This window comes from Elephas maximus, chromosome 17 (assembly GCF_024166365.1).
Source record: "Elephas maximus indicus isolate mEleMax1 chromosome 17, mEleMax1 primary haplotype, whole genome shotgun sequence".
Lineage (NCBI taxonomy): Eukaryota > Metazoa > Chordata > Mammalia > Proboscidea > Elephantidae > Elephas > Elephas maximus.
Window position 1 is genome coordinate 11096822 of NC_064835.1, and position 68571 is coordinate 11165392.

Here is a 68571-nt window from a genome sequence, read left to right on the forward strand (position 1 = left end):
AAAAAAATGGAAAAGGCCTCTGTTCTCAAAAAGATTGAAGTCTACCTAGAAGTACTGACTGTACCTGCTTATAAGGACTTTTTTTTCTCAGCTAGACAAGTAATAACTATAACCAGTGATATTCAACATTGGTCTTGGTGAGAGTGGGGAATGGGGCTTCTGCTTTGTAGCCTTCGGAGGACTCTCTCAAAAGGAAGCAAAAAACTCAAGAGTTGACTCCCCTTTACTATACACATCCCTCCCATTCTAAGCACTCTGCCCCCTTTTCATAAATAATTCATATTTGCATTTCTAGAGCTGCTCTGAAGTTCCTGAAAGATGCACAAGTAGGTCGGTCGCTGTGCGTTGCCATTACCCAAGGGCAGACAGCGTCTCTCCAAGTGTCAGCCTCACATCCTTCCTTGGGGTGTGATGCAGAGGCAGGCTTCTAGGAAAATGAGACCAGCTTTCCAAATCAAGCTTTTATCCTCTTTCACATAACACAAGCCAAGCTACCCGACAGTGTTTAGAAGCTTGGGCCACCTTTCTGCCCCAAAATGAGGAAAGTTTTTTGTCCTGTTCATAGGACAGGGGTAAACGGTTACTTAGGGCTTAGTCCAATTCTGGAAAGCTCCCACAGACATACTGTATGTAATCAGATTGATTACTGAACCAGGATGGGCTGTTTCAAAAAGAGGCATTACAAATTCAAGGCACTGAGAGAAATGGAAATTGGTCGTTTCCCATTCTTTAGCCCAAATGAATGCTTGTTCTCTTCGGCTCATAGGAAGGTCCTGAGCCATGGGGGTAGACAAGACCAGTCTTCTGCCCTACCCAAATTACCTACTGAGTTTGGACACAACTTTAGGTAGAGGTGTGGGTTGTACAATTTCTAAGATAAACAGGGAGGAGAAGTGCTTCTTTGCAGCTGCTAAAGCTGGGTTTGAACTTTGTCCAAAGTTGGGTGCAGCGAGGTGTTGCTGCCACCATACCTACAGTAATGATGCGTGCCTGCAGGATCCAAAGAGGCCAGAAAAGGATAGCTTTCTGGAAGAGTGTGTATCTACAGGGATTTCTTGCTGTAAGGGCAGTGGTCACCTCTGTCTGCAGCTGGAGCGAGTACAGTCTGAGAGGAGGCACAGAGGCAGGAAATGTGCTGCGCAAAAGCACGAGGGCTGTGGAAATCCACGCCTGACATTCGTAGCCAAGTGCAGTAGGCCTTAAAAAAAATCCACTCTTCCTTCCACTCCCAGCCCTTGCCCTCTCCCCCTGCTTCCACTTTGGAAAGTCTGAACCATGCCTGTAAAGCTGTTTTCTACTTTCTTCCCCTCCCTTCCTCCCCCTTTCCTGAGCTCCCAGCTGCTCAGCCTCTTGCGTAACTATGAGAGATCACTGAGTTTTTTGATGGGCTCCAGATGTGGAACTGGCAGGGGGTGGGGGGCCACGGGGGTGGTAGGTCTTTGGTCCCCTGAGTGCTCTAACTGTGGGAACATAGAGCCCCAACAGCAGAGAAGAGGACCCACTGCACAGAGCCTTTGTGTTGGGGTCAGCTGGTCCCTGGGTTGGAAGGAGAGTGAGAGAAGCTGGGTGCTGTTTCAGCCCTCTCCCTCAGCATCAGCTGCTTCCATGGCAGGATTATTATTCCCTGAAATTCCTCCTGACCAACAAAGTAAAGAACTAAAATGTGGAACAGATTTATGTGAAAAATCTGTCAGGTACCCTAATCCAAGCCCTTCCCCTCAAATGTGGGGTCTTGGCACATAGGATACAATGGGTTTTTCTTTTTCTCTTTTTCTTTCTTTTTACTAGAATAGCCTGAAAATAACTGTTGTGATCTGCCTCATGAAGGGTGGCCAGAGTTAAAATATTTTCATAAGCCTCAAATAGTAGTACGAGGAGAGGAAGAATAAGAGTCTGTTTTTCCCTAAACCCTGGGGTTTCCTGGCACCCACCACGTATGCTGGAGCCTGGTCTTTCCACCTCTGTCAGCTAAAGCAGGTAGCAGCAAAGAGCACCCTTTCCCCTCCCGCGTGTCGTTCCTGCCTGGCTCCGGCCAGCTCTAGCCTCCAGCCATAGGGGCCCCCTGCTGAATTTTGGCCTTGTCAGTGAGTGACCAGAGATTCCAGCAGCTCAGGCTCCTGCTGTTCTTGGGTTAGGGAGTGAAGGTATAAACTGAAGCCGCTGAATCAGAACAGGGTTTGTCCATCCCAAAGAGGACATGATTTTCCGCATTCCGCCACAGCTGGAATTTCTGCTAGCCTTGGGGTCTTTCTGCTCCTTCCTTCAGTGAGGAAGAGTCTCAGGGGTCCCTCTAACCCAGTGAAAAACCCAGTGATTCGGACTCAGGACGGAGTAGAACTGAGGGGACAGAGTAGCACAGGCTAAAGAGATTCAGTCTACCTGAGTTCAGCTCCCCAGGGACTGTGCAGCCAGTCTCCTGGGGCAGGGGCTGGCTTTGCAAGGTAAGGATCCGCAGTCAGAGTTGGATTTTGGGGCAGGGGTTGAAAAGGAGAATGACTTCAACCAGGCTGTTTCTAGGCTGCTCTTGGGTTTTTAGTTGCCGCTGTTTTTCCTTATTAACTTCTACTGTTACAGAGACCCAAACTACCATAGAAGGGTGTACACAACTGTATGTCTATAGCTGGCCTGGAACCTCCCAATGGTAATCCTTCTGAGCTGTGGTGGGAGTGGAGTTACAGGGGATGAAATAATAATCCCACGCAGTTTTCTTGTGCTTGACAGTGTGTGTGGCGATTCGACCTGACTTATTATACCTATGCCTAGGAAGACCTGTGAAGCCTGATGTGCGGGGTTATCAATCCATTTTACAGCTGTTCATGGTGAGGCTTGGAATAGGATAAGAAGGGATGACGGGAAAGACCTGGGGTCCCTCAGTAGACGTTCTGGGGGAGATGTTTCAGGATAGCATTTTGTAGAGGCCCGACTAGGGGATTCACTGGGAGCTGATGGAAGATTCGGGCATCTAAGGTTAAAGAGAGAGAGAGAGAGAGACTGTCAAAAACACCCTAACGCCCTCTGGGCAGAGCGTCAAGGCCTTGGCGGGGGGGTGGGGAGGGTGGTCTAGGAGAGTCCTAAGGGAAGGCGGAGGGGGGGGGTGGTGTGGACAGCCCAGCTGCAGAGATGAACAAAGCCAGCGCTGTGCAGGCGGGGGGGAGGTGCTGCTGTGGGAAAGGGTGGGTGGGTGGGTGGGTGGGGGGACCTTGAGCTCCAGCCCCACAAGGGCGTCTTCTCTGGCTGGCCAGGCGGACGGGACGGGACGGGGGCGGGGACTGGGGGGGGCGGGACGGGCTAGGTCTCCTCCTCCTCAACCGGCTCCCAGGGAAAAACAGTGTCCTCCTGAGCCTGAGGCCGCGGCGGCCGAGGCGGGTGAAGGGACTGGACCCCCGCCTCCAGGTAAGAACGCCCCGTCCCACTACGGCCGCCGGGCCCGGCCCGCTTCACTGCTCGGCTGGGACTGGGGAAGAGGGGAGTCGCAGGGGCCTGGCGGGAGCCCCCTGGTCAGCTCTGGACTAGGAAGCCTGGAAGAAACCGTGGGGGAGGAGAGGGAGCCCCAGGTGAGTGTGTGGGGCGGAAGGGGCTTCGCGGAGAGTTGGCTCCGCTGCTTTCCCGCCAGCTGCTTGCCTTTGCCCTCGCCGGCCGCTGCCCGCGCCGCCACCAGAGGGGGCCCACGCGCTCTGCCCCGGGAGGACGCTGAGCCTTGTCCCGTGAAGACTCTCGGAGGCACCCCCGCGCCCCTCCCGGACCCTGACAGCCGAGCGGACACTCGCGGGGTTTCTGGTGGCGTCTGTGCGCGTGTCCTCGTCCTCCTGCCCCTACACTCCCCTCTCTCCCGGCACAGCAAGACTGGGAGCACCGAACGGGGAGCGGCGATCCTCTGGGGAGTCTCTCCCCTTCTGTCCCTTGGGGTGTCCAGGAGATGGAAGGCCCTCCTCCAAGATCCCACGTCTTAAGGGGCCAGGGAGTCCGGATGTGGGATCCTGAGGCAGTGAGTCTCAGGCTCTTGTCACGCCCGTGCGGTCGGGATTGGAACCCCTTGCGGAGTTCCCCGGAGCGGAGCCGGGTTGGGCCAAGTCAGTGGGGCTCCCCCGGGAGAGGGAGGTGCGGGCTGGCCAGCTGGGACGGCCTGCGCGGGGTTGCCGGAGTCGCCCGCAGACGCTTCCGCTGAGGCAGGCGCTTCGCCCGGCTGCTACACGGCCAGGCGGGGGACTCGGGGCGGGGCGCATTCTGGGCCCGTTAGCTCAGCGGTCCCAGGCTCCCCGAGGGTGACTCATCCGGCTCACCCCCACACCATCACACACACAGACACAACATCCCCGCACACGTCAGGCATCCCACACCGCAGACGCACACCTCAGCCCACCCCACATCACCCAGGCACCCTGCCCACAGCGCAGCCCACGCATACATCCCTGTATCCCACACCACACGTTACACATGGGAAACCCTTACACACACCTACACATCAACACACTCCACACACGCTTCACACTGCACGCATCCTCACACGCAGTGCCATTCACACACGCAGCACCCCTCGCTCAGGCTCACACGCAGCAGCCTCCTGCTCACACACGTACCCGTACCCCCATTCATACACATCCCCTCACGCATACACTCCCACTCACATACGCAGCCTCCACTTACACGCTCACCCCCTCCGCTCACACACACAGCTCCGTTCCCGCTCACACGCACTCCCCTCACATAAGCACCTCCACTCACACACGCAGCCCCCCTTCTTTCAGCCGGGAGCGGGCGGTGTCTATGGTGCCTCTCCTTTCCTCCTCTGGCCGCACAAACAAGTGAGTCCTTCTCCCTGCCCTGCCAAAGAAAGGCCGCTTGTCCCGCAGCCGGGGCGGGTGGGGCTGCCGTGGTAGGCGGCCCAACACTGAGGCCTTGTCTCCCCTGGGCAGGAGCAGGCCGAAGGAGAATAGGGGGCAGCTCCCTTACAGAAACCCCATTCCCCTCGGCCCAGCCAACCTCGGCCAGGTGCACCTTTCCAGCACACGCCCTCCCCCAAATAAAAGACACAACCCAAAAGCTACACTCGTGTCCCCCTTCCCAGCTCTCTATCCTTTCTTTTCTGGCTCCTGCGGTCTCTCTCCCACTTCTGGGTCCCCAGGTCTGTCGCTAGTCTCCCTCTTTTTGCTTCAATTCCCCAATCTCCCCGCTCCTCAGTTTCCCCCTCTACTGCCCTCAATACCCGCTACTCCTTCCCTAGTCTCCCTCTTTGTCTATCATCCCCTATACCTGAGAACCCTTCTGCCCTCAGTCTCTCCCCAGTTTCTTTGTCCCCCAGCCTCTCTACCTCTCTGTCCCTCTGTCTCCCCCCACCTCTGGGTCCCCTGGACTCTCTGTCCTCAGTTTCTCCATTATCTTCTTTGTCCTCCCTCTCTCCATCTCTCTCTTCCTCAGCCTCTCCCCCGTTCTCTGCCCTCGGGTTTCCCTTCCACAACTCTGATGTTCTGTCCTTATTCCTCAGTCTCTTTCATTTTTCCCTCCAAATCTCTGTCTCCCCTCTTCCCCGCCTCGTCCCTCCGCAGACTCCCTTTTTTCTCTGCTCCATTTTCCTCATTCCAAGTTCTCTCCGCCTCCCCAGGCCCTCGCCCCCCTCCTTCCAGCTCTGGCGTCCCGCCCGCTGGGTTCCCAGCCTCAGTTTCCTTCCCTTCCCGACTCCTTCCTCTGCCGGCCGCCCCTTCGGCGGCCCCTCCTCGGGAGCGGATGTGCGTGGGGAAGGCAAAGGTGGCGGCTGGCCGAGGGATCCCAGCAAGGCCCCGGAGGCCTCCGGCCACAGCCATGCAACGCCCGGGTGGAGGCCGGGGCTGGTCCCCCAGGACACAAGTGAGGGCCGGGCCGATGCCGAGGGGTTGTGGGGGAGCACCGAGCAGTGGGGTCGCGGAGGGCCGGGCCTTTCGCTCTGGGGCTGGCTTTGAGTCTTTCACCTGGGGCCGGATTTGGAACCCTGGACCTCTTTCAGTGCCTTTCGGTTCCAGAACTTTTCGGTCCTTCCACTCATTCGGGTGCCGAGATCCCCGAATGGTGAGCCAGGGCGTCCAGTCGGAGAGGGCTGGGGGAGGGCGTGGGAGCTTCAGGGCCCATCCCGCGTGGCCCGGGTACCGGCACGCTCCAGCTGGGCGAAAAGGCCGGAGGGGCCGGGCGGGAGTCGGTCCCCTGCCGGAGCCCCAGCCTTGGCTCACACCGGGGCCCTCTCTGTCAAGTCCAGACACCGAGGCCTGCGCCACCCTGCGCCCGAGGAGGCGCTTGGGCATGGGTACCTGGGGGGCGAAAGAGGTCCCAGGGCTGCAAGCCGGGGGTGACCGCGGCGCTTCCTCACTCTAGACCCAGACTCGCAGCGCGGGGGCCTTTTTCTGGCAGCGGGGCGGGGCGGGGTTTCCCAGACCCCCCGCGGAGGCAGGGGCGGGCGAGTGGGGTGGGTAATTATAGCCGGGAGTAGTGGGGAGCACCTTGCTTGCAGGAAGCGGGGCTCGCCGGTCGGGGACGCCGCTTCGCCACGCCGCTTCGCCGCCCAGGCCGGGGGTAGGGTCCGTGGAGAGAGCGCCCCAGGTGGCCCCCTTTGTCAAAGCACCGCCGGAGCGCTGGGCCGATTGGTCTGGTGTCTCTTTCCATTTCACCGGGGTTGGATTTCTGAGCTGGGGCCATAGCTCACACCTCCCAATGTCTGCATCTTTTCTTATCTTCTCGGTCTCTCTCCACGCCTCTTTCTTTATCTCTCTCTCTCTCTTTTCACCTCCTTATCCCCTTCTCTCCTATTCGCTAATCACTCTTGTTCCCCATCGACCTTATACCTTCACAATCTTTTATCTTCACTTGAAGTTCCACTTGAAGTAAATAAATGAGCACTCCACAGCTTGTTCACAGAGAGAGTGACAAATACCCCAATTTGACAGATAAAGAGACTGAGGCCCAGACAGGTGAAGTGATTCGCTCAAGGTTAGGAAGCTCATAATAATACTTTGCATATTTATACTGCTTTGCATTTCAAGAGTGCGTTTCATAGGCATTTCTTTTTTTTTTAATTAACAACTTTATTGAGGTATGACTTATATGCCATAAAATTCATCCATTTTAAGTGTACAATTCCATGATCTTTAGTATATTTACAGCATTGTGCAACCATCATCACAATTTAATTTTAGAACATTTTAAAGGGAAATCTTGTGCCTGTTTACAGTCACTCCTCATTCCCACCCTAACCAGTTGCCTTAGGGTCAATAGCTGATTTTTCTGAAATAGATTGCCAGGCTTTTTTTCCTAGGCACCCTTGGGTGGACTGAAACCTCCAACCTTTCAGTTATCAGCTGAACTTGTTAACCATTTGCACCACCGAGGGATTCCACACCTAGCCCTACCAAAAACCAAACTGCTGCCTTTGAGTCAGTTTCGACTCATAGCGACCCTATAGGACAGAGTAGAGGTGCCCCATAGGGCTTCCAAGGAACACCTGGTGGATTCGAACTGCTGACCTTTTGGTTAGCAGCCCAGCTCTTAACCACTTGCAGCACCAGGGCTCCCATCTAGTCCTTACCCAAAAAACCCCAGGGCTGTCAAGTCGATTCCGACTCATAGCAACCCTATAGGACAGAGCAGAACTGCCCCATAGAGTTTCCAAGGAGCGCCTGGTGGATTCGAACTGCCGACCCTCGGGTTAGCAGCCGTAGCACTTAACCACTATGCCACCAGGGTTTCCCATCTAGTCCAGGCAACCATTAATCTTGACAATTTTTTAAAAATCATTACTCCAGCTTTATCTCACAGCTAATAAATAATAAAGTCAGTGTTAGGATTCATGGCTCTTACAACCGAGCCTAAAGCTCTTTCCAGTAAACGTGATGCTCTCCTTCACAATTATATATTGTTTTGTTTTTCTTACCCACTCTCTACATACACTCTCCACCCCCAACCCATCTTCTCTTACTTTTCCTTCCTCAGAGGATGCTGAGGGAGCTCCCTGAGCAGTCTCTGTCCCTAGAAATTCTTCCCCAAGGCAAGAATTTCCTGGGGAGGTGCCAGGCAGGCTTGGTGTAGATTTCCCTCTTCCCAGGCAGTGTTGGGGCGGGCCCCAGCCCCTGTTCTGGCCTCTCTTCCGCCAGCTTGGGTGGAAATGGTGACTTGGGTGGAAATGGTGACAGAGATGATGTGGTGCAGGCCCGGAAGGGCGGAAGCTGGGAGGGTAAAATTAGTAAGTCCATGGCTGAGGCCCTTGGGCCTAACTGTCAGGGTCAGACACTCCTTGGAATGCTAGCTGCTGCTGCCACTTCCCCTCCAAGTCTTCTGGTAGGAGGCTGGAAGAAAAAGGTGGAGGGAAACCCTGTTTTCCTGAGGCCCCTTCCCTACCCTCAGTCACACTCTTCTCAGTAACATTTCAGCAGCAAACAGGAAGTTTTCGACCTTAGTGAGAGTTGGCCAAGGGATGGCATTTAGGTACATATTAGTACAAGGAGGTCATTGAACACATTTCTCAAGTACCAAAGATGTGAGCCAGGAAGAGAGAGATGGGCCAGGGGAGTTCAAGTTCTGGCTCTGCAATCTATCTTACCCCTGGTTCTAAGGGCCTAAGCTTTCTAGAGCACCAAGTCAGGATAAGAGTCCACAAGTCCTGTATTCCCAGTATTAGTCACCATGGAGTTGCTTTATCAGATTGAGCTGGGGTGAGGTTGTTTCTGGTGAAGAGAGGGTACAAAAATTGAGACATACAGAGATGACAGGAATAGCTGGATTTTTCTTGTTGTGTCTCCTTTAAGAAAACATCCTACTGAGACCCCTGGGAAAAGAGACAAAGGGAGAAGAGAAGAAGGAAAAGTTGGGGGAGGGAGCACCTGTCTCAGGCCTGCCACCTACCTGGGGGCCCTCTGGCTACCAGTGTCCCAGGAGGGTCCTCTATTCTACTTCTCCCACCAAGGTAGATTTTCCTGACCCCGTTTAAGTCTCCAAATGGCTGAGAGTCATCAGGCTGCCAAGCCCTGGGTTCTGGGTATCATAGGGCAAGAAAGCACAGAAGTACAGGTTGGGCCATATAGAGCTTTTTGTGCTTAGGGTGGCAAGGGCCAGGTGGGTAGGGTGTGGCATCTATGATGTGGCTGAAGACCTGGCACCGCCTTCCCCCGGGAAGCTCCTGAGCTGCCTCCACTTCCCTTCGGCATGAGCGTGCTGAGAATGAGGGTGGCTGGTGCTGCCCCTGCCCTGAGAATCCTACCACAAAGCCCATTCCTTTCCCTTTTCTGCCCTAGCCTCCCTGCCTCACTTGCTTTCTGCTGTGTCCCTAGGTGCTCTGGCGCCCCAGGACCATGGATGCTTTCAATAGGAACCAGGTAGGCCCTGGACGCAAGACCCAGGCCATGGTGCAGGTGAGTGGGATTAGGTACTCATGGAGGGTGCAAGAGGGCTGCAGCAGGGCTCCGGTAGCTGGTGAGGATGTGTTCTGCTCTTCTACCCACCTGTGGCCCCAGCCAAGGATGAGAGCAGCAGTTCTCTCCCTCTCTGCCCTTCCCCAGGCCCCAAGCCTATTAACGGCTCAGTCTTTATCTGAATCAGGTTAATTGGTTCACCCAGAAAATACCCTTTGAAAGTCAGGAAGCAGCTTTTAGATTGACCCCAAGCTGCATCATTCTCTTCCATCCATACTCCACCCTCCCTTGTAATTTAGTTTGTCAGGGGCAAGTGGTGGCCAAATGGATTCCAAGGACAAGTCAACAGCTCAATTGACACCCCTCTACAGTACCCCCTCTTCTTTACCCGGCATCCCTGCCTCCCCTCTTGCTTACATTCGCCTCATCTCTGTCTTAATAGACAAAGGGGGGCACTTGAGCCAAGACTTGAGATAAATCCAGGGGGACCAGTTAGTGGCCTAGATTCAGATCTAATTACGATTTAGTGGAATGCTGCTATGTGCAAGGGTTTGTGCTAAGCCTTTCAACACCCTCAGAGCCCTCTTCAAGACTGGAGAGAGTGACGATGTGGCTGGGAATAGGGTGGTAAAGTGCTGGCCTGGAGTTTTAACAATGCTCATCCCGCACTCCCACTACCTGCAGAAAGGACCCTTGGACCTGATCGAGACAGGCAAAGGACTGAAAGTGCAGACAGACAAACCCCATCTGGTGAGCCTGGGCAGTGGGCGCCTCAGCACAGCCATCACCCTCCTGCCGCTGGAAGAAGGTGAGTTAGGACAGAGGACAGGGCGTCCAGTGCCATCTGCCACCTCTCCAACCTTGTAAGCATTCCTGCCCCAGAGTCCAGGCTCCTGCACATGCTGGAGCCCCTCTTTTGTCTGTGGCAATGTCCCTAAACTGGAGGCTGTGCACCCACCCCACGGTTTGCTTCCCTGGTCTCTGCCTCCCAGACTGCCTGCTCTCTTCATAGATAATCTGGCTCCATGACTGGGATTAAAGATTAGTTTAGACTCCAGGAGGATAGCATTAAGAGAAACAGGAGAGCACATTGCTCTTAACAGCCAGGGTGTCCCAGGAAAAAGGGGCCCCACGCCAGGGCAATGCCTGGCATGGGAAAGGTACTGGTAGAGAGCGGAAGGATAGGAGAGGGGGCAGGCCTCCCAAGATAAGACCCTGGCATAGCCCCCACCTCACCTTTTGGCCTCTGCCCTCCCTCACTCAGCTCCTGGCTGCACTTGTTGCCTGGGTGATACTACATTCCCCACATTCTCCAAATACCAGTCCCAGGGGCTCTGCTGGGGGAGAGGCTGTGTGCCGGCTGAGCTGCCCATAGTTTGAGAGAGGCTAGGTGAAGGAGAGAGGGAGTGAGGGGAGGGAGAGGCTGCATGTGGCACAGAGAGGGAGAGGAAGAGAGAAAGAAGGAAGGAGAGTTAGAAGAAAAGAGAGGGGCATAGGGTGAAGAGGAAAAAGGAGTTAGAGAGGGGGATTTGGGGAAACTAAGGGAAGGTGTGCAGAAAAGAGGTCCCCCTCCTCTTGGCTTTCCCTCCTCTGGGCCAGAATTTTCTCTGACTGAGAGGAACTTCTGCCATTGCTGCCTGGACCAGTCACAGAGGCCCATTAGGGGTGTCCAGTGGTGGCCAATGATTCTCCCTGGAATAGGAGGTGGAAATGTACTTCCATGTGGCCCTCCTTGCCCTGTCCCTGCCTCCTCAGCCTGGTCCACCTCTCTGACTCAGTTTGCCTCCTGTCTCCAGGGAGGACTGTGATTGGCTCTGCGGCCAGGGACATCTCACTCCAGGGCCCAGGTCTGGCTCCAGAGCACTGCTACATTGAGAACCTGCGGGGCACGCTCACCCTTTACCCTTGTGGCAATGCCTGCACCATTGATGGGCTCCCTGTCCGGCAGCCCACCCGGCTCACTCAGGGTAAGGTCTGATACCCCAGAACAGAGGCGGCCTCTGTTTAGAAGCTTGTGCATATTAGATGCAGAGGAAGCTTGTTGCGGTGGTTGCCGTGGTAACTGTCCCAGTGGCCTTATTGCGGGTGGGGGTGCCCAGGTACCTCTGGATGTGCCTAAACAACATCCCAAACCCCTCCAGCATCCAGACTTGTCTTCAGCCTGCTTTTCTTCTATGGCACCCTCACCCTACCTCCCACACCATTGAAAGAGAAGAGATCCAATTCCTGATATCAAAGGGCCTGGCGAGTGATGGGATGGTTGTTGGCGGGACAGCAATTGGAGCTGTGAGAGGGGAACAGAGGCATTATTCTAGGGTGCCAAAAGGAAGTTGTTTTGAAAAGCTGTGGAGGTGGGGGAGAGGACAACATCATGGATGAAAATGGGGCAAGGGCAAAATCTGAGGACGTGCCCACCCCTGTCACAACACTGGTGACAGTAGCTCTGGGGTCATGAATGTGGTTATCACCCTGTTCCCAAAGCCAAAACTGTTATGTTAGGTAGCTCAAAACTGGGTCCCTAGTTACTATGTTTACCAGGTAGGTAGGGGGTTGGTCCAGTTGGTACTTGACAGACTGGCTGTGTTCACCCTAGAAATGGGGTTCTTCTGGGTATCAATTCATATACGGAATTGTCAAATTAGAGGAATGAGAAAAGCATATTTGGGTGGCGGGGAGAGGTGAGGTCAACATGGGGATGGGGGCTTTGGGCTAAGCCTGGCTTAGAGCAGGAGGACTTGATGGCCTGGCATTGTTTTCTGGGTATTCTTACTGGCTGGAAGCTCATTCACATGGAAATCCCCACCTCACTCCACTGCACCCCTCTCCCCTGTTCATACTCGTGACTTTAAATGGGACTCCCTTCACAACTGACCCAGGAGACCAGTCCTTGCTCCACCCTTTCTTCCTGCCCTGTGTGAGGCACAGCTGACTTGAGGGAAGCCGGTTGGACATCAGCAGCAGGAAGGCTCTTACCTTCTCCAGGGCTTCCAGATCTCTGATTCTGGATGAGAGGAGGAACCCCCATAAACGGGTGCTTGGACTGTGATGCCATCTGGTTCATGATGGTCCTCTTCAATATCAAAGAGACCATCTTCCCCAAGATTTGGGTGTGTGGAGGTGCACAGTAGAACAGCAAAGAAAGTTAGGGACAAAGTTTAAAGAAGGCCGGAGAAAGAGCCCAGCCCTTACCCCGCCACCGGCCAAATCACATCCCATTCATGGTAAGAACATTCTTGGCATTTGTGTGGTGAACAGGGTGGAGAAACTGATGCTCTGTATGCCTCTCTGTCCAGCCTTCCCAGTGCATCATGTAGCTCCCTGGGGAGAGGGTGACCTGGAACCAAGATGGAATTCTTAGGCATTTCCTATGGCCCCAGTGACTCTTCCCAGCCAGAAGCCCACCCTGCCAAGTATGCATGCTCCCACTCTCTTCTGACCCTAAACCCCCTTCCCTTTTTCTCCCCACCACCCCCATAGCCTTCTTGTCTGGGCTCGCCTGTCTCAGAAGTTGGCAGCCTGGGGAGGGGTAGGCAGAGGCACAAAGGAGCGGGTGTTCTTCTCCCCAGCCCTCCCCCTCCCCTGGGCTCCAGGAGCTGAGGGTTTCCTTGTCTCATCTCTGGAGTAAGGCACCAAGCCCAGCCCTGCCCGGCCCCACTCCGGACATTCTTGGGAGTGCGTTTCCCTGGAAACTGGGTGGCTCGGGGTGCATGTGCTATCGCTGTGTGCCTGCGTAACTGGAGTGTGTTTATGTATCTCCGGATGTGTTTGTGACTCTGGGCTTGTGTATCTCTTTGTTCGTGTCTTTCCTTGTGTTTATGTGGATCAGCTTGTTCATGTGGGGGGCAGGGGTGAACTCTGGGCTGCGGGTACCAAAGTGTCTGTGTGTGCACTCCTATGTGTAAAGAACTCACTGGCCACATGCCTATCTGTGGGCATATGTACAAGAGGAGTTATTTTCCCTGTCCTGTTCCCCTAACCCAGCCTTATAGACGGGACCTTCCTCTTTAAAAACAGAGGGCTACTCTGGGAATAACAAGAAGCCCACTCTATCTGGGCCAGGCCCGAGATGCATCATTCTGGGCACTGTGCCCAGCTGTAGGCAACTTGGAGAGGCCCACTTCATGGCCAGCAGAGATGGCAGTGACAGGCTCTTCTAGGAGGAATATGCTTGGGCGGGGCAGAGGGGGAGGCAGGCAGAAAGCAGATTCCAACCTTTAGCCTAGAGCAATGGACATGGGAGCCTGAAGTGAGAGGGAGCCAGGAAGATCTCGGTTCCACCCCTCCCCCCACCGGGTACCTTGGCATGTCCCATGTCCCACACTGCCCTCCTCTCTACAGAGCAAGGAGTGGAGCTGGGAACAGGACCAAGGAAATGAGGAGGAATCTCAATCTGGGCCTAGGCTGCCCCACCCAGGACCACAGTGCCAGACCACATGAAAGATCTGGGAGGGACCTAAGCAGGGGAGGACCCAGAAAGCCACACAGCGCAGGGCCCAGGCTGTCTAGACAGTTGGTCCCCATCTACTGCTACTATTCACTGCCTAGTCTCCACGTGTCCTTTGCTCCCTAAGCCCTTCATTGGTGGTTAGGGCTTGTGTGAGGGCAACAGGGAGGATCCCGGAGCATGGTTGTGTGGCCAGGGTTCCTGAGATATCCAGCTCTGTGCCTCTGAGTACCAGGGTGTCAATCCTCTCCCTCTCCTACCCAATTATCGGTGATTTCTTCTGTAAACTGGAAGTGAAGCCTCCAACCTTCCTGCTATAAGGCTGATAAAGATCTTGCCTAATAAAACTCAAAGGAAGGAGAACCCCTAGCTTCCCACTTCCTGGTGCCTGCCTCCTGCTTAATTGTCTCACTGGCAGGCGTCCTTCGCTTCTGTCTGGGTCTATCCAGCTGGCTCTCACAGTTTCCATACGGGTGAATCACTCTTCCTGAGATTAAAAAAAAAAAGGCTCCCCTTTATTTTGCATTTGACCCTATATGGTTCTCCCCTTTTTGTTCAGAAGGGGAGCAGGACATGTGTGCAGGAGTGTGAGTGTGTAGTAGGCAATGTAGGTGGGGGGCGGGGTAAGGGGATATCCAGCAAGGATGAAAAAATTGCTCATGATTCATTCCTCTACGAGGGCTGACTTCTTATTTCATAGTCTCTCTAGGGGTTGAGCGAAAGGATATCTATGAGTGTGTAACTACGTGGGGGCTTGGTGCCTGTGGGGATATGCGTGTGTGAGAATAAATGTATGAAATAGAGTGAGTGCGCTTAGCTGGGGTGTTTGGCTCTGAGTGTGCACAGCTGACATGGTACCGGTATGTATGTGAGAGAAGGTGTATGGGGCTGTGTGAGTGGCTGAGCACATGCAGTGTATCTGAGAGAATGTGGTCTGTCCATAAAATATTTCTGACCTGGCCCCTGGAACAAGAGGAGCTCTCTAGGCTTCTGAATGAGTGGTAGGTGCCTTCCTGGCTGAGAACTTCAGCCTGACCTTGGGGACTCAAGAGGCAGGCTACACTGTTTCCCAGATGGGTAAGGTGCCTTATTGGGATCAATAGGGAGCTGCTTGTTGTGGCTCGCACAACTGGAGGTTGTGGCTGGGAGGAGGTATGGTTGGTTTCTGGAGGCCTGGAGAAGTGGACTGGCTTGGAAGAGTCAGTGCCTTGGTCCAAGCTGGAGTGTGGGCTAAACTGTGGGAATGGAGGCCAGAAGAGGAGGCATTTAGGGTGGATACAGCAGCTGGGCTCCGTGCTTCTTGCATGGCATTGGCCTGAACTCCCGGGCGAAAGGCTTAACCTTGTCAACAGTGGCAGACTAAATGCCAGAGCTGGACCTAATAATGACCTAGCCAGCTCCCTGGGAGTTCCGGTCTTCTTCAGAATCTGATATACGGAGCCATGGAATGTCAGAGCTGGACCTTTGAGGTCATTGAGTCCAGCCTCCTCATTCTGTAGATAAAGAATCGAATCGGAAGCTAGAGGGTGTGATTGTCCCAAGATCACACAGCAGTCAGGGCCACAGGTGGCCCCCAGTCCACTGACTTCCTACCAGAAAAAAAAAAAAAGGGGGCTCGAAATGAGAGTCCTCACTGCTGCCAGCTGGCTCAGCCTCTGGCCTCTGTGTTCACATCTCACGTTCCCTGGTCACCTCCTGTGAACCTTTCCTCCGCTGCCCCACATTTACCCCAGCCCAGGACGCAGAATCCCGGGCGCTGGCTCCCTCTCCATCCCCCGCCCTGCCCCGCCCTCTCCATCCAGCTCCCCTCTCTTCTCCTCCATCACTTCCTTTTCCCCTCCTACTCTCCTTTGTCCCTCCCTCCCTGGCTCCCTTCCCCCCGCCGGTGGTGGCCGGCCCGCCCCTCCCCGAGCCTTGGCGGCTGCTCGCTGCCTTACTGCTTGCTCGGAGCCTGCAGCCGGCAGCGCGGGAGGTCGGTCTGCCCCCTCAAAAGCCGGGCTGGGCCGGGAACCTGGAGGGCCCAGCTAGCGGAGCCCAGCGGCCCGGAGGTCCCGGCTGGGCGGTGAGTCCTCGGCCCCAGCCAGTCCCATCCCCCGGCAGCGGGGCGGGGAGAAGCACGGGCTGGGTAGCTGCGGCCAGGCGTGGGGTGGGGTGGTGGGCGCCAGCCGGGAAAGGGGACCTCGGTCCCTCTTTGGGGGCTTGAGAATGTGAGGCCCCGGACATTTCCGAGTGTGGGGTCTGGGCTTGGGGTCACTCCTCAGCGGTGTCCCGAGCAGGTCCCTTGCACAGACCACCTCCCGCTGGGAAGAGGTATCCTGGTTAGGATGAGGGGGGGCCTGCGTTATGGCCAAGGGGGTCTCTGACACAAGGGCCAAGGCTCTTCCTTTCATTTTCCCCTCACCCAGCCTCCCTGTGGACATTTGTGTGGCCAGCCAGGCAGTGACTCGCTGTGTGAGTGTGTGAGCATGTAGGTCTGAGTATGGCAAGTGTGTCTGTGTGAGTCCTTGGGTTTCTCTGAGCATCTGTGTGAGGGATGTGTGTGTTTTCCCCTTTGTATCTCTCACACATAGGATCCACTCTCTCTTTGGCCCCTTTCCCCCCCCCCCCCCCCCCCCCGAGATGTGCAGCTCCCTGACCCACCTGCACACAGCTGGGCCCTAAGCCCCTCTGGGCTTTGACTGATGCGAAGGGGTTCCTGGGTTTCCTGAGTGGGCTGGCTTTTGGGGGTATGAGGCAGGAGTGGACAGAGACTTTCCAGAAACTGAGGCTGGCCTGGCTCCTAGGGGCAGTAGGGGCCAGAATTGCATTAGCTGGGGGCCCCTGAATACAAATAGAAAGTTAATTTGGGCAGGAGCTGGCAGCTTTCAGTCCTGCTGCCCCCCTGCCCGCTCTATTAATATGGCTCCAACTCTGGTGCCTGCTATCACCTATTTATAGCCCAGAGGCGGCATGGCCACACCCCCGTGCTTGGGAGGGTGAGGGGCAGAGGAAGGGGTAGGCAACTCATAGCTACAGGGGCCAGGGTGGAGGGTCCCTAGATGCCAGCAGCCTCCTTGGGTGGGCCCGGAGCAGATAGGCGGGAATCCACCCAGACTGCCCACCTCCGTCCACACCTGGCCTGGGTGGTCAGGCTCCTGATCCCCACCACTGTGTCCCCATGTCAACCTAAGGTTGAGTGAGTCTGTCTAGACCCTCTGAACTCATCATTAATGAGCTTGTTAAATGACTGAAATGAGGGCTCTTTATGAAACAGCTGTGGTAATTAGGTGGACGGTGTGTGGGTGTGTGGTTGGCTATTATTTTTTTGGTTGTGATTACTCTGGGATTCTCCAATTGGTGGCTTGGCAGGGATGGCTCCCCTCCCCCAACCACCCATCAGCCTTTAATTGTTGGTGTGTGCCTATGTGGGAAGGCCTGTGGGTGTGCCAAGGTAGTGGGTAGCTTTGTCCACTACGGCTATCTGCTTTGGGGTTTTCAGCCTGCTAGCCCCCTCACCCCACAGTAATGGCCAGGGTCCCAGCAACAGGCTGCTGAGCTTCTCAGTGGGGGCCTGCCAAGGTACCCACGTGGCCTGGGATGCTCCTTGCCCTCGCCGCCTGCCTCAGCTGAACGGTCTCAGCGTCCAGGAATGTTGACTTCCTTGCCAATCTAAGCTCAGACTGGCATGAAGCTTGGGCTGCCAAGTGGCACCAGATTGGCTAGTCAGGAGGCTGGGGCCCAGGCACCCAGTGTGTGAACATATTGGAACGGTGGGTGGGTAGGTGGTAGAGAGCATCAGGGCTCTGGCTTCCCTCAGTGCAGCATCTTTTGAAGGAGCCCTCTAGCACCTGGTGTGGCTGGGAGGAGGAGTTCTGCCAGCCAGGCTGTGGTCACACCTGCTGCTGTGCACACTCCTGGTGCCCCTGGCTACATTTTCTGGCTCCCACATCCCTCCCCGCCATGCACTCACACTTCCTGGGCAGGACTGGGCTTGTGTCTACTGCCTGGGAATGTGCTAGGCTGAGGTCCGGCCTAGCAGCCTAGGCTTGGCTAGATTCTAGGGGAGACCAGGGAGCAGAAAGATGTCAGGCCAGAGGGTGCTTTGTCAGGAAGAAAGAGAGTGGCAGTCCCCAGACTCTCAGAGAGGATGGCAGAGCTCTCCTTGGGCCACACGATGATAAAGAGCCAGACATTTCCCTGTCCCCAACTCAGAGCTCCCTTTGTGATCCTGGAAGTAGTTGCCTCTCCAACTGTCCCTTTTATCCAAGGGGCAAATAGCTAGGTCACGGGTATGGGTTGGGGTGGGAGGACATGAGTGTCCATGTTCTCTGAAGAGCCTTCTCCATTTACAGAGCACATTCACGTGCACTGTCTTATTAACCTGCAAGATCAGGGGTATTGCCCCATTTTTCTGGTAAGGGAACTGGACTCGGGGTAACGTGTCTTCACCCAAAGATCTCATAGCCATTAAGAAGAAGAGGAGTTAGGACTAGGACTCAGATCTTAGAACTCTCAAACCAGTGCTCTTTCCACTGTGCTGTGTGCTATAAAAACCTGAAAGGCCCTGTCTCAGGTATAGGTGGGGTCAGGTGCCCTGGAGGACACTTGTGAACTGTGTGGACACTGTGGGTGCAAGTGGGGACACCTGTGGTGAGCCCTGGCCTGCCCTGCCAAGCTTTTGCTTTCTCTGCAGGCTGTATGTTGTGCCTGGGTCAGTCCACCTTCCTCCGCTTTAACCACCCGGCTGAAGCCAAGTGGATGAAGAGCATGATGCCGGCAGGGGGCCGGGCCCCTGGGCCCCCCTACACCCCTGGCCCTGGTGGGTACCCAGTTGAGACAGGGGATTGGGTTGGTGGTGCCCCTTGGCCTCCTTGCCCACTTCAGTCACACTTTGAGTGTCAGGGGAGGATAATACCCATGGTCTGGGCTTGCTGCCACCTGCCATGGGCCACTGGGCGAAATCCAAGGCAGAACTGCTTGGCTGGAATTGGGGAATCATGTGCCCAATGGGTGGGGGGCTCTGCCAGCCTATGCCCCCCTGCCCTGGAAGATGGCACTCAGTCTCTGGAACTCTGGCCCTCTGTGTCCAGGAAACCAGCACCAGGGAACCAGCAACACCTTGGCCTTACCCTCAAGGGTGGCCTGATGGGCAGAATGAAGCATTAGGTTCTACCTCTTGTAAGCGCTGGTGGGTCCCACCTGCTGGTGATCATGTCCTTGGGCCCTGCCCCACCCCCAGGCCAGGCCATGCCAAGCTGATGACTCAGTGCAGCAGCTGCAGTTTGTGTGTGAATTATTGATCCCCAGAGGAGAGTTGGTGATTGTCCCAGGGGACCAGCACAGCCCCCCTCAGCCCAGCTGCCCTGGGGGGGCGGGGTGCCAGTGCACTTCCCACCCGAGACTTTGCACTGGCATTCAGATGGCTGTGGGATGCAGTGCCAACATGGTGCTGGGACAGGTGAATGTATGCCAGGTAAACCTCGTGAGGGGGCATCGGTAGCATAAACAGATAGACCGGGACCTGAGGGAAGGTGGGTGGTCACTGGGATCATCAATATCCATGAAAACTTCTCTGACTTGTGGTCCCACATGGTCCCCATAGTTTTGGACTCAAACAGTCTTGCAAAGGCTGTCTCCCCTACCCCTCTCAGTCTTTTCCAGTCCCCTGGGGGATCAGAAGCCTGGTTCTCAGTCCAGTTCCTGGTTAATTTTACCCTCTCCCCCACCCCCGCCTTTGTCATACTGCTCCCTCAGCTCTTTAGGGGCAGTGGTTCCGGGGACTCCTGGTTGGTTGACTACCCCTGGGGCAGGGCCAAGGCGGCTCTTGCTGGCGTGGCTTAATGGGATAATTGGAGGCCCTGAGCTGCACCTAGTTGCCAACCAGCCTGGCTTCTAGGAATTAGCTATTAGCACCAGACCCCTCCCCTACTTCTGATTGGACAAAGTGGTGCCGCACACACCCTTCATCCTGCCTGGCCCTGGAGCCTTTGTTTTTCCCTGGGCCTCTGACTGCACCTTGGAGAATGTCCTATTAGACCGGGAGCCTGAGGAGGTCCTTCTAGCCAGCTATGCGGCAGGCCCCCATTCCCTCTGCAGGCCACCCACCTGCCCTTCCTGAAGGAGAGGTACAGGAGGTTGGGGAAACCGAGGCAGGAAAGGAGCCTAGTATGGGGTGAGTCAGCAACAACTAGGCCTAGAAGTGCCTGGCATTGTCTGCCCTGAGACATCATCACCACCTCTGCCCTGCCCAGAGCCAGAAGGGCCCTGCCCATCCATCCTGTTGCCTACAGAGGGGAAACTAAGGCACACTGAGGGCAAGTGGCTTGACTGAGGTTGCACAGCTGGTCAGTGGCACAGCCTCTGCAGCCTCACCATGCTAGGAGGAGGTAGGGGCCTATCCTCTGTTGTGCATATACAGCTCCCCGAAGTGGAGACCAGGGCCTGAGGCCCCTTTGCCTTTCCCTTCAGCTGAATCTGAAAGCCTGGTGAATGGAAACCACACCCCACAGCCTGCCACCCGGGGACCCTCCACCTGTGCCAGCCACAGTTCTCTGGTAAGCTCTATTGAGAAGGACCTGCAGGAAATCATGGACTCACTGGTGCTAGAGGAGCCTGGAGCTGCTGGCAAGAAGCCTGCTGCAACCTCTCCACTGTCGCCGATGGCTAATGGTGGGCGCTACCTGCTGTCCCCTCCAACCAGCCCTGGCGCCATGTCTGTGGGCTCCAGCTATGAGAACACCTCGCCAGCTTTCTCTCCACTCTCTTCACCAGCCAGCAGTGGAAGCTGTGCCAGCCACTCGCCCAGCGGGCAGGAGCCAGGACCTTCTATGCCTCCGCTGGTTCCTGCCCGCTCCTCCAGCTACCATCTGGCCCTACAGCCACCACAGCCCCGCCCAAGCGGTGCCTGCTCCTCTGAGAGCCCCCTGCTGAGCAGGAAAGGAGGGCACGAGCGGCCTCCCAGCCCTGGCCTCCGGGGTCTACTGACAGACAGCCCCGCAGCTACCGTCTTGGCAGAGGCCCGCAGAGCCACTGAGAGCCCCCGGCTGGGTGGGCAGCTGCCCATGGTGGCTATCAGCCTGAGTGAATACCCCACTTCCGGTGCCCGCAACCAATCCACCAGCATTCCGGGCAGCCCCAAGTTCCAGCCTCCGGTCCCTGCACCCCGCAATAAGATTGGCACACTCCAGGACCGCCCGCCCAGCCCTTTCCGCGAGCCACCCGTCATCGAGCGGGTGTTGACGACCAGCCCCTCGCGCCAACTGGTGGGCCGAACACTTTCAGATGGGTCAGCCACCCGCACCCTGCAGCCTCCTGAGAGTCCCCATTTAGGTCGACGAGGCCTGGACAGTATGCGGGAACTGCCCCCGCTGAGCCCGTCTCTGTCCCGACGGGCTCTCTCCCCCATGCCTGCCCGGACCACCCCGGATCTCAAGCTAACCAGAGAAGTGGCAGAGAGTCCCCGGCCCCGGCGCTGGGCAGCCCACGGGACGTCACCAGAGGACTTTTCCCTGACGCTGGGTGCGCGGGGCCGTAGGACACGGAGCCCCTCGCCCACACTGGGGGAGTCCCTGGCACCCCGCAAGGGCAGCTTCAGTGGCAGGCTGAGCCCAGCCTATAGTCTGGGCTCACTGACTGGGGCTTCGCCTCGCCAGAGCCCCCGTGCCCAGAGGAAGCTCTCCAGTGGGGACTTACGGGTGCCTGTGACCCGGGAGCGGAAAAACAGCATCACGGAGATCAGCGACAACGAGGATGACCTCCTGGAGTACCACCGGCGGCAGCGCCAGGAGCGGCTCAGGGAGCAGGAGATGGAGAGGCTGGTGAGTGGATGCCAGGAGGCTGCCTGCTGTCCAGGGCAAGGTCTCTGCCAGGGCCTGGGTAGGCCAGCTGGCAGAGTGGGAGGGGGCCTAAGAAAGGGCCTGGCCTTCTCAGGCTTCGCCACCTCCAGGTTCACCTTAATGACGGGTGCTGCCAGGTTCTAGTGCCCTGAAGAACTTTCTTGAAAATCACTAAAGCTTTTTTTTAAATGCATGCTTATTTTGCATTTATTTTACAACACAGCATTTGTCGTAATGTATAAATTAAGTTTTACGTTATTTACCTTAGCACAGTGAAGCCGTAGGAAAACGCTCCACATTTATGGTGAGGCAATTTCTCCTGACGAGAAGGCTAAGGCCCAGAGAGGGGAATGGGTTTGTCCCGAGAGTCTGCTGTCTTTGTGACCTTGTCTGGGGCTTGTTCTTTAGAAAAGCTCCTGATCCTTCTTTATTGCTTCTCTTTGACCTCTACAAATGGGCGATCTTGGCTCACCTTGGCCCAGGAGAACCATTTGGGAGTGGGGATGACAGAAAGAGGGCAAAAATGAGTGGGCAGCCCTGGCCTGACCCCAGGCTGGTCTGTGTGATTGTGTGTGTCCACGTGCATGTGTGGGAGTGCATGCGGGGGCCGGGTGTGGCTCTGGGCAGCTGTCTGGAGACGGCATCTGAGCTGGGTGGGGGCCGGGATTCCCCAGATAGCACAGGGAGCTCAAGGGGCTCTGGGTAGTGCGTACACATGGAGCCCACGTACAGGAGGAGAATGGATTCAGCTCTTTCTCTTGAGAGCAGAAGAATGGAGCTCCTGGGGGGATAGGAACCCTGGGATTGGATTGAGGAGGAGAACCAGAGCTGAGAAGGTTTGTCTGGGGACAAGGGACAGCTTTCGGTGAGGGTGTTGGGCAGTGTGTTTGTGTTGGGTAAGGGAGGGACGAGGCAGGATCTTCTTATTCTTTTTACCTTGGCCTAGAAGAGAATTGTTGGCCCACCCTGGGGTCACATCCTAGAGAAGGGCAATGAGCCTGGCACAGGCCCAGTGGTGGCTCAGACCTCACCTCCTCCATCCAGCCTCCCCATCCCCCATCCCTACTCACAAGCACACACCTCACCACCAGCCCTGACCTGCCCCACCTGCCACTTTAAGTCTTGGACGGTGCCGCCCTGCCCCTCCCTCCTCACCCAGGCTGCTTATCTGGGTCCTGAGGTGGGGTGGGGACACTAACCCAACCTCCTGGCTACTGAGGCTCGGTTCCTGGTCTTTTTGCCATACAGCTGGGCCAGTAGCAGGAGGGAAGCTCCGAAAGTGTCTCAGGGTCACGACCAAATTGTAGATGGTGACAGACACCTGAGGAGGTCAAGAGGCCCTGAAGAGCCGTGGGTGCTTACGGGGGCTGAGGGGTTTCTTCAGGGCCGGGGTATTATGAATGGGGTGGGGGAATGCAGGCCAGGTACATGATTGCACCATCCCACCTTCACCTCCTTGGCCATTGCGGGGGAGCTGTATCTGGGTGGGAGGGGTGTGTGTGTTTGTGGGGAGAAATTAAGTGGCAGGACCATGAAGTACTCACACCTAGGTCTGTGCGTTCAAGGCAGCTGCCCATCCTACTAATAAGGAGCTGAGGGCTGCCTGAAGAGTGACGTGGAGCCCAGAAGGGGACAAGGAGGACTGCGTCTGGGGTCTGCCTCATTTGCCCCCATGTGTGTCTGGCTGGGTGTGTCCATGCCTCTGAGCATACCTGTGTGTGAACCTATGTGTCAGGTCCCCATGGGCCTGTGGTCAGCTCTCCGCTGTCTGTCTGTGTGGGTGTCCACCTGTCTGTGTGCTAGACTGTGTTTATCCATGCCTGAACGTCAGTGTGCATTTGTGCATGTCAGGGCTGGTGTCTGCGTGTGTGTGCCTGGTAGTGCAGGGCCAGCGTGGAGGTGTGTCGGGTAGTCAGTGAGGGTGTCTCTGTATGGCTTATCTGTAGGTCTTTGTGCATCTGTGTGCACATGAGCGCCTGAGTGTTTGTGTCTGAGGGTGGTCCTATGTCTGTGTACCAGTATGTGTTGAGTGTGCCCATGCGTCCACGAGGGAGCCTCTCCTGGGACAGAATGAGAAGGGAAAGGAAACAGGAAGATGGGAGGAGCTGGCCACGTGGGCAGGTGACCCAGCAGCCTGGCTCGTCCTGCCCATTGTTAGGGTGCCCTCCTTCCCTCTGCCTCTAAGACCTTGGGGTTGGGGCTCCTCTGACTTGATGCCAAGCCCCTAGGGTCCCAGTTCTCCCTCCGGCCAGGATACCATGCCTGGCTTTAGCCCCACCACGACCTAGCCTCCTCCCCCTCATGCCCTGCTCTGTCCACCCTGCCCAGGAACGCCAGCGTTTGGAGACCATCCTGAACCTGTGTGCTGAGTACAGTCGGGCCGACGGGGGCCCTGAGGCTGGGGAGCTGCCCAGCATTGGGGAGGCCACCGCAGCACTGGCACTGGCTGGCCGGAGGCCCTCAAGGGGCCTTGCAGGGGCCATGGGGGCTCCTCCACGGAGCAGCGAGGAGCCTGGAGGTGCCACCCAACGTCTGTGGGAGAGCGTGGAACGCTCCGATGAGGAGAATCTCAAGGAGGAGTGCAGCAGCACCGAGAGCACCCAGCAGGAGGTGGGATGGGGTGGGCAGGGTGAGGGGGCCAGCTGGGCTAGGGCCAGCCTAGTAGGAGGTGGAGGAGGCTGGTCTGGTAGTTGCTGAGGACCAGGGAAGGGGAAGTAATGGAAAAATCAAGTTTGGGAAGAGACCGAGGTCCAGAGGTGTAGAAATGAGGAAGCAAGGAAGAGAGGAGAGGTGTTGTTGAGGTTCCCAAGCTGTAAACATGATTTATGACCTGCCCTTCCTTGTGGCCCCACCCAGGCCTGGCACTCAACAGTAAATCTTTGTGCCCTCAAGCTGAGCCCTATTGCTCCCTATGCAGGAGAATTTGCCTCCTATCTCAGTCCAGCTACCCCTCCAAATGGCCTTGGAAATGAGGCTCTGTTCTCTTAGTGTGACCCTGGAAGGCTCCAGGCTTCTCCAGCTGATGACTTCCCTGCCTTCCAGCATGAAGATGCACCCAGCACCAAGCTCCAGGGAGAGGTGCTGGCCCTGGAAGAGGAGCGGGCTCGGGTATTGGGGCGAGTGGAGCAGCTCAAGGTCCGTGTGAAGGAGCTGGAGCAGCAGCTGCAGGAGTCTGCCCGGGAGGTGAGCCCCAAGGGCCCCAGGCAGAGTGGAGAGCCCCAAAGAGGGGCCTGAGTTCAGCAGCCTTGACACAGACCCTGGCATCTGCTCACAGGCCGAAATGGAGCGGGCACTGCTTCAGGGGGAGAGGGAGGCTGAGCGGGCGCTACTGCAGAAGGAGCAGAAGACAGTGGACCAGCTGCAGGAGAAGCTGGCAGCCCTGGAGACAGGCATCCAAAAGGAGAGGGACAAGGTAACTCACACCTGGCCTGGTGCCGTGCTGGGTACCAGTGGCCTGGGAGAGGAGAAAATGCCTTTTCTGGGGCCCCACACCCCTCACCTCATCCACCCTGCAGACCAGGAGGTCTCTGTGCCCGTCCAGGGCCCGGAGGCCTTGACCTCTGTGTGAAAGGTACCAGCTTCGAGGGCACTGCCAGGGGCTGGGCTGGTGTCTGGGGCGTCCTCTGGGCCTTTTTGCTACCTCTGGGTGCCTGGGTACCTGCCATTCTGGGCCCTTCATGGCCCTTCTAGGAAGTGCCAAAGCCCCGTCTTGGGCATTGAGCACAGTCCAAGAGCACTGGTGCTGGGGAGTGGTTCAGGTTTGGGTCTGACCAGCTGGAGCACGTCTCCCTCCAAGCATGACTCCAGTGCTCAGGACGTGGTCTTTGGGAGATGGCCCTCAGGCCTCTGCTTCCCCTGAGCCTTCCAGACCTGCAGCCTTCCAGATGGTCCCAGCTCTGCCCTGCCCCTTTCAGATTTCGTGCCAGCCTGCAGGGGCCACTTCGTCCCACAGGGGCCATGCCAGCCACACTCAAGATGCCCAACAACGTGCCAAAAGTTCTGAAGTGGAGAGGGGCCATCTATTTCTGGATTTGACAGTATTTTTCCAAGAATGTAATTTTCCTTCAGGATTTTTTCAGAGTATTTTCCTCCTGCCTTCAATATTGAGGCTCTTAAAAATTCTTTGACCCATTTTTTGGAGCTTTGGCCCCCAAAACCACACTCCCAAATTCTGTGCCAAATTAACTCCATGCTTGCCAAGCAGGCCTGCACTAACGCCCCCCTCTAATCACTGTTCTGGGCTCTCTGCATGCCCTAACTGCCGGTGCCATCCAGGCAGTGTCAAACCCCTGCCTTTGCACTAACTCCAGGGGCACCCCTGGGCCTCTCGACTCTCCCCCTAATGCTGCCTTCTCTTCTTGGTGTGACACCCCAGGGATTTGATCAGAAAGGGATGGGTAGGGGGGCACAGCTCAACCCTACCTAATGGGGCATTGGCAAGAGGGATACAAGGCTGGGGGAATTCCCTGGCTGAGGAGCTCCCCCCCATTTGGAAAGGCCTGGGTTGCCCTCTCTACAGAACGTTGGCAGTTTTCTGCACAGCAGAGAGAGGCAGGTTGTCCCCCAAGTACCCCTACCTTCCCTCTGGAGCCGGAGGGGTAAGGAGCTCCCATTGTGGCATATTTTGTGGAGGGCCTGGACGGGGGCTCTCTGCCAACACAGGGCTACTCTTCCTAGCTTTCTCTTGGGACTTCCTAAATTCAGTTACCCTAACCAGAGAGTGGAAACCCAGGTGGCACAGTGGTTAAAAGCCACGTCTACTAACTCTAAAGGTCGGTAGTTTGAATCCATCAGGTGCTCCTTGGAACTCTGTGGGGCAGTTCTACTCTGTCCTATAAGGTCGCTATGAGTCGGAATTGACTCAACGGCAACAGATTTGTTTTTTTTGTTTTTTTTTTTTGGTTTAACCAGAGACTGGGAGTGGGTAGTCCTCCTCCACCTCAAGCCACCTGGAACGTAGGCTATTTTAAAGGCCAAGCCCAAGGATGGGGAAGTTTATGGATTGGGTCCTGAATTGGGTCTTCTTCTCCAGGGAGGGAGGGGGTGTAACAGAAGGGTGGGTGTGTGGGTGGGGAGACAGGGTTCAGTATAGGTGCTTACTCCCAGGGGTGAAGCTCAGCATTTCACAAGGAACCTGTTTAGCCTCATTTCTGCTTGACCTGGGATTATCTGGAGGCCTGGATTTTGCCATCTCTCTGGGCCAGGTTACTGGAGGTTGTGGTGGTGATGCTGGTGAGGGCAGTGGGGATGGGTTGGTGGCGGTGGGGGTGGTTCACTTAGCTTCCCTCCCCAGCCCCAGCCCCAGCCCCAGTCCCCAGCCCCATCCCCAGCCCCATCCCCACTGTGGCTTTGGAGTCAGTGATCACAGTTTCTCCTCTGCCTGTCCTTCAGAGGGGTGACTCACCAACTCCTCCCCTCATCCCCCTTCCCACCCTCAGAGGTGTCATCTCGCCCCAGACAGAGCCATCCACCTCCTCTCAGTACCCACTCCTGGGGCTCCTGTTACCATGGCAACGGCCAAACTAATTGTAACCCTCATCCCTGCTGAGGTTCAGCTTGCAGTGCCAGCATCCACTGCCACCCCCACCCTCACCCGGGCAGGGGGGAGGGAGGTCAAGGGCAGGCTGGGCTGGGGTCCCCTCCACTGCACTGCTGTCGCTTTAACATTCTCGACTCCTAATTCGCACCCCACCCGTGCATTTAACCCTTACCGTCCCTGCCCTTTCCCCAGGGTTAGATTTTGGTCTCTGGGCAGCAGAAGGGGCGGGCGGGGGGAGCGGAATGAGGAGCTAGAGGCCCCATGTTTGTGATGCGGAACCAGCCTTGACTTTGACTGGTTTGGAGAGAAAAATGGAAGGTCTTTTTTAGAACCTACCCAAACACTTGTAGTTGAAGGGACTGCAAGAGACCACAGTTTCTGCCCTGCGCCTACTTTCTGCCTTTGACAGCCTCCCCTGCACCTGAGTCCCGTCCCTACACCGCAGTTTCTTGCCTCTCGTTTCCCCTCCCTCCTTATTCTTCCCCTCTCTCCTTCCCCCTTTCCCCTTTCTGTTCTTTCCTTGGCTTTCTCCTTTCCTGGTCCTTCTCCTCTTTCATCCTTCCTGTCCCCCGCCTTCTCCCTCCCCCGGTCCCCTTCCGTCGCGCCCGGGCCGGGCCGGAGTTGAGGAGTGTGTGTTCTGTTTCTCCCCTGTGCCGCCCTCCCGCCTCCCGCCGACCAGGAGAGGGCGGAGCTGGCCGCGGGACGGAGGCACCTGGAGGCCCGCCAGGCGCTCTACGCCGAGCTCCAGACGCAGCTCGATAACTGCCCCGAGTCAGTGCGGGAACAGTTACAGGAGCAGCTGAGAAGGGTCAGTGTCACCAGCCCCCCTCCCCCGGCCCCCCCCCCGGGCCACCCGTCCAGAAAGAAGAGGAGAGCGGTGGGACGGGACCACCTGGCCCCCGCAGTACCTGCCGGACACCAGGGTCGGTGCTGTGGCTTGGGGGGGGACCGGGTCGGGTTGGGGGCGGGGTCAGCCCTCTCCTTCCGGCCGCTCCCGCATCAGGGGCGCAGCCAAGCAGAGGAGAGGGGCTGGGTGGAGTGGGAGCCGGTCCGTCTGCAGTGCTCCCAGGCCCAGCCCCGAGAAGTCACTTCTCTGGTCTGGCCTTCCGGGCCGGAGTGGCCTCGTGAGCTCTCCCAATCCCGTTTGTCACTATCGTTCAAGGAGGCAGAGGCGCTGGAGACCGAGACAAAGCTCTTCGAGGACTTGGAGTTCCAGCAGCTGGAGCGGGAGAGCCGCGTGGAGGAGGAGCGGGAGCTGGCCGGCCAGGGGCTGCTCCGGAGCAGGGCCGAGCTGCACCGCAGCATCGCCAAGCGGAAGGTGTGCCCCATGGTGGCGGCAGTGCGCGGCGGCGGGGGCTGGAGTCAGTGACCCGGGTGTGGACCTCACGCAAGTTGACTTCAGCTTTCTGAGCCTCAGTTTCCTCATCTGAAAAATGAAAATGATAACAGGCTTGTGTGAAAATGAAGAGAGAGGACAGCACAGGGTATGCTAGATGTAAACGCTCAGTGAGCAAGAGCTGTTACTAGTAAGCCCTGACTCCCCTCAGCCTTCGCGTGGAAAGAGCATTCAGCTCTCATTCGGAGCTGGGCAGTGGCTGGGCAGGGAGGGCAAAGACGGAGGAGGAAGAGAAGGCTGGAAAGGAGGCCTGCCCTTGCCCTCACAGAGTTCTATCCGGTGGAAATGCTGGGATGCACGGAAGGGCCTGCGATCTGGATAGGAGAGTTAGCAGGGCCCTAGGAAGGGATCCCCCTGGGTTTCAGACTTGACTCAGCTTGTGCTTGGCTAAGGCAGCTCACCTGTCAGACTATAAAATAAAGGAATGGGTGTCCTGGGGAAACCCTGGTGGCGTAGTGGTTAAGTGCTATGGCTGCTAACCAAAAGGTCAGCAGTTCAAATCCACAAGGTGCTCCTTGAAAACTCTATGGGACCGTTCTACTCTGTCCTATAGGGTCGCTATGAGTTGGAATCGACTCAACGGCAATGGGTTTGGGTTTTGGGTGTCCTGGCTGTCTCTGAAGCTCTGGATGCTGTGATGTCTGCTCCTTATCTCAGCCATAGTAGGCACAGAAGGTGACAGGTGGTGGGGAAGATGTGTGTGTGAGGGCAGAGTAAAGTTGCGAAGGCTCCCTGGAGGAGGCTGTGTTGAACAAGGGTTAGGAACTGTGGGGAAGGAGGATGGGGAGACGGCCCTCCTAGCTTCCCTAGGGCTGGGGCCTGTGTGTCTGTGTACACCCATGTACACACGTGCAGCATGCTGGGTGGAGGGAGTGTGGGAGGTCATGGATTGAAATGGGAGAGGGGAGTCAGAAAGTGGTGAGTTGGGGGATTGATGTCTAGCCTGAGTTTGTTAATGAATGGGGAGCCCCTGGGTCTTCCCTGAGTCTATATCTCTTGCTTCTCTCTCTGAGCTGCTCTGCTGTACAGGTGTATCCACTTGTAAGGTTGATGAAGGAGGGAAGAAAAGGACACTTCCCAAGCACATGGGCACATACCAGGCATCCACCCAGGGAGGAGGCTTCCTGGGGTTGTCTCATGTTGTCCTTAGGATGGTTCACAAGTCAGGCAGTCTTATTCCCATTTTACAGGCAAGGAAGCTAGGGCTCAGAGAAGCTACGTATTTGCCTAAAGCCTCCCAGCTTATAAGCTTCAGAAACAGAACTGGAATTCAGCCCTGCTGGCCCTTCCACTATACTGCACTGGGGCTGGGGGCTGGCACTTCTCAGCCTCTTCCTCTTTCCTTCTGGAGGGAATGCAGCAGGGAGCCTTAGATCAGCCAATCCCAACCCTTCAAGGTGCTGGTGGGTCTTAGCTACAGGGAGTTTGAGAGGGGTCAGCAGTAGTGGACTCCTGTTCCCTCCTCCCCATGCCCACCTGGTAACTGGAGCTCAGCCACTGGGACCCAGGGGTCACATTCTCCCCCATGCATTTCCTCCCAAACTTTGTCCAGCCTCCATCCCCCAGCGCCCTGTGTCCCACCCAGGCTTTCTCTGCCTTGGTCCCCCAGGCTTCCTGTCCTCTCCTCTCTGGTTCAGAGTGGTTCATTGTACTGGCCTTGGAGTCTAGCATATCTAGTTCTAATCCTAGCTCCACCACTTACTAGCTATGAGACCTTAGTTCCTAAATGTGTCAGTGTCCTCATCTGTCAAATGGGCATAAAGATACCTGCTTCATAAGGCTGTGGTGGGGATTAAGTAAGGTAACGAATGCAAAGCCTTAAGCAGAGTTCCTGGCTCTTAACAGGTTCTTAGTATATGGGAGCCCTGGCAGTGAGGATTACCATCTGGCCTGCTTTGGGCTCTGCTTGGACTGACTCCAGATTTAGGACACACCCCTTCTTCATCCTCCCTCTCTCACGTTTTGCTCCTAAGGGTGGTGGTTTAAGGTAGCCTCTTTTAGGAATCCCTCTTGGGATTAACCCAGCTGATTCTTCCCAGTCCACGTTCTTCCCCCTCACTTATTCTTTTCATTTTCTTTTAGCACATGGTTGTTGAGTATCATCCCTGTGCCAGGCACTGTGCTGAGCCTTCCTGGGGTTACAGAGACAGAAAAGACACTGGCCCTGCCCTTGGATCTTATGGGCAGGGGTAGTGGAGAGTGGAGTAGAGACAGACGTGTTCATAAGTCACAATAATTCAGGGGAGATTGTGACATGGCATAAACTGAGTACAGAGGAAGGAGCAAAGAAATTGAATGGGGAACCAGGGAACACTTTGGAAAGGAGGTAGCAGTAGGTCTGGTCTTTTGAGATAAGCTCCTGGTGGGTGGAGAAGACAGGGGCAGCTCTTCTGACCTAAGGGAGCAGCGTAAGAAAGGCCTGAAAGCTTGCAAGGCTGAGGGTGAGAAGGGCTGGGCTGGTTATGGGAGCCCTTGTATTGGGTAAGGAATTTGTGCTTTTTTTCTATGAGCAATGAGGAGCCAGTGACTATTTTTGAGGAGAGGACTGATGTGACTTGACTTATGGATTAAAAAAAAAATAATTCAAGGAATATGTATTCTTTTTAGAAAGATTAGAGAATTCCAATAAGCAAACCAACCAACAAACAAAAAACCTGACTGCTGTTTTAGGAAGAGAGGTTGTGGCAGTATGAACAGCGGATCAGAAAGTTCAGAGACAGGAGGCTGGAGGCTGGAGGCTGGGGACAAGTCCAGGCCAGGAAAGCAGAGGGTAGAAGGGGAAGGAAGGGGGCAGGTTGAGTGTCTCCAGGCTTTGGGGCCCATAGGCTGTGGGCCTAGGGAAGGGAGACACCAGTGGCGATTGGGGTCTGGCTGGTAGTGCAGGAGTCACTGGTGGAGGGAGGGAGAAGTGAATGGGACCTGAGCTTGAGTTTCCCTGGGGTGAGTTGAGGCCAAGCGGAAGGGCCAGTGGACTCCCTTCACCCAAGCCCAGGGTATCCCTGTGCAGGATAGTAGCCAGTGCGGCCGCGGCCTCCCCTTGGGCACAGCCCTGTCTCCCTAGGCCTGACCGACCCCCTGTCTCCTCCAGGAGCGCCTGGCAGTCCTGGACAGTCAGGCTGGGCAGATCCGAGCCCAGGCTGTGCAAGACTCAGAGCGCCTGGCCCGGGACAAGAACGCTGCCCTGCAGCTGCTACAGAAGGTAGCCCCTGTCAGGCTGGGCTGGGGGCTCAGGGTGGGGGAAGGGGTGGCTGAGTGGGAAGTAGATGCAGAAGGGCTGGGGGGATTGGGCAGCCACAGAGGGCCCCTCTTCACCTGGTCTCCTTCCTCCCTCTCCTCTGTGACTCCTGCTGCTCTGGGCTTGCAGGAGAAGGAGAAACTGGCTACGGTGGAAAGACGATACCACTCCCTCACAGGGGGAAGGCCTTTCCCGAAGACCACCTCTACCCTCAAAGAGGTAACCTGCTTGGGTCAGCCCCAGCTCCAGGCCTGAGGGGCGTCCTGGGTGGCTCCGCCTGTGCGGAAGGATGGGGGCAACTTCCTGAGCTGGAGAGACTTGAGCAGGAGTGGTCCGAGGTCTGGGATTTGACCCTCTCTGGTTCCCAGCTGCTGCTTTTCCCTTGCCTTTCTGGCTCCCAGGGGCCCACTGATCTTGCTGTTTTGGGTGGTCGAATATATCTGGAGAGCTCCGGGGATGGGTGTGTGGTGTACAGCTCAGAGGTTTGTTACAGACCGGGCTGGGCAGACTGACCTTGAGGGGAGCATAATGATCTAGGGGTGCTGACCCTGAAGTGCCCTGGGCTCCAGTCTAGAGCCAGTCTTGGAGCTCAGAAATGAGCACTGAGATCCCTTCGGCCATTCTTTCCCAGTCCTTGCATGCTTGGCATCTGAGGACCTGTCTCCTTCCTCTCTGCCTCAGTGCACAAACCATTTGGGCCTGGGGCGGGGTGGCTGCACTGAGTGTGGGGCTCCAGCCCCTCATCACATACCCTCTCTGTAGGCTGAACTGCTCATCTCCGAGTCCTCAGAGGTGGGGCTGGGGACTGAGGCTCTGGGCCTGTTCTCAGGGTCCTCTCAGGCTGGGGCCTCCTCCGTCCCCTTAACCCCACCTACTTCCACTCAGCTCTGCCCCAAAGCGCAAGAGGTAATCACAGCTAACTGTGTGTTCTGCTGGGCCTGCTCCCTGCCTGCCTGCCTGCTCAGCTCCCGCCTACAGCTCCACCCAGGGCCCAGCTGCAACGGGGCAATAATCCTTGGGCTGGCCAGGGCTTGGGAGAATTCCTGCGCTGATCTGCCATTACAGAGTGCCTGGGCAAGCCCATGCAAAATCAGCGTGCTGATTTGCGTATTAATTTGCATGTGTTCTGCATGGCATTCCTTGGTTCTTGCAACACACTGGACCCTCCTGGCTCATTTTCCTTTATGGTGGCCCCTAGAGTACAGTCAGCCTCTGGAGTTGGGCCCGGAGGGGCTCCCCCTGCATAGGGCAGACAAGATACTGTACTGGGATTCAGCATGCGTTTGGGGTGCCTCCCATGCCCCCAACACCTAGATGAGCTTGGGGTTCTAAGGATGTGTGATGAGTATGACAGTCCCTGTCCTTCCAACCCACATTCTAATGGGGGTTTGTGTTGGCATCTTTCCAAGTCCTAGCCTGGGCACTGGGCCTATTTTTCTGCCAGGCCTTTTAGCTGCTTCCTGCTAAGGCCTCTTGCCTAGGCCCTTGGCCCTATGAGTGAGGTACAAGGGGACCCTCAGGAGTGGCGTGACCAGTGCTGGATGCCTGTGTGCACCTGATGTTGGAGACGGGGTTCCCAGAAGCTGGGTCCTGACCCTCAGTGGGTTCTTGAGAAGCCTTCCCTAGGCTTCTTTTCTTGTCCTCAGCCTGGGCAAACCCACTGATGGGCTGGTCAGGAGTGCTGGGCAGGGACTGGTACCAAGGCTCCCCCAGAAGTGAAGGTCAGGAGGAACCTTCTGACGGTCAGTCCTATACTTCCCTTTCTCCTGAGCTCCCCACCCTGCTCTGGGTTTGTACTGATGTAGAGTGACAGTCCTGTAGCCTGCCCTGGCATGGAGTGTGGGGTGTCAGGCACCTGGTTGAGCCCTGTTAACCTCTTCTCTGCCCACTTCCCGGGAACCCTAGGAGTATGTGAGCCTGGCAGAGGTTCTCCAGCTGTGTGCCTGCTTGGACCCCTCTGCTTCTGCCACTTCTCCCCTGCCTGACAGCGAGGTACCAGCCTGTGCCCACCTATGCCCAAGGGCCTCCTGTGGATGCCCCTCAGGTTGGGGTTGGGGGAGCAGCAGGCTTGCCTTCAGCAGTGAGGGAGAAGGGGCGTAGAGCATTGAGGGTGGTTCCCTCAGCTCTTCCCAGGGCTCTCGTCAGCCCCTCATGGCTCAGGGAGGGGCAGATCCTCTGCCCTAGGGCGAGGGCAGCATGCCCAGAGGTCTCTGGCGCTCCTGGCTCTGCAAGCTGCCTCTGCCCTGTGCTCCACACCCATTCCCTCTCGCCTGTGGGCAGGGCCGTCTCTTGGGTACCAGTCCCTTAACCTTTTGTATTCCCTCCTGTGCCCGGCCTTCCCCCAAGTACGTGACGCTTGAGCAGCTAAAGGCCATGTGGGGCTCCTTGCCCACAGCCCCCTCCCCTGCGTCAGGCCTGCCTCTCTGGGCCTCTGCCTCCCGGGACCTGGGTCCCACCACCTGCCTTCCTCCCGGGCTGCCCTCTTCCTCTTCTGCTTCCATCACGTCCTTCCCCAAGGTTGGTGGTCTGCGTGTTCCTGCTACCCCTGGCCCACTAGTCACGTTGCTCTGTCTGTGTGTGTCTGCCCTGCTCGTCGGCTTCTAGCTCGAGGCCAGCCCGGGGGGTGCCCAGTGCCTGTGGGTCTGGCTGGCTGGCTGGCTGCCACGTCGCTGGCATAGCACATGGTATGGTCTGAGCTGTGTGCTGACTCTGTCTCTTTGCCCTCAGAGCAGACTCCTGGCAACTGTTTTCTCACCAGTGTTTTCTTCCTTCTCTTTATGCTCTCTTCCCTCCCTTCCTTCCCTCACTTTCCTGTCTATTTCCCCTTCCTTCTTCCTCCTTTTTCCTTTCCCCTCACTTCCTTGCCTTTCCTCTCCTCCTTCCTATCCTGCCTTCCACCCCTCTCCAGATGGAGAAGCTGCTGCTCCCTGCTGTAGATTTAGAGCAGTGGTATCAGGATCTGATGGCTGGGCTGGGGACCCGCCCTGCTGCCGCCTCCCCTCACTCTTCCCCTCCACCTCTGCCCGCCAAAGCCTCCCGTCAGCTGCAGGTAACCCCCTCCGGCACTGCCCACCCTCTCTGGCCTTGCTCCTCTCTGCGCTGAACACCCCCTGCCGCTCCATCAGCTACATGCCTTAGGCTGGGGGTTAGCCCCACCAAGGTGGCCAGGGGGCCCCTGGACTCTGAGGAGGGCAGTGAGGGTCTCCCCATAGGCAGTCATCTGGCACTTGTGGCAGCTGGAACCACCCTCCTGAGTCCAGGGAAAGGGATTCTGGAGCAGTGGTCAGCTTGGGATCTGTTTGGTGCCCTGCGCTGGGCCAGGCCATGTGGGGCTCCCTGACTGTGGGCCTGCTCTGTCCTTAGCGCCCCCAACCCTGGAACTTCTCACCCTACCTGAGGACCTGATGCACTCTTGGCTCTGACACAACTGGGCTAGTATGTCCTGGGAGGACTACCAGTCTTTTGCTCTCCTGATCTTCTCAGGGATGACACTTGAAGGCAGGATAGAGGGGGACAAAGACCCTGAAGTGAGAGCCCTAGGGACATGCCCAGGAGCTGCCACAGAGGACATGGGCCTGCCTGACAATGGGAGCGCTATGTGTACTCAGACTGTCTTCCCCCCCGCAAATTTCACTCCCCTGACCTGCTGTAATGCCTAAGGTCCCTCCACTCAAGATTCATTCCTGTGAGTGAAGACATTTCATCTCTAAGACTGACCTCAGCTGAGATCCCACATTCCCCTTGGGAGGAGTTTGGTTCGTAATGTGTGTGGTACCTCTGCTTTGTACCTGACTAGTTAGAGACTTCCATTTGTTCTGATTCATCTAGTCATTACCACAGACCAAACGCTGGGGCTCAGAGAAGACAGGAGATCTCCCCAAGGCCACATGGCTGGGAAGTAGCAGAGCCTCTGCTGAAAGCCAGGTGTTTCTGACCCTAAAGACCTTATTCACAGAATTAGTGCTGCAAGGGAGCCAGGCAGTTATTCAGTCTAGTGCAACCCCCTCCTTTTGCAGACAAGGAAGCTGAGGCCCAGAGTGGGAGGTGCGTGGTCCCAGGTCACGTAGCTCTTGGTGGCAGAGCTGGGGCCAGAAGGAAGCAGGCCTCCAGTTGGTCCCTTGCACCACTTTTCCTGACCGACAGTAACTCCTTGGCATAGGTCGTTTTACAAAGCCCTTTCTAAGATCCAGAGTTGGGCCAGGGACTGGCCCAGAGAGGAAAAGCATGGGAAAGAGGGCTGGCAGCTGCCGGCAGCAGCTGCCCATTGGGTTGGCACAGGAGACTCAACACGGTTGTCAGCTAGAGACAGACAGCTGTAGAGGCCTGGTGCCAGAGTGGCACCTCGAACCACAGCCAGACTAGGTGACATGGGGGTGGTGGCCAGTGAGGGTGCCAGGGTTCACCAGGCAGTATCTCTTCCCTCCAGGTTTACCGCTCCAAGATGGATGGTGAGGCCACCAGCCCCCTGCCCCGGACCCGAAGCGGGCCCCTCCCCTCCTCTTCTGGCTCCTCCTCTTCCTCCTCCCAACTCAGTGTGGCTACCCTGGGCCGTAGCCCATCCCCAAAGGTCTGAGGACAGTAGGTGGGCTGTGTGAGTGGTGGTGGGGGATGGAGAGTGCTTGGTGCACTGCTACCTGGGGAGAGGCCAAGGCCACCCCCGGAAGCTTTGGGGGAGGGCGCCCTTCGAGCTTCAGGTGCCAACTCACCACCTCCCTCTGCAGAGTTCGCTACTCACCCAGAATGGCACCGGCAGCCTTCCTCGCAACCTGGCAGCCACACTGCAGGACATCGAGACCAAGCGCCAGCTAGTTCTGCAGCAGAAGGGTGAGTGACTGCAAAGCCAGTCCACCTGCTCTCCTGGGGGGCCCTGGACGTTTCCACATATGCCCCCATGCCTCATCCATGCCCACGCTCTCCACAGGATGTTCTTTCCTGAATTGGGATCCAGGCAAGAGCAGAGAAGATTTAGATTAAAAAAAAAAAAAAACACATTGCTGTCAAGTCAATGCTGACTCATAGCAACCTTGTAGATCAGAGTAGAACTGCCCCATAGGGTTTCTAAGAGCGGCTGATGGATTCAAACTGCCCACCTTTTGGTTAGCAGCCGAGCTCTTAACCACTGTGCCACCAGGGCTCCCCTCACCTAAATTTCCTGGAAATTTTTCAAAAGACTCCAGGGCAGGGGACTAAGGGGATCAGGGCTGTGGCATCTTGTTTTCTAGAAAGCCCAGCAAATAGGGGCAATGCTTGTTGACCTGAGTAGGGTTAGATATTGCCCTGTCTAGAGGCAGGGGGATGGACTTGACCTCCAGAAATGGTTCCCTAAAGATATTGGCTCTGGGGGCCCAGTAGTTTTTGTTACTTGTGAATCTGCCGCCCACATACACACCTCCCAGGTGGATGTTTTGGTGGTTTTGAAAGTCCATGTCTGTGCCTCTCCTCTCATCCGCTCTGTGTCTCTCTACCCTGCCTGGGGCCCCCTATGCCAGTTGAGTTGCTTCCTGCCGAGCCCCTCGCAACTGATGACCCAGCAGGTAGAAGGTTGGCATTAGCCAAGCAGCCCAGCCCAGACTTCAGCATGGTGTCACCTGTCCAGGCCCTACTGCCTGTAGGTGGGCTGGGCTGAGCCAGGTTGGGGTGTTGGCTTGCCTCACCGCCTTGAGCTGAGCTTACTTCTGTCCTCCGCTCCGCTCCACCTCGTCTCCCCTTCCTTCTTTCCTGCTGTCGTTGCTCTTACTTCTGCATTGCAGCTGGGGTCTGCATTTGACATCTCTGGGTGCTCATGGGGCTTCTGCCATCTCTTCCTTCTCGCTTCCCCAGCAGGCAGGGTGGGCGCATGTAACCTGCCCACCTATTCAGTCCTCGGTTGTGAGCTGGAGCTGTCTGGCCATCATGCTGCCAGGCCACGACCAGAGCAGGCTCCGTGCCTTGTGTGGGCTCAGGGTGCAGAAGGAGCACTGAAGCCAGACTCTGGGGCTGTGGCCAGTTGTCCAGGTGACTGAAGCATTGGCAGGCAGCCGGACCTGGAGCTGTGGGGGCTTCAGGGAAGCTGGCGGGCATGGGGTGGCCCTGTGTAACCTCTCCTGCTCGCCTCCTACCTGTGTCTGTGGTGCTGCCAGTGTCCTCCCAGGTGGGTGGCATGCCCACCCTAACTCCGCGACCCTCCTGCAGGGCAGCAGGTGATTGAGGAGCAGCGGCGCCGACTGGCTGAGCTGAAGCAGAAGGCGGCGGCTGAGGCGCAGTGCCAGTGGGATGCCCTGCATGGGGCGGGCCCCTTCCCACCGGGCCCCTCAGGCTTCCCCCCACTCATGCACCACTCCATCCTGCACCACCTGCCAGCTGGACGGGAGCGTGGAGACGACGGGGAGCATGCCTACGATACGCTGAGCCTGGAGAGCTCAGACAGCATGGAGACCAGCATCTCCACCGGGGCCAACTCGGCCTGCTCCCCTGACAACATGTCCAGGTACCTAAGCTCCCTCCTTGCCCAGGGGTCCAGCTCTGCCCTTCCTCACACCCCTGGAGTCCGTGTGGGCCCGCCACCCCTGCCAAGTGCCTCCTCAACTCCCTGTCTGTCCCCCAGCGCGAGTGGCCTGGATGTGGGGAAGATTGAGGAGATGGAGAAGATGCTGAAGGAGGCTCAGGCAGAGAAGAGCCGGCTCATGGAGTCAAGGGTGAGGCAGACTGGGGCCAGGGAGGCAGGAGGCGGTGGGAGCCCCGGAGTCGCCCTTGGCCTGCCTGGGGCCTGGGCACCCTCCCAGGCCCTTTCACACACGTTATCCTGGCAACACTCCCTTGAGGCAGAAACATTCTTTAGTTCATAGTCTTCAAATGGGGATACGGCAACGTGGTAAGATTGGCAGGTGTCGTAGCTCTTAGGAAGAGAGGCTGCAGCATATAACCATTGCCCACCATGATTTCCTTTATGAGAACCTCTTTATATGTTTCCTCTGTGGACTTGCTGTTGCCCATGGGAATTTTGATTCCCTATTACCTGCGTGGCAAGGTCCCTGTGTAGTGCACACGGTTTGTGCTAACTACTGACCTAAAGGTTGGCAGTTTGAATCTATCTGGCAGCGCTACTGGAGAAAGGCCTGGTGATCTACTTCCGAAAGGTCACAGCTGAGAAAACTCTATGGAGCACGGTTTTACTCTGTTAACACATGGGGTCGCTGTGAGTCAGAATCCACTTGACGGCAGCAGGTTTTTGGTTTTACCTGCGTGGATAGTTATGCAAAGTGGGAACTGGGGGGTTGGAGTGTAGGAAAGGAAGAGAAAGCAGATATCCAAGCGAGAGCAGCAGAGGTGTCGGCTGGGAAGCCTTGAGGAGCGCAAGGGCCTGAGGAAGTCACATCTCCTTCATGTGGGCGTGGAGCTGGGACACTAGAAAGAGGGGCCAGTGCCTGGGAAGGAGGTGAAATAAAGGATGTTCAGAAGCTGTTCCATTCCACCCTCCAAGGCCCTCTGTACCCCTTGAGACTAGAGTGAGACCCAGGGAGTAGGAGTTGGCAGCCAGAGGGATTAAAAAATAAAAGATGCTGACTGTTTGGGTGGAGGTCCAGGCAGAAAAAAATGCCTCTTAATTTTCTTTACATCAGAGTAGGGCATGTTTACAGGCATTTCTTGGCAAATAGAGGGAAAGTAGATTCTGCTAAGTTTTGAGCTGGAGAAGAAGGCAAACAGAAGTTAATGAAATGGCGGGAGTTATCACTGGTTAAGATGTGTAAAGCGTCATTGACATGGTCTGTAGTTCATGGTTTGCTTTGATGACTTTTAAAACCTTTTTATAAAGAGCCCTGGTGGTGCAATGGTTAGGGGCCCAGCTGCTAACCTGAAGGTTGCTGACTCGAACTCACCCAACAGCATCTCTGAGGAAAGACCTGGTGATCTGCTCCCTTAAAGATTACCACCTAGAAAACCCTCTGGGCAGGTCTACTTTGTCGCATGGGGTCGCTGTGAATCAAAATTGACTGGATGGCACCTAACAACAGCACCCTTTTATAATGGCTTTCATAATTTCAATTGTGATCTTAGTCTCCATCCATATTTTTTTCCCATAAAGTTTGAAGTTCAACTACAAATGTTTCTAATTTGGGGTTTCAAAGGATCTCAAATTAGTAATTGGGGAAGGGCAGTAGCATCACTAGGGGGTGCAGGAGATACAGCCTGCACTGGGTGACCCTGTCAGAGGACGTGACACCAAAATGACTGTCTATAAAGTTTTTGTGCAGTGTTTCAGAAGAAATTTATTATTTATAAAAATATCCCTGTAGTTAGTTATAACAACAAAGTTTTTTTCACAAGCCCAGCTTACACATATCAATATACCTACAAGGCTAAAGCTCTGTGCTAATTTACTCTTTGAACCCTTCAACGCACCCCGGCCGGAGCTGTCATTAGTACCCAATTACAAGGATGCTGCCAATCGTGTGCTTTCGTCTGCACGCGCTACAAGCACGCGCTGTTGTTTTCGTTGCTGCTGCTGTTTTTATGGTTGCTGATTTTGTCAAAATTTCTGGTGTTTTAGCTACAATATTGTGGTAGTTAGCATGGGGGGGTGACACCATGAGTTACTGCACCGAGGAAGGGCTACTGAATATGTTAGCCATTAGAAAAAGTTGTTTCGATACCCCATATTGTAAGAATTCCGATAAAAATGATAGAAGTGCTATTTATTGATTGAACTCTTCCTTCCTGCCGGAGTTGGTGGTGGATATGCACAGACATGATCTCCTTTAATTTTCACTACAGTCTTAGCCCCATTTTACAGGTGAGGAAACCAAGACTTATGGCATTTAAATGATTTTGTCAAGGTCACAGAGCTTGTCAAGGTGGCAGAGCCAAGGTTTGAAGCCAGGACAGTCACACTTTAAAGCATTTACCCTTAACCAGCAGGGCCCTTGGGAAGGTGGGCTTGGGGGATGATGGCTCCTCATGCCGAGTGACCCTCCCAGGTGGATGTCTGCTGTGACTCTGTCCTGGTCCTAAGGAAGGTCAGTGGGGGAGAAGAGGGCGGCTGTGGGCACTGACCCGCTGTGTGGGCGGCAGGAGCGGGAGATGGAGCTGCGGAGGCAGGCCCTGGAGGAGGAGCGGCACAGGCGTGAGCAGGTGGAGCGGAGGCTGCAGAGCGAGAGTGCCCGGAGGCAGCAGCTGGTGGAGAAAGAGGTCAAGATGCGGGAGAAACAGTTCTCCCAGGTGAGTGGATGGGAGGGGTACAGTACATGGCTGCCTTGAGAATGAGGCTGTGGAGGGCTAGGGATATCCCAGGGTACTTCTGCTGGGCTAGAAAACTTGTTCTATTCCAGAAAGGATTGCTCTTGGCTTAGCATAAGCAGATTTATGCCTGGGACTCCTTTGACCCCAAGGAACAGAGACTCACTTGAGCTTGTTCAAGCTAGTGTGTGTGTGGGGGGGTGGGGGTGGTGGTGTTGTGAGGATGTGGCAGGCCTCCTTGTAGACATCAGGGGTCAGAGAAGAAGGTATGGCCAGGCCTCCCAGAGACAGGAGGTGGAGGGTCAAGAAATCAGGGTGGCTCCTCTTGGCCTCTCTCAAGGGCCTCAAGTCCCCTCATCTCTGCTTCGCAAATTTGCTCAGTACCCTCGCAGCCCTTCCCCTGGGCTCCTCCTGCTGTCCTTGGTGCTGTCCTGGCACTCAGCCCACAGGACCACCATCAGCTGATGGTCTCACGTTAACTGTTGGTTTACATCTCCAAGAGAGTGTTGAATTAGTTTCTCTTTGGGACAGAAATCCATCCTTACACAAAACACAGCACTGGGTTTTTCCTTACCCAGGAGTCCTGCCTGAGCAGAACAGAGGAAGCTAGAAGGAGAACTTGGGCTGAGCAGGGAAATCTGCCCGTATCTGATCCCAGATCCTGGCCCCTGTGAGAGCCTGTAGGACTCAGACAAGCTCTCCCTTTGTAGGTTCCCCAGGGTGGGGGTCCTGTGGGATCTGCCCACCCTGTTAACCACAGCAGGTCCCAATTCCCTACAATGCAGCAACACACATTTTAAGGGGCAGGCTGCCTGGTTTGACTTTGGGAATCAAGGAATAAATGGAAACTCTGTGAGTTTGACTTCTGTGGGTGGAATCCTTGTCAGATGCCAGGTTTCCTTTCCTGCCTCAGCCACTGGCCGCTTTGGGACTCTCTCCTCTAGCCCCCTGTCCTGAGGCTCGAGCATTGCTGGAAAAGCCACCGGAACCTGGTGTGGGAGGCGGGGAGAGTCCACCCATTTTCAGGGCACCTTCTGGAAGGTATACATTTTGTTTTTTCTTAAAACAACTTGTAATGTTTCCTTTTCTTGCCATTTTAATGTTGTAGTCGGAATCGACTCAGTGGCATTGGGTTTGCTTTTGGTTTCTAGGAAGGAAGGATAGAAAAAAATTCCAGGTTGACTGAGAATTTTAGTGTCAGAATTTTCTAGATGGAATAGGCCTTCGTGATTATCTAGTTTAAATCCCTCATTTTACATGTAAGGAAACTGAGGTCCAAACAGGGGATATGACCCAAAATTACACAGGAAATCAGAGATCAGATTTCTTATTGGGCTCTTTCCAGAACATTCTGGCCTCTTGTTTTATTCTCTTCAGCCCAAGAGGAAGAGGAAGGGATAAGACAAGGATGGCTGTGTCTTGGTCATAGGTGGGGAAACCGAGGCACAGATTCACAAAGCAGAGATGAGGAAACTCTATGGCTGTTGATTGAGGCCAAGGGGAGCCACCCTGATTCTTGACTCTCCATCTCAGATTAAGCAGTTTGCCTAGGAATAGGCAGTCCCACAGGCACTGTAGGTTTGTCTTTGCCACAAGCCTGGTGAAGCCATGAAGTTAGGGAGGGGTGATGTTCCGGCTGTTAGGGGTTCAGGACTGAAACCAAGGGGCCTGGACTGAGAAACAAGGGGGGAAGAAAAGAGACCCTTCTGATCCCGCTCTGTGGCTCCCAGGCACGGCCCCTCACCCGCTACCTGCCGATTCGGAAGGAAGACTTTGACCTGAAGACACACATTGAGTCATCAGGCCATGGTGTCGATACCTGCCTGCACGTGGTGCTCAGCAGCAAGGTACACGGTGTGCTAGCCCTGGGGTTGGGGGAGATGGCCCCACGCTCAGAGGCACCTCCTGGGCCCTCAGAATCGTGGCCCCAGTACCTGCCCCAACACCAGAGGTCTGCTGCAGGACCTGGGGTGCTGGCCTAAGGAGGTATTGGGGACATCCCCCTGGATGCAGGGTACAGCTTGGGGAAGAAAGGCTTTAAGGCTGTGTATCTGGGTTCTTCCTTCCTCCTGCTTCCCACCAGGTCTGCCGTGGCTACTTGGTCAAGATGGGCGGCAAGATTAAGTCATGGAAGAAACGCTGGTTTGTCTTCGACCGGATCAAGCGCACGCTTTCCTATTATGTGGGTGAGTTTCCATGAGACCGTCCTGGGGGGCCAGGCAGAGCTGGGACTCCTGGGCTCTGTTACCTAGGACATCTGGTAGCAGTCTCCTATGACTCTGGAAGGAGGCCAGGCCTCCAGGTTGGGGGCTGGGGGCTCAGGCTGGGCCTTGCCCTCCTCTCCCTGTAAAATGTGCAGAGTGTACCTGGTTCACCTCCGTTTATTTCTTCTGTCATTCATTCGTTCATTCAGCAGTAACCTTGAGCATCAGGTAAGTGCCAGGCATTGTTCTAGGCTCTGGTGATAAGCAAGAGGGCCACAGCTCTGTCCTTTGGAGCTTATTGCCAGGGAGGCAGACACTAGACAAAGAGTCAAAACAAAGCACGATGAATGTGCTGGGAGCGGACACCGGGGCACTGTGGTGCGTGGGGCCCTCCTGGTCCAGGTTGGGCAGGGGACTTTCTCCCTTGGGGAAATTCCTTCAAGGACACCAAGACAGGCGGTTGAGCAGCATCAGGCAGTGATCAGGACAGTGATGGGGATGTGCAGACGGGTCCAGCCTCTCCCTCAGCTCTCTCGACTCCAGCCTTCAGCTTAGTTGCCCATCCCAGAGCTTCCTGTGGACTTTCCACTTGAAGGGTGGGATATCCTCTCATCCTCTAGCCAGGAAAGCCTAGGTGTGCTGTAGTAACACCCCGTCCTAAAGCCCCAGTGGCTTAAAACCACAAAGTTTTCTTTCTTACCCTTGATACGTGTCCATTGTGGGCCTGCGAGAACTCACACCACATCAGCATTGTCTTTGCTTCATTGCATGCCTTTTTGGAACATTGCCGGTGGCAGCGGCAGAGGGAGAAGAGAGCCCTGGTGGGTCTTGCATAAGCATTAAATGCCCTAGCTGGAAAGTGACACATATCATGTCTGTCCACAACTCGCTGGTGGGACTGTTCAGCCCTGCCCAACCCAAAGCCAGGAAGTGCAATCCTGTTAGGTGCCTGGAAGGGAGGAAAGAGCTGGAGTGTTTGGTGCCAGAGATGCCCAGGCCTGGGATGCCCTGCTTTGACCTCTAACCTGGTCCCTAGCTAAGTTCCACTTCCTCCAAAAAGCCTTCTCTGACCACCCTGGGTGGGGGAGGCAGGATAAGCAGGGCCTGGGAAGGCAGAGGGACTCTGATGGGGGAGAGAGAAGCAGGCCTGGGGAGAAGAGCTCCATTTTAGGCATGTTGAGGTTGAGGTGACTCTGGTCAGGGTTGCGGTAGAGTGACAGTTGAATCTGCTGGAAGGATAACAATAATAATAGCAGGTCATATTTATCGAGCCCTGTGTGAGCCACATGCCGTGCTGAGCACTCTGCGTGTATCATCTCATTTAACCTTCATAATAACCCCCATTTTACAGATGAGGAAAATGAGGCTCAGAGAAAGTGCCCAAGGTCTCACAGCTCTGAAGAGGCAGAGCCCAGACCGAGCCTGAGCAGTCAGACTCCAGAGCAGGCACTGGGCATACATGGCCTTGCTTGGTGGACAAAGGAGACCAGGCTCAGAGGTGGGGCAGAAACAGGGAAGTTAGCCAGCCAAGGCAGCAGACGTTTGTAAGCAGGGGGTGTCACAGCCACGATGGATGTTGTAGAAAGGCCAAGAATGCTGTGAACCCAAAAGGCGATTAGTTGGATTCAGACATGAGCTTGTCGAGAGAAGGGTTTCCACTGTGCTCAGGGGCAGGCGCCAGATTGCTCAAGACGGAGGATGGGTGGGTGGTGAGGAAGTGGGGGCGGGAGCGTGTTACTATTTCCAGTGAAGGAAGGAGTGGGAGAGAACCACTGCAGGGGTAGCCAGGCCCAAAGGACGACCCAGGATGTGAAAAGCTTGTGTTGGGTGGGGTGGGACTGGCCCCTGTCCTGTAGGGGCGCTGTTGGGGACGGGCCTGTGGCTGGATCAGGGCCCTGGCTGTGCCTTGCTCCTGTCTGCCTTGAACCTACCACCTCCTGGACCCTCCTTTCGCCACAGGGTCCAGGTCAGATACTACCTCTGTGAAGCCTGTCCTGACCCTGCCTTACCAGGAGGGGTTCCCACACTCCCTGCACTCTGGCCTTACATGGGGTCCATTCCACCATGTGACGTCAGCCCAGAGCAGAGTGATGTAATGAACCATGCCCCAAGCTGTGTGCCAGACACTGTGCTGAATGCTTTGAAGGTGTTCTGTCATCTAATCGTCATGACGACCTATGGCTCGTAGGTGCTAATGGAGCTTCCTAGCCACGATCACCCCAGGCCACACCACTAGTGATGGCAGATTTGAACCTTGGGCTGCCTGTCTGTGCTTTCTTCCCCGCTAGATTGTAGGTTCCTAGGAGAAGGGTCTCGGGCTTATCTCCAAATCCGAGTACCTAGGACTCATTTGTTCAACATTGAGCACCCACTGTGTGCCAGGCACATGGGTGTCGGTGTGGGGGAGGTGGACCAACAAGTGGGTAAAGGAGTTCTATGCAGAGGAGCCTCGTGCTGTGGGAGCACCAGAGAGCACAACTGGTCACCGCGGTGGTAACATTTGCAATGGGTCTTGAAGATCACCTAGGAGTTTGCCAAGGAAATGGGCTGGAGGAGACCATATAATGGATACCAAGCATATTGTTAAGAGAAGCTCAGCCTGGCAAGATAGAACATAGGGTTGATGCTGGGGAGGGCGGAGGGGAGTGAGACCAGTGGGAGGGCAGTGTTGGCACCAGTCTGTAAGTAGCCTTTGCCAAACTGAAGGTGCAGCTGGTTCCCCAGTGAGGGACCGGCAGAGCAGTTCGTAGCTGGGAAATTGCAGCATCAGACTTGCTTTAGGAGGTTCACCCCTCAGCGTTAGGGAGGATGGGCTGAAGGGCAGAGGGTGGGGCGGGGGCACGTTTGGCGGCTCCAGCAATCCAGGGGAGTGATGACACAGGCTGAGATAACATGGGGAGGAGCATGCGTCCAGCCTTCAGACCTGAGCAGGGATCCCTGAGACCTTTTCTTGAACGCACCAGCCCATTAGTCAATGCAGTGCACTGAGCAGTGTTTCCGTGGACGAGAAGGCCTAGGCTCTGCCCTCCTTCCATGGTGCCACTGCCTGTCCCCTCTGACCTGTCGCCTCCAGTTCTGCTGGTTTGCTCACCTCCTTCCTCCATTCCTGCCCTCCGGACACCACATGCTGCATTTCCTTTTTAAGTATTAGAGTATTAGGTCAATGCATTCATACGGTTCAGAAATGACAGCATAGTGAAAGAGAACTGTGCCCCTACCCCGTCATATAACCACTTGCATTAATCTCGTGTGTATCCTTTTGGAGTTTCTTCAGGGGAATCTTATCAAATACAAACACCTGTTCCAACATTCCCCTTTGTCTTACGTGAAAGGTGGCATGGACAATGTTCCGTGCTTTCTCCTCCTTCTGTGTCTTAGAGATTTTTCTACATCAGATATATCTACATCCAGATAGTTTTGTTGGAACGTACTTTACAGGTTTATTTCTACGTGCCGTCTGTGCCACTTATTTCCTCATCATTCTATGCATCCGTCATATGGTGCCCTGTAATTTATTAACCAGGCTCCTGGTGATGGATTCGCGGCTTGTGTCCAAACTTTTGTGGCTTCGAACAGTACTGCAATGCATAATCTTGTAAATTCGTACGTTAAGATAAATTCTTGGAAGTGTAATCATTGAAAAATGTCTCTCTAATTTTGATTGACATGGCCAAGTTGTCCACAGAGCTTTGCCCTTACATTCCCCACTCATAGGACTGCCTGTGTCTCCACAGAGTTGCCAGCCCGTGCCGTCAGGCTGTTGCGTTTGTCCATTCTGACAGTGTGGTTCTAATCCACATTTCCTGGGATTATGCGTGAGATTGGGCATTTTCTGTATTTTCAGGGCTGTGTGATAGGTGGTGTTTGGGAGTCCTGGGAGGCCGGGACCATCACTCCATTTCCCAGACAGGGAAACTGAGGCCAGTGGGAACTGTCAGTGGTGAGCTTGGCCTGAGGCTCAGCAGGCCTCCTCAGCCCAGCCCTCCTTTCCTTTACAGACAAGCACGAGACGAAACTGAAGGGGGTCATTTACTTCCAGGCCATTGAGGAGGTGTACTATGACCACCTTCGAAGTGCAGCCAAGGTCAGTGGTGGAGGGCACTTGAGGGGCCGAGGGACCGTCCGGGGAAAGGGTGGGCCCAGCTAGCTCTGGGAGCAAAGACCTGCAGCCTTTCCTCTCCAGAAGCTCTGACCCATTGTTTGTCCTCTTTACACTGTCTTCCTTTCTCCCTCTCCCCTCCCCAGAAGAGGTTTTTCAGCTTCACTATGGTGACCGAGGTACTCCCCCTGTACCTGTAACCAGGACTACCGCACATTAACACCCCTTTTGCCCCCTTTGCCCCTGACCCTTGACTTTCCCCTCAACACCCCTCCCACCCACCCAGGCCTGAAGGAGGTGGGAGGTAGGCTGGGGAGAGCAGGAAGCCCCCGGGCCTAAGCACGGCTCACTCCCTCCCACCCTCTTGGGAGATGACGGCAGGTGGATTTGGGGGTGGAGGGGTCCTCAGAGACTAGATTTGATAGGGTGGTAGAGAGAAATAGGAGACTGAGAAGCCAGCCTCCATCCAGCCCACCCCCTGATGCAGCCCCAGCCCTGATCTCTGCTTCTCTGGGGACCTGGGGTGCAGCCACCCTCTTGTGGCTTTTCTCGTCTGTCCCCCCCTCCCCTTTTTTTTGCCGCGAGGAGACACTGGCCCTCACTGGCACAGCTCTTTGGGTCTGGCTCTCTCAGTATTCACTTTTAGCCTATGGGTGCTGAGGAGCAGCACACCACTTGGGGGTGGGGTATTGTCCTGACCAGGCCCTGACAGGGTCCAGAGAGGCTGAGAGAGCCCGGGACAACCCGGGAACATCCCAGCCCAGGGCCCATGTGGGCTGGCGGGGTCTGAGCCTGAGCCCCAGGGCGTCCTGGGAGCGAGGATGGGCAGGGGCAAACAGGGAAGTGTCTGGGGAGACCCCTCTCAAACCCTTATCTCTCCCCTTGGCAGAGTCCAAACCCAGCCCTCACCTTCTGCGTGAAGACCCATGACCGGCTGTACTACATGGTGGCCCCATCTGCAGAGGCTATGCGCATATGGATGGATGTCATCGTCACTGGGGCCGAGGGCTACACTCAGTTCATGAACTGACCACCATGGGCCTCCTTGGACCTTCAGGCCAGCCCCAGGACCCATGCCCAGCCACGTGCTGCTCCTCCTGCCCTGCACACAGCCACCCCAGGCCCCAGGCCTGAACGGGGAGAGTGGGGCCAGAGGTATATTCTGTGAGGAGCTCAGTTTGGAGTTTCTGGGCTCCAGTCCCTCAAGAACCAGCCAGGAGATGAAAGGTGGGGAGGGGGCTTTGCTGCCTCCTGGGAGCCTGGAAGCTGCAACAACTCGTCAGAGCCTGGCCAGCGCTGAGGGCCGTGGAGCTGCCACAGAGAGGGCCCCCCACTCTGAACTGGCACCTGCTCCCCTGGCCTACTTTCTTTTGTAAAGGACAAATTATGGTACCAGAATCTGCCAAAGATCCCCTCTTCCTCAGCTCCCTGTGCAGGGCCCTTGGGAGCTGACAGAGCCACATCCAGCATGGGGTAACAGCTCAGGTGGCGTAGTTCTCAGCCCCACTTCACCCCATCATTCTCCCACTTTTTTTTTTTTTTTTTTGTTCAAGGGCCAGAAAAAATGGTGAGTCACCCTTGAGGTCCCAGCCCCATCCCCTGTTGCAGACCCATTGCCATGGTCCCCATAGTGACTGCTTCATCTCCATGGTTATACTTGTTGCTGTGGTGCCATGGCTCAGCACCCACTTCAACCTGTGGGCCCCATTGAAGGGTACGTGCCACCATGTCTCCAGCCCAGACCCCTGGGCACCTTCCACCTGCCCCTGCCTGTGTCTCCAGGCCCTGACGCACAGCCTGCCGGCACCAGGCAGCCGTCTCCCTTCCACTCGTGCCTTGCTTTGAGCCAGAAGGTATGAAGCCGGGAGAGAGAGCGCCCAGAGGAGGGGTGATGCAGATGGGAGAGGAAGCTGGAAGCCCTCCTTGGTTCTGCACAGGGTTCAGTTTCTGACAGGGAAAGAGGGCTGCTCAGTGGCTCCCTGAGGGGAAGCCTGAGCAGGAGAAGAAGCAGAGACGAAGGGCCTGCGCTCTGGCCTGGCCTGCCCTCCCCTCAGCCCAGGAAGGGTGATGGAAAGGCAGAGCTAGCGAGCAAGCAGCCCTTTGCGCCTTAACACTAATCCCACCTCCCACCCCCTCCCCAGCACCTGGGCCTATGGTTGCCTGGGCTCGGGCTGGGTGTTTTTCAGTATTTGTAAGCATTTCAGCAGAACAATAAAGCATTTGAGTATGTAAGTGTTTTGGGGGTGCAGTGTGTGTGGGGTATGAGACTGGGATATTTGCAATAGGAGGGCTGTTTCCCCCAAAGTGGTATTTCTGCCCTGTGAGCTGCAGCTGCTAACCAAAAGGTTGGCAGTTCGAATCCACCAGCCATCCCTCGGAAACCCTATGAGTCAGAATCGACTCAATGGCAATGGGTTTGGTTTTTTTTTTAAAGGCTTCAGAAGGGACCCAGGCCCCAACCCATGACTTCAGGTCACTACCCTGGCCGCCCTCTACCCTCCACTGTGAACAGAGGACTGGCTGTGGAGGGGGAAGGGCATAGGGTCTGCAAGGATGGAGGATGAAGAGGCAGGAAAGGGTAGAGGCTCATGTAGAGGTTTAATGATTAAAGCAGGAGGTGGAGTGAACGCAGATGAGGCAGTGCCGTCACCGTCACTGTGGCAGAAGGATGGTCAAGAAGCTCAGCAGGAGGGTCACCACCAGGCAGTGAGGTTTCCGGAGAGCTGGCCAGGCCCCTGAGGTCAGCCGGTCGCCATAGCGGTCCAGGATCATCAGAACCACTCCATTGGTCCAACCAAATCCCTCCTGGAAAGAGCCATGTCCCCAGTGGGCCAAGATCTCTGGGGAAGGCCCCCAAGTCCTTCTCTAGGGGTGTGGGACTTAGCCTGCGTAGGCCCAGGGGTATCAAGGAACACCAGTCAGATCAGGCTCCTCCCCATGGACCTACCTACAGGTGAGGAAACAGGCCTAGAGAGGGGAAGTCATGGGCCTTGGGGATAGCCCCGGAGTTCCTGTGAGAAGTTCACCCCGGTCCACTCACCTGAACTTGATACTCCCCTCCTCCTCCCGGTTGTCCACCGTTGCTGATGTCGTACTGGGAACAAGAGGATGGGCTGCAGGTCAGGCAGTATGCCCCTGCCACCCCAGCCCAACAGGGAAAACAAGGATGAGATCCCCTCCTCCCCAGGCAGAAGCCCTCTGGCCTGCAGCTCTGCCCTTGCAGTGCCCGAGAATGGCCACGAGGTGCCACCACTGTGCCTGGCTTGCTAGCCCTGAGCTTTCCAAAGCCGGTGACTTCCCCACCTCACCCCAGCAGAGGAACCCTAGTGAGACTGGGTACAGGGCAGCCTACCTTCTCGTACATGGTTGACGTTTTGGAGTAGACATCAAAATTGGTTCGGATCCAATTCTGGGCCAGCTGGAAAGCTACTTCCTGGGCCTGGGGTGAAGGCAACTTGGCCAGACCTAAACCCCCACACCGGGTAAGACCCTGAATCTCCAGAGCCCTCACCCCAGGGGGAGCAGAGGAGCGAAAGGGGCTGTGAGACCTTCCTGGAACCACGGGCCAAACCTGCTCTTAATCCAGAGCTCATTCCACTGGACAGGTGGGAGTGGATGTAAATGCTTGGTGAGTGGGAGGCCAAGGGCTCAGAGGGGCAAGAGAAGTAGAGTACGTTGACCCCAAATCCTTTGACCACGCCTCTGCAGTACCAGGGAGGAGACAGATCCTCTACACCCAGGGAGACGAGGCCCTGGGTTGTACATAGACTTCATCTCTGCATCCCTACCTCTGATGACCAGGTCCTGTAGCGGGGCCCATGCGTTGGGGAAGTCCCATTGTTGACCTGACTTCTGGAGAGAGGTCGGGATCCCGTACTTGTAGGTCAGGATCTGGTTGTCCTAGAAGGTTCCAGACATTACCATGTCTGTGGCTGGGGCTGGACAGGCAGCCAGGATGCTGGGCCATCCAGGAAGCCAGATGCCTCCTTCCTGGCCCATCTCTTCTTGGCTCACAGCTGCCCCCTGGTGGCTATAGTGGGACCTGCAGACTAGCAAGCGGTGCAGAGGAGAAGGGCGTGGCTGTCCCCCTTACCTCCAGGTATTTCAGAGCTTTGTCCGCAATGGCAGGGTCAGAGAAGCAGCTGGCCCAAAGAGGAGTGAGGTTGGATGGGTAAAACTCTGGGTTCTTTTTTCCATTCTCAAGGTCATAGTCGAACCAGGCACCTTTTTCCTCATCCCACAGGATGGCGGTCAGGGCGGTCAAGCGCTGTGCCCGCAAATTTCTGTACTGTGCAGCTTGGGAGTCATTCCCTGGGGCAGTACTGCCTTCAGACACGAGCAACCAGGGCTTCTGCCCTTGGGCCCTATGCCTTAGAGGGCTCTCCTCTGGCCTCCTTTTGTGGTGTTCGTCCCCAAGGGGGAAGAAGTCCTGAGGACCAGGAGACATGCCTACCTGCAGCCACACATTCCAGGTATCATCACCACTGCTGTCAAGCGGATTCCAACTCATAGTGACCCGGAGGGACAGAGTAGAACTGCCCCATAGGGTTTCCAAGGCTGTAATCTTTATGGAAGCAGATTTATTTTTTTGTGGTGGGTTTGAGCTGCCGACCTTTGGTTAGCAGCCAAGCACTTAACCACTGTGCCACCAGGGCTCCTTTCCAGGCATCAAAGACGCTGGAATTCCCTGAGCAAATGGCCCTGCACCGCTCCCAGGGTCTGCACTGGCCTGTGCCTGGGCCAAGCCTCTGCTGTGTGGATACCCCTAGCCCTGAGGGGGTGGAGAAAAGCTACCTGGGGAGAAGGAGTGGAGGGAGCTTGGATGCGTGGCTAGGGTGTTCACTCACATGCTCTAGAGGCCCCCGCAGTAAGGAAGGGAGGGGAGTGAGAAGACAAGTGTGGGCTCCATCTGTGCTCTTGCCTGGTACATAAATGCTAGTGCTGGGTGACACTTGGAGGGGTGGGGCTTGAACTGGCTGACAAGCTGGAGGGCCTTTGCCCCAGGGTCCTACTTCTGGTTTGACTGCCAAGGCTGAGGCAGGACCCCAAGCTCCACCAGCATCTCCCCACCCCTTCCCTGGGTGCTCACCCAGTCTAGAGTAGAAGTTACTCATCAGCTCCTCTGCTTGGCACAGGAAGGCATTGAGGTCAACAGGCACAATTTTGCTGGTTCGGGTACTGCTGAGCGAGTTGGAGTTTGGGCCTCCGGAGAACCAGCGGGAAGAGAAGTCCCAGCCAGACTCGGCCCCAGCCTTCAGCTCGGCCCACAGAGCCTCGCGGTCACCTGTGAGCACAGAGCACTTGCCCAGCCAGTCCCGACAGCACAGCCAGGCCTGCCACACCCTCTGGACACCCAGCCTTCGCCCTGAGACCGCCTGCACCCTGTTGCCGCTCACCTTCCTGCAAGGTGTCTGCCAACTCTGCATCTTTGCTGTAGGACTCTGGCCTGGCAAGGAGAGGAGGTGAACAGCCTGGTGCAGGTAGAAGACCAGCCCCTCTGTGCTCAAGCCTGGAGCCATCCTGACCCAGCTGCCGAGAGCTGGGTGCTGCCCCTGGGCCTCAAAGCCCTGGATTGCTCTGGGCTCTCTGTATCACCAGAGGCCGGGCTAAACCACTTGCCCTCCTTCCCAGGGGTGTTGTGATGCTCAAACCAGAGTGAACAGACAGGAGATTGAGGGCAGGCCCTGCAGTTCCTCACCTGGGTCCCCCATAAGGAACATAATAGCGATTTAGGATGTAGCTCTTTCCCCCAGAGCTCACATTGATGCTTCTCTTCTCAGTCCAAAAGTTCAATTCCAAGGCCAGGGTTTCGATGTTCTCCCTGGAGTGGAACCGGGCACCACCTCAGCTCAGAACCCAGCCCCACCCCCAGCCCTGGCAGAGCTCAGGAAGCTCCCTTCCCTGCCCCACGACCCTGGGTGGTAGGGCTGGTGGGGTGGGCCGGGACCCACCGTAGGAAGGTGATGTCATTGGTGTGTGTCACATAGCGGTCCATCATGAGGGTCAGAAGTGGGGGCTGGCTCCGCTGCAGGTAGTACACGCGCCCGCCATTGGGGATATGGCCGTAGCTGCCAAGAAGGAGGGCTGCTGAGATGCCCTCTGCCTAGCTCCCAGAGCCCAGGCTAGGCCCAAGCCTGGCCCAAGTGCTTCTCTTCTCTGCCCCATCCCCTCTTACGATTTCACCAGGTCCAGGAAGTTCTGCAGCATGCCCTTCACTGTCTCGGGCATCTCCGAGAGGAGCAGGCCCTCCATCACCCAGTAGGAGTCCCTGGAGGAAGGACAGCTCAGGTCTCACCAAGCACCACCATACTCAGGACAACCCCAGGGTCCTTGGTTCCCTGCCTCACCTGGCCCCGTAGGCCACCGGGCCCCTGGCCCCCACACTCACCAGTAGTAGAACTCAGCAAAGCGCCCGCCGGGCACAATGAAGGGGTGTTGAGAGTAGATCAGAGAGAACCACTCAGGGTGGCTGAAAACCTCTGGTTTCATCTGGAGTTAAGAGAGGGCATGAGGGAGCCTGGAGTGGCCGAGAGGAGAGAGAGGAGAAAGCCTGGGCTTGGCAGTGGAGCCAGAGGGCCTGGGCTTGCGTTCTGGCGGTGCTGCTGACTAGCCAGTGGCTTTGGTCAAGGCCTGGAGCTGCTGGGTGCCCTGACCTCCTCGCTTTCCACCTGATCTCCTCACCTCCCCCCTATCAGCCTCTGGAGTGACAGCAGCTGGGCAGGTATTCAATAAGCAGCAGCCATTACTGTGATCCAGGTGAGCCGAGGAGGGCGGAGCATTCTCTCCTGGCTCCCTCAGCTCCCCACTTCTCTGCTGTCACCACCAGGTAGGCTCAGGGGATTAGCCCCCACTCCTATTCTCTGGTCCAGGTGTGAACAAAACCCCAACCTTTTGCTCTGCTGTGAAGGGACAGCAAAGATGGGACTAGAGACCCTGCCGGGAGGTGTCTATGCATCTCCATCAGGTATGTTCTTTGCTCATTCCCTGCTGATTTCTGTGTGTGGTGAGGGAAGGGGTTGCTAGTGGGGGGAAAGTTCAGCTGGTCTCAGTTATTTTGAGGGGAACAAGGGACCGGGACCTCTAGGTTGTTCCTAAGGGCTAGGTAGAACAGACACCCCTAGTGAATGAAGGAGTACTGAGTACCACCCTGCTAGCCCTCATCAGGGCACTAGGACCAAGCTGGAGGCCCTGGCACCTGCTCACTGTGCAGCCTTGGGCAAACTACTGCCCTCTCTTGAGCTTCTGAGCAAAGAGATTAAGTACATCACAGGTTGTGCTGAGCACAGATGTCAGCCACAACCACAGCAATTATTATTCATAAGACAAAGTCCTCATTCCGAGGAACTCAGGGAAGACGGAGCCTAGCAGTGGACCAAACAGTTACCAGGTGGTGTAAGAGGCAGCAAAGGACAGCCTGGAGGTAGGGGCAGGCTAGGTTTGCCTCGGGTAGGCTGGGGAAGGCTTCCAGGCAGTTAGGTGAACACCTTCCTGTGAAATTCTCTTCCTAGAGAGATTTTGTGCAGAGACCTGGGGGCACAGGGGACGGAGGGGTGTCCTCAGGAAAGGAGGGCCACCTGTGCTCTGGGGTCAACCTTGGAGCACTGTAGGCCAGAGTTGGCACAACCCTCTCCAGGCCCCTCCTCCTTGGCCAGGCCCCGGGGGCAGGCCCCAGACTCCAGTACCTTCTTTCCCAGCTTCTTCCAGAGCTGGTGCAGCTCCTCTGCCCAGGCTCGCAGCTTGGCATCCGTGATCTTCTGCAGGAACTGGGGGCTGGAAGAGGGCCAGCCCCACAGGGTTCAGATGGGAGGCAGCCCTGGCCCAGGTGCCCCTCTCCTGTTTTCTGTCCAGGGCCTTACCTGTCTTTCCAGTCCCCAGGGATCCAGGACTGCAGCTCGTGCCTTGCTGCCTGGAAGTGCTTTGTGACGAATTCCTGCAGCTGCTGCCGGGGGATGCTGTAGTTGTGCGCCTTGGCCAGTTCCCCGAAGCTGAGCAGGACTTGGTCTGGAGCGAAGTGGGAGGAGGTCAGGGGACCCCGTGAGCTCCTCCCTGAGTCAGAGAAGCCTCTCTGCCTGGCCTTGCCCCCTGCCCCCTTTGGGTGGAAGGTTCAGAAGATGGACCCTACTCCCTCACCTGGAGCCATGGACAGTGGCATGTCCACAAACTCCTTGTCGTCCGGGAAGAGCTTGGCCATCTGAACTTGGTGCAGAAGGTCCCCATAGCAGTAAATCTGGCTGCAAGTTCAGTCAGGGAGGGGGATTGTCAGCCCACCACCACCCCGTTAGGGGAGAAGAGAGGGCTAGAGTCTGTGTAGACTGGTCAGTGTGTGTTCCCTGGGGACTGGACGAGGGTGTGTGTGTGTGTGTTGGGGGGAGGGTCTGGGGGGCAAAGTGGTGACCAGGGCTGAGAGAACCAGGAGGGTCTTCTTTCTATACATTAAGCAGTCCCCCTATGGCTTAACAAGACACTTGATAACACAGCCTCTCTTGACAAGAATGTTAAGATAATTGCTCAGGACGAAACATCTTTATTAGCCCAGATACATCCTCTTCCTTCATATTCCACAACTGATCCTGTTAATACAGCTTTCACAGTACATCCCTAGTGAGCCACTTCTTACCACCCCCAGTGCTACCTCTGGAGCCCCCCCCCAGCCCCTCCCACCTGCCCCCCGCTCTTGTCCCAGCCACACTGGCCTTTTTCCTGGTCCTTGAATGGCGGCCTCAGGGCCTTTGCATTGCAGTTTCCCTGCTTGGGCTGCCTTCCCCCAGATCTGCACAGGGACGATCCCTCCCACAATTCTGCCCCAACATTACCTCCTTAAATACACCTTCCCTCCTCATCCTAAAACACCCTCTGCTCGCCCCCACGAGCTGTCCCCTAACTTTGCTCGTAATAGTGCTCATATCACTACTTGTCTTCTATCATTAATTTCCTTGCTTATTACATAGGGTCTGTGAAGGCAGGGCCCTTGTTTTTTGAGATCACAGCTGCACCTCAAGAAGCTGGTGGAGTGGTGGTGGAGTGGAGAGTGGATGATGTCCTGCGAGTCCAGCAGCTAGGACAGGGCCCATTCCATCTACTCTTTCAAGGTGGAAACTGAGGCTCAGGAAGGAGGTCTGACTTGCCCATGATCACAGAGTATTGGGGTTAGGGCGTCACCGCAGGTACTCTTGCCATGCCCTTAGCCCCTTTTCACACCCAGGCTAGAGAAATCTGGCAGAAAGTTTCCTAGAACAATCCTGAGGATAGCTCTGCACGGCCCAAGGAGAATAGTCCTTTCCCTTCCCTCCAAAGGGCTGACCCCCAGAGTTTGAGCTCTTGTCCTGACCTTCCGGACCCAGCCCCCTACCCCATGCTCCCCTACCTCCTACCTGTCACAGGGTGGGGGCAGGGCCTCCAGGGATCCTAGCCCCACACCCAGCAGGAGCAGTAGGCAGAGCGTCCAGGTCTTCCCATGCATGGTGGCTGTGACTGTGGCCACACAAGCAAGCCCAAGTCCTCAGGCAGCTGGGGCACGGCCTGGCTTGCCTGCCAACCCAGGGCAGTCAAAGTCCGCGCTTTGAGGCGTGGCCACCTAAGGAATCTGAGCTTGGTCTGCATGTGGCCTGCTGGTCCCTCCTGTTCTCAGGGGCAAGAGGAGACCTCTCCCAAACCCCTGTCCAGTCGGAAGCACTGGCCAGCCCTGCCCGCCCCTGCTCCGGATTTTTCTCTGCCGGTTCCCCATCTCAGCTGGCATTGCATGCTTAGACCCTTCTGTGCCAAGACATGGGGCAGGGGGTGGGGCTGCAAAGGGGCACCCGAGAGCCAGTGAGATAATTAGGCCACACTTCTGTGACCCCGATGCCAGTTGCTTGGGTGACCCCAAGTCTGCTAACACAGAGGGTCACCCTTTTCCTTAATATTTCAAGCAGAATGGCTGGAGTTTCTGCCTTGGGTATGGTGTGAACCTCAGAGCTCGCATCTAAAAGGAAATGGAGGGAGGACTTAACACCTCGTGTCTTCACGTCCTGAGTCAACTGAATTCTCAGTGACATTTCCTGTCTGCTTCCTGGGACTATGGGCTATTTGTCCCCTCCCCACCCCTACCCCCCATCCTGGCCCAGGTCCGTTCACATCCAACTTGAGGTTGCTGTGCGCATGTCACTTTTACTTCAGATTTGAGGCCACAGAAGGGGATTACCCCATAGTACAGAGCAAAGAAAAACCTAAAATGGAACGCTGGCCTTCACTTCCTAAAAATGCTCTCAGCCATTCTCCAGCGTGGAGAATTCCTTCCTGGCCACATATCCCTTGGGCCCAGTTTTATTTCCACATCCTCCACCATTTCTCTCCCCCAACTCTAGCTTCCAGCTAACAACCCATAAATGCCTGCTAAATACTTCCAGAACAGCTTACCTGTTGACTCCTTCCCAACCAAGCTTAGTCTCCCTTTGCCATCCAAAATCCCTTCAAGGAGCTGGGTCAAAGAAAGGTCATTACTCAGCAAAGTTCTAGCAGAACGTTGATGAGGGCCAGGCTCCACAGGGCAACGCCGCACCCAGGCGGGCTTCTCCCCACTCCATCTCATAGTCACGGTGGATTAGGTGCTTATTATGGGCCAGGCCCTTTCCATCCTTTGATCTGGAATTCTCACAATCACCCACAGGGTAGATAAGGACCCTTCTTTTGCAGATAAGGAAACTGAAAAGGAAACTGAGGCGGAGGTTAAATGACTGGCCCTGGTGAGAGCTGAGGAAGGAACAGAGGCCAAGCTCAGGGGGAGAGCAGTTTCTCATTGACCCAGTCAGTTCTCCTGACAGTTCTGTGGGGACAGGCACGCAGGATATCGCCCCCACATGACAGATAAGGAAGCTGAGTTTAAAGAGACTTATGTTCTTAGACTTACCAAAAAAAAGAAAAGAAACCCAACCCATTGCCATCGTGTCAATTCCGACTCATAGCAACCTTATGGGACAGAGTGGTGCTGTCCCATAGAGTTTCCAAGGAGCACCTGGTGAATTTGAACTGCCGACATTTTGGTTAGCAGCCATAGAACACTTAACCACTACGCCACCAGGGTTTCCTTCTTAGACTTGGAGAAAGTGAAATCTGCAAGGGGCCAGCACAGGTTCACTCACTCAGTCAAGCCCCTCATTTTACAGAGAACAGAAGGGCTACAGAGGAGGGACACGGCAGAGATGTGGGAGAGCTTTGGTCTGGGCCAGAGGTGAGGAGGAGCCTGCAGCGGGGGCTAGGGGGGGCAGCCCACGGGGCGAGGGCAGGGGGGCTGGACCACCAGCTCACTCACTCACTCACCTCAGGGCTGACCCTCCTCCCAGCACAGGCCTACCCATTGGCCAGGGCCCGCAGCAAGCCTAGAAAGCCTCAACTCCCCTTCCCCCCACTCCTTTGCCCAAACCACTGCCACTTGTGGATCAAAAGACTTTTTTTTTTTTAAAACTTGATTTATTTATTCATTTATTTTAATTTTTATTGTGCTTTAAGTGCAAGTTTACAAATCAAGTCAGTCTCTCATACAAAAATTTATATACATCTTGCTATATACTCCTAGTTGGTCTCCCCATAACGAAACAGCATGCTTCTTTCCATTCTCTATTTTCATGTCCATTCGGCCAGCTTCTGACCCCCTCTGCCCTCTCATCTCCCCTCAGGACAGGAGCTGCCCACATTGTCTCATGTGTTTACTTGAGCCAAGAAGCTCACTCCTCACCAGTATCATTTTCTATCCCACAGTCCAGTCCAACCCTTGTCTGAAGAGTTGGCTTTGGGGGTGGTTCCTGTCTTGGGCTAACAGAAGGTCTGGGGACCATGACCTCCGGGGTCCTTCTAGTCTCAGTCAGACCATTAAGTCTGGTCTTTTTATGAGAATTTGGCATCTGCATCCCACTGTCCTCCTGCTCCCTCAGGGGTTCTCTGTTGTGTTCCCTGTCAGGGCAGTCATCGGTTGTAGCCAGGCACCATCTAGTTCTTCTGGTCTCAGGCTGATGTAGTCTCTGGTTTATGTGGCCCTTTCTGTCTCTCGGGCTCATAGTTACCTTGTGTCCGTGGTGTTCTTCATTCTCCTTTGCTCCAGGTGGGTTGAGACCAATTGATGCATCTTAGACGGCACTCTCCAAAGTGGGATGCAGGATGTTTTCTTAACAGATTTTATTATGCCATTTGACCTAGATGTCCCCTGAGACCATGGTCCCCAAACCCCCGCCCCTGCTACGCTGGCATTCGGTTTATTCAGTAAACTTCTTTGCTTTTGGTTTAGTCCAGTTGTGCTGACCTCTCCTCTATTGTGTGATGTCTTCCTTTCACCTGAAGTAGTTCTGGTCTACTAGTTAATTAGTGAACATCCCTCTCCCTCCCTCCCTCCCTGCCCACTCTCGTAACCACCAAAGAATATTTTCTTCTCGGCAAAAGACATTTTTAAAAAAATCCTCAGTTGCCTGAAGGTGGGTGATTGAGAGCAGTGCACACACATTCCTGAGCGCTCTCAGACTTTGCACGTTTCTGCATTTCTGCAGGTGGCAGCAATTTTTGCAGAAAGGGCGTGGAGGCTGCAGCTGGGCCAGGCACAGCCTGCTGCAGCTGCCTGGGGTGGCCTCTGCCCACCCAGGCTGCCCAGCCTCTTGTTTTCACCTCAACCACCGTTGCTTCCACTCTCCGCCTGGGAACAGGGCGTGGGGCAGGGGCTCCGGCCACGCCCAGACCAGTGGGTGTCTCCCTGCCTCTCCCACAGCGCCTCTGTCACAGCCCAGCAGGCTTGTCTGATTGTCAGCAACAGCCAGATACAACCAGGTGACCCCGACTCAAGTCACACACCCTTCCTCCCACGCAGTCCCTGTGATCAACGGGGTGGATTAGCCATGTTTGTACATTTCTATGAGAACAAAAAAAAAAAAAACAAAATCAAACCCATTGCTGTCAAGTGGATTCCGACTCATAGTGACCCTATAGGACAGGGTAGAACTGCCCCACAGGGTTTCCAAGGAGCGGCTGGTGAATCTGAACTGCCGACCTTTTGGTTAGCAGCTGAGCTCTTAACCGCTGTGCCACCAAAAGTGAGACCCAGGAGACCTGGACTGAAGACTTGACTAAACCAGTGACAGGCTCTGTGCCTGTGTGCAAGTTATCAAACCATCGTGGGTCTTTTGTGCATAAATTGAGGACTTTGCTCCAGGTCAGGGGTTGCAAACTTAGATTCTGTAACACAAATGAACAAAACATGATGTGAGGGAAACCACAGTGCGAGGGGGATGATGCGCGGCGGGACCCCAGCCCTGGGGAGTGGTGAGGACTAGGATGACCTGAAAGTCTAAAAATAGGCCAGCAGTGTCTCTGATTATTGCCATAAGGGAATATGGGCTCTTTATTTGCTAGACCTCCCAATTTTTCAAAAAAAAAAAAAAAAAATGAAGGTGGAAATCCACATTTCTATGTGAAATCTTCCAATTTTTAAATAGTGACTCAAACTCTGACAATCTGCAAATCTAAGGGTGACCGTGTGTGCACTGGAGGTGTGGTTGGGAGGAGACCTGTTTCTCCACTGGTGGGCCTTGTGGCCATGCTGCTGGGTGGAAACCCCAGGTTCTGCTCAGGGTGACTTGTATTGGCCAATAAACGAGAGACCGAAGTGGGAGAGCAGAAAGACTGCTTCCTGAGGGTGAGGGGAAAGGTGATTTTTAAGGGGTTTACAAGTAGGGGGTTCATACAAGTTACATCAGCAACGTTCTTTTTTTTTTTAATCGTGCTTTAAGTGAAAGTTTACAGCTGAAGTTAGTTTCTCATACAAAAGTTTACACACACATTGTTATGTGACCCTAGTTGTTCTCTCTATAATGTGACAGCACACTCCTCCTTGCCACCTCAAATTCTCCTTGTTCATTCAGCCAGGTCCTGTCCCTTTCTGCCTTCTCATCTCGCCTCCGGACAGGAGCTCGGCAACATCCTTAATCATACTATGCAGCCATAATGGGGTTTACGTTGATTTAGGAGATAATATTGGGGCCATTATTCCCTGTTCTTGAGCGTACAGAATGTGACCCAGCTGGAGCTGGACTCACAAGGACACATCCACTGGGGCCTGAGTTATAAAGACAATAGCTAGGAAATCTTGGAAAACATCTTTAGGGGAACTTTCATATAAACCAATCATAAACAGAGCACAAAAGACTCACTTATTTTCTTTTTGACTCTTACTTTTTTTCTGTTAGTATTTAGTGAATAGTAAGATTTGTTGGACCAATGAGGACCCTCATGACTGTCGTTACTGAAACCTGTACCAGTGATTGTTAAGAAAGACAATTCAAAATATAGGATCACAGCTTCTAGCCAATCAGTAAAAAGGTGAAGCTTTTAATGCTTTTGTCCATTTGTAACGTTAATGTATACTGATGACTCTGTAACGTTCCTTGGACTTGGGCAGACATGGCTGTGGCAGTGTGCTTGTCCATTTCACCACTTTTGCCTCTTTAAACATATGCTGAATAAAATCTTTCTTTTTTGCTTTACTAAACTTTGTGATGTTTTTACCCTAGAACAACATGTAACTTCATGCATTGCCAGGATTTTTATGGCGTAGGCCAGCAAAGGAACTGGGATTCTAATGCAAAGTTGTGAGGCTAGCCAAGCAAGCTGCTTGAGCCAGCGGAATTTTCCACAGCCTTTTTGGAGACCTCTGCCTTAGGCAGGGAGTCTTGCCTTCTCCTCGAGGGTTCAGGGTCCTGTCCTTGAACGAGATCTCAGCCTGAACATTGACTCTCAATAATTTCATGCCCCTTCAAACTGATACGGAGTCCCTAGGTGGTACAGATTGTCAACATGCACAGGTGCTAATCAAAAGGTTGTTGGTTCGTATCCACCCGGAAAGGCCTGCCGATCTACTTCCAGAAACATCAGCCACTGAAAGCCTCATGGAGCACAGTTCAAATCTGACGCACCTGGTGTTATGCCGCCATGAGTCACAGATGATGCGAGAGTGACTGGTTCTTTGGTTAAACTGATGTAAACCGAACCGCCAAACCTGTTGCCATGGAGTTGATTCTGACTCAGAGTGACCCTGTAGGACAGAGTAGAGCTACCCCATAGAGTTTCCGAGGAGCGCCTGGTGGATTCAAACTGCCGACCTTTTGGCTACCAGCTAAGCTCTTAACCACTGCGTCACCGGGGGTGAAAACAGTGGGTTTCCCAGGCTTCCTTGTGGCTAGGACTGGCCAGGGCCCCAGTTCTGGCAAATGAGATGTAAGGGAAGTCACTGGAAGAGGCTTCTTGGAAAGTTCTTTAAAAGGGGATAGAGTCAGCTGGCTTTACTTTTTGACTTTTACCCTTCCCCCTTCTTCCTGCCTTGGACACAGACAAGAGGCTTGGGAACTGCAACCACAAGGCAATAAACCTGAGGTTGAGATCACATGTGCAACTTGACAGAGCAGAGAGATGAATAGAGATTGGGTCATGGGTGGCACCTCCGGGTCATGTCAGCCCTGGATGCCTGCTGTATGAGAAAAAACTCTGAGGTTGTTTAAGCCACCCATTTTCAGATTTCTGTCACTTACCACCAGTAACCAGTTGCCATCGAGTTGATTCTGACTCATGGTGACTCCATGTGTGTCGGAGCAGAACAGTGCTCCATAGGGTTTTCAACGGCTGATCTTTTGAAAGTAAATTGTCAGGCTTTTCTTTTGAGGTGCCCTGGGTGAACTCAAACCCCCAACCTTTTGGTTAGCAACCGAGCGTGTTAACCATTTGCCTCACTCAAAGACGTCCCTGTCACAGATGAATGTAATTTCTAACAGACCGTTCTTCTGAGCATCTCTGATCTCTTCCTGAGAGGCTTTCTGGTCAGTCCATTTCCTTTCACTCCCACAATATTTCTGGCCTGTTCTTGCATCTCAGCAACACTGTAGTATTCCTGCCTGTCTGGCCTAGCCTTGGTCTCTAGCCCTGAGTGTGAGGGTCCATCTCATACTGGCATTCAGGAAGAGGGCAAAGAGATGAGTGACAAAATGGACAAACATATCTTTTAACACAAATAACCAACAGAAGACTAATATTCATATTAGCCAGATAGACTACATACATTTTTAGAGAGAGAGAGCTCCTACACAACAATAAGAAACAGAGAGCTAACCCCATAGGAAAATAGTCAAAAAACTTAGTGGGAAATTCACAAAAGAGGAAACGGTCAGTAAATACACTAAAAAAAAGGTACTTGATCTCATTAAACATTTGGGAATGAGTGCTGAAGCCACAGCAAACAATATCATATACCTCCAGATTTGCAATAAAATTTAGAAGTCTGATAAGACCAGTGTTGACCAGGATGTGGAACAAAGGGAGTTCTCAAATACTGCTGGTAGGAGTGTAATTTGGTACAATTACTTTGGAAAATAATTGGACGGTTTAAAAAATTTGAGTTGGAGTTGGAGGTAAACCTTTGGGAAATAGTTCAAACTTTTTTTTTTAATAAGTTGAAAACAAACCTCTTCTCCCATCCAGCAATTTTACTCCCGGGTCTGTACTCTAACAGCTCTACATGTGCACACCAAGGATAGCTGTTACAGGAATACTCATACCAACATTGCACGTAACTGCAAAAACTGGAAACAAATGCCTATGAATAAAGAAATCTTATATCCATACAGCAGAATACAGCAATAGAAATGAACAGACTAAAGATACACATAGTTACATGGATGAATTTTATGAATACAGAGTATGACTCCATTCACACCAAGTTCAAACCAGGCAAAATGGAGACCCTCCACATGAGTGGGGCAAACACATGGGTCTCAGATGAGGGGGGAGGGGGGAGGTGGGGTCTCAGGCATCCCGCTTGGAATGGGAGGAGCCTCCGGCAGGTGATGCTGAGCACTACGCTGACTACCTTCCTCACAGCCTTGCCAGTGGAAACTGATCCCAGATCCCAGAGCTCTCTCATCTTCTATGCAAACAGCTCCTGGAAGAAGTGAGGTCAAGACGACGTGTAACTGTCCACTGAAAAATAACACTTCCAGCTTCCGGAGCGCTGGCAACATTCTCTTTTAAGACCTGATTACAAGATGTTAGCTTTGCAATTATCTATTGGTTTATTAAAATGCCTGCAATGTTAGAGGGAGCACCGTCTACAAGATCACCCTCAAGTTTGATAATTCACTAGAAGGGCTCACAGAACTCAAAGCTGTTGTGCTTACGGTTCTGTTTATAGCCGGGAAAGAATATAGATTAGAATTAGCCAAGGGAAGGAGGAGTATGGGGCAGAGCCCAGGAAAGTTCCAAATGCAGAGCTTCTAGTTGTCCCCTCCTGGTGGACATTACTTTTCGCAGGAATGATGTGTGACAACAGGCACGGAGTATTGGCAACCAGGGAAGCCCCCCTAAGACTTGGTGTCCAGAGTTTTTCCGGGGGCTCCATCACATAGGTGGCCTTGACTGCCCATGTGGTTGACCTCCGTCTCCAGTGCCTCTGGAGGTTGGCCATTACCACGCAAGCCAAAGGTCCCTCCATCACATTGCTAGACTACCTTGTGTGGCCAGCCCTGGCCTAAGCAGACACTCTTATCAGGCGTGACTTTCCAAGGGCTTAGAGATCATCTCCCAGAAGCTAAGAGCAGACACCTCTTTTTGGATAAGGTCAAATTCTTTACTTACACACTGCCATACATGTTAGATACACTTCCCTGCATTATGTTATCTTTCACGACAAAATAATTTTTAAAATTAAAAAAAAAAAAAAAGAGTCCGTTTGCTTGCTTGGTTTGGCCCTACTTGGACGGGTGGGGACAAAGCACCTGAGACTGGACTGGGGCCTGGACAGCAGGGCCCAGGCTGAGGAGCCAGCGTGGGGTACAGCCTCCAGAGGCAAAGCGGGAGGGTGGGGCCCGGCTCCACCTGCTCTGAGGAACTCCAGCACGAAGTCGCAGAGAGCCCTGCTCTTAGAATAGCTGTACACCTGCAGATGACCCATTTCTGTTGTGGTGAGAAAGAGTTAAAAAACAATTAAGTAAAAGGGCAGGCAAGGAACACGCTCGTCTTCGACAAGCTGGTCCCTCACGATTGCGAAACTACTGTGGTCTCACACCTCCCACTCGCTTTCTTCAATCAGTGCTGCAGCTACAGGAACTCAGGGGTTTAAGAAGCACCTGCTCGGAGCCACAGAGCCTGGGGGGTCTGCAAGCTCCCTTCGTCCTTGAAGCCTTGGCCCATGAGGCCCAGGATGCCCCTGAGTATAGTTCTTAGAGATAGGGCTCTGCTTGGAACCCAGCTTCTGCCACATTTGGGCTCCATGACTACAGGCAATTCATTTTACTTCTTTGGGCCTCAGTTTCCTCATTTGCAAAGTGGGGGTAAAAATATCTCTCTTAGAAATGCAAATCAAAACTACAGTGAGATGCCATCTCACCCCAACAAGGCTGGCATTAATCCAAAAAACAGAGAATAATAAATGTTGGAGAGGGTGTGGAGAGACTGGAACACTTACTTCTACACTGCTGGTGGGAATGTAAAATGGTACAGCCACTTTGGAAATCGATTTGGTGCTTCCTTAAAAAGCTAGAAATAGAACTACCATATGATCCGGCAATCCCACTACTTGGAATGTATCTTAGAGAAATAAGAGCCAACACATGAACAGATATATGCACACTCATGTTCATTGCAGCACTGTTTACAATAGCAAAAGATGGAAGCAACCAAGGTGCCCATCAATGGATGAATGAATAAATAAATTATGGTATATTCACATAATGGAATATTACCTATCAATAAAGAACAATGATGAATCCGTGAAACATTTCATAGCATGGAGGAATCTGGAAGGCATTATGCTGAGTGAAATTAGTCAGTTGCCAAAGGACAAATATTGTGTGATACCACTATTATAAGAACTCAAGAAAAAGTTTAAACACAGAAGAAAATATTCTTTGATGGTTACAAGGGTGGGGAGGGAGGGAGAGGGGTATTCACTAATTAGATAGTGGACAAGAATTATTTTAGGTGAAGGGAAAGACAATGCACAATGTAGGAGATGTCAGCACAACTGGACTGAACCAAAAGCAAAGAAGTTTCCTGAATACAACTGAACGCTTTGAAGGCCAGAGTAGCAGGGACGGGGGTTTGGGCACTGTGGTTTCAGGGGACTTCTAGGTCAATTGGCATAACAAAATGTATTAAGAAAATGTCTGCATCCCACTTTGGTGAGTGGCTTCTGGGATCTTAAACACTAGCAAGCGGCCATCTAAGATGCATCTATTGGTCTCAACCCACCTGGAGCAAGGAAGAATGAAGAACACCAAAGACATAAGGTAAAGATGAGCCCAAGAGACAGAAAAGGCCACATAAACCAGAGACTACATCAGCCTGAAACTGGAAGAACTAGACGGTGCCCGGCTACCACCGATGACTGCCCTGACAGGGAACACAACAGAGAATCCCTGATGGAGCAGGAGAGCAGTGGGATGCAGATCTCAAATTCCCATAAAGAGACCAGACTTAATGGTCTGACTGAGACTAGAGGGACCCTGGAGGCCATGGTCCCTGGATCCTTTGTTAGCCCAAGTCTGGAACCATTCCTGAAGCCAACTCTTCAAACAGGGATTGGACTGGACTATAGGACAGAAAGTGACACTGGGGAGGAATGATCTTCTTGGCTCAAGTAGACACATGAGATTATGTGGGCAAACACTGGAGGTGAGATGAGAAGGCAGAGGGGGACAGGAGCTGGTTGAATGGACACGGGGAATACAGGGTAGAGAGGAGGAGTGTGCTGTCTCATTAGGGGAAGAACGGTTAGGAGTACACAGCAAGGTGTGTATATAAGTTTCTGTATGAGAGACTGACTTGATTTGTAAACTTTCACTTAAAGCACAATAAAAAAAAAACCCTCTTACAGGGTTGTCGTAAGAATTAGAGATGATGTATCTTAGGGAAGCAGAAAGTCAACCAAGGGCACCACCTGTTTTGTTAATGGGAAGAGGTGTCCCAACTGACTCCTTTTCGGCAGCTGAGATGACCTGAGGACTGTTCCCTACACTCCCCTGGGAGGGCCTGGGATCACATAGTCAGCGGCCCGCATGTTGATTCCAATGCCTGGCGACCCCGTGTGTATCCGGGTAGAACTGTGCTCCGCAGGGTTTTCAAGGGCTGATTTTTCAGAAGTAGATCACCAGGTCTTTCTTCTGAGGAACCCCTGGGTGGACTTGAACCTCCGACCTTTTGGCTATCAGCTGAGTGCTTTAACCTTTTGCACCAAGTAGTGACTCCTTGGATCACATATCTTACAAAAATTCCAGAGGGCTCCAGAGAAGTTTTGTTTAAGGTATTGTCAGGAGACTTCCTTATCAGCCACAAAGCTGCTCCTTCAGGGTCTTTCCTGCTCTGAGCCTGGTATAACCTAAATCTATGGCCTGTGGTAGAGTAGCAGGGGCCCACATAGGCATGACTTTCTCGGTTGTGGGCCAAGAATAACTCTGGTGATCAAAATAGCCAAAATAGGCCTCAAAGCAACAGAATATGACTTTGCTTGTCCTGTGAGGCCTCACCAAAGTCTGGATGGAGCCCAGACTATCCTCTTGGCTTAACCATTTGCATGAGGGCGAATAGAGACCAGGGCCTCAGTGGAGGTCCTGCCATAGATACCTTCAGCTCAGTTGAGGGGAATGGAGACCCTAGTCAGAAACAAGGAAACACCGCTGGAACAAACCTATGTCTGTCAGATGGGGGTGGAGGATGAAGAGGTGGGGTCTTAGTCACGGAACAGGAGGTGGCTCTGTAAGGCAATGCCTTGTCCATGGAAACCAAGTGAAGTCCAGACCCCTGGACTTCACATCAGTGCTTTTGTGCAAACACGTCCTGGAAGCCCTATATACAGTGCAGCTGAGGCATGGCTGCCAACTGAAAAACAACACTTCCAGATCTCCCCATAAAAGGAGCCTTTACCAGTGATAGGAGCTCCTGAGAGGAGGTTCCAGTCCACCCAGAGGAGCCTTGGAAGAAAGGCCTGGAGATCTACTTCCAAAAAAAATCAGCCACTGAAAACCCTATGGAGCACAGTTCTTCTCTGACACACATGGGGTCACCATGAGTCAGAATCCACTTGAGGGTAACTGGTTTAGGAGTGATAACTCCTGTGGGTGGCTTCTGTAATAGCTTGGACTCCTCAGGCAGTTTCTCTGCCTCTTCCCCCCATTCCAGAAGACTCTTGCAATTACACTATGGTTTGGGCAACTTGGAGAGGGTAGGTCAGGAAGGGCCTTCTGAAGGCAGAACATCCAGGGGAGAT

General features: G+C 54.7%; 2 protein-coding genes across 9 annotated transcripts; one reads left to right on the forward strand and one right to left on the reverse strand.

Annotated features, from left to right (window-relative positions):
• Window positions 1–3311: 3311 nt before the first annotated feature.
• Window positions 3312–49557, forward strand: PHLDB1 (pleckstrin homology like domain family B member 1). Of its 7 annotated transcripts, none has more exons than XM_049856815.1 (22): window positions 3312–3393; window positions 9285–9365; window positions 10050–10173; window positions 11162–11332; window positions 18482–18607; window positions 20257–21605; window positions 23952–24233; window positions 24666–24806; window positions 24898–25035; window positions 27842–27970; window positions 28325–28480; window positions 31647–31757; window positions 31923–32012; window positions 36220–36360; window positions 36515–36617; window positions 37965–38259; window positions 38377–38467; window positions 40842–40988; window positions 42737–42853; window positions 43090–43192; window positions 47209–47294; window positions 48199–49557. In XM_049856815.1, exons 2-22 carry the CDS (start codon window positions 9306–9308, stop codon window positions 48337–48339), a joined length of 4101 nt encoding a protein of 1366 aa, XP_049712772.1. In that variant the 5' UTR covers window positions 3312–3393; window positions 9285–9305; the 3' UTR covers window positions 48340–49557. The 7 variants fall into 7 exon arrangements, 6 of the variants coding, with proteins under 6 accessions (XP_049712772.1, XP_049712773.1, XP_049712770.1 ...); XM_049856816.1 differs by having other exon boundaries at window positions 9285–9329; XM_049856813.1 differs by lacking the exon at window positions 3312–3393 and adding an exon at window positions 5594–5841 and having other exon boundaries at window positions 9285–9329.
• A 385-nt stretch (window positions 49558–49942) lies between these two features.
• TREH (trehalase) lies at window positions 49943–56769 on the reverse strand. Of its 2 annotated transcripts, XM_049856996.1 has the most exons (15): window positions 56681–56769; window positions 55440–55540; window positions 55166–55310; window positions 54992–55079; window positions 53698–53798; window positions 53485–53577; window positions 53261–53377; window positions 53008–53130; window positions 52706–52755; window positions 52399–52593; window positions 51403–51620; window positions 51098–51209; window positions 50662–50774; window positions 50350–50403; window positions 49943–50114 (listed from the first exon to the last, which is right to left on the reverse strand). In XM_049856996.1, the coding sequence occupies exons 1-15, from the start codon at window positions 56767–56769 to the stop codon at window positions 49962–49964; spliced, it is 1752 nt and encodes a 583-aa protein (XP_049712953.1). In that variant the 3' UTR covers window positions 49943–49961. The 2 variants fall into 2 exon arrangements, with proteins under 2 accessions (XP_049712953.1, XP_049712954.1); XM_049856997.1 differs by lacking the exon at window positions 53485–53577.
• Between the last annotated feature and the right edge of the window lie 11802 nt (window positions 56770–68571).

Excerpts from the sequence above, each read along its gene's own strand:
- PHLDB1 (XM_049856812.1), top strand. The coding sequence starts at position 5,722 with ATGTGCGTGGGGAAGGCAAAGGTGGCGGCTGGCCGAGGGATCCCAGCA. Across the intron at positions 21,606-23,951 it reads AGCAGGAGATGGAGAGGCTG|GAACGCCAGCGTTTGGAGAC; the intron begins GTGAGTGGATGC and ends CACCCTGCCCAG. Across the intron at positions 27,971-28,324 it reads TACAGGAGCAGCTGAGAAGG|GAGGCAGAGGCGCTGGAGAC; the intron begins GTCAGTGTCACC and ends CTATCGTTCAAG.
- TREH (XM_049856996.1), bottom strand. The coding sequence starts at position 56,769 with ATGCATGGGAAGACCTGGACGCTCTGCCTACTGCTCCTGCTGGGTGTG. Across the intron at positions 53,378-53,484 it reads TTCCTGGACCTGGTGAAATC|CTACGGCCATATCCCCAATG; the intron begins GTAAGAGGGGAT and ends CCTTCTTGGCAG. Across the intron at positions 52,756-53,007 it reads GTTCCTTATGGGGGACCCAG|GCCAGAGTCCTACAGCAAAG; the intron begins GTGAGGAACTGC and ends TCTCCTTGCCAG.